A 72,089-nucleotide genomic window follows, 5' to 3' on the forward strand; every position below is an offset into this window, starting at 1 on the left:
AACCAGATTTACATAGATAAACATATCTTACCATCATATTTTTAAAATGCCTGTATATAACAGTTGTGTCTCACGCATTCTATTGATTAATTACGTTTGATTTCAGGGATTTTCCAATTCTCATTTTGGGTCCGAATTTTGGCCCCCATTTCAAATTCCCTTTTCAGTTCAGCTCTTAAATTCTCAATCTTATATAGACATCGTCACCAGATTTTTTTGGTGTCATATCATATTTTTTTGTTTACAAATCTCTTGAATCTAGTTTGAAATTCATGTAGATTTTCCTTCTCAGAATGCAGAATTTTCTTACACCCTCCGCTAGCATGTTGCACATGCACAGCTGATGGGTATTTTCCCATAAGGCCAACAATTAACAAACATTATTCCAAATTGCATGGGCTCTTTGTCCCTTCCCCTAAGCACTGCCAAAATCACTGGCTTTGCAGGTTTTTTTTCTGGACTACCCCATTTTGAATTAGCCTTGGAGTTTGGTATTTTTATTATTTGGTTTTGATCTAAATAATCCAAAAGTAACAAGCACTTCACAACTATAATCCTTTCATTACATTGATTATTAGAGTTTTATATATTTCTTCAGTATAAATGACTTGTTCAAATACTACGCAATAAAGATTAGAATATAGATAATTTGACACTGCCAAAATCCGCTCTTAACAAACCTGTATATGTCTAAAGCCGCTCTTAACAAACCTGTATATGTCTAAAGCCGCTCTTAACAAACCTGTATATGTCTAAAGCCGCTCTTAACAAACCTGTATATGTCTAAAGCCGCTCTTAACAAACCTGTATATGTCTAAAGCCGCTCTTAACAAACCTGTATATGTCTAAAGCCGCTCTTAACAAACCTGTATGTCTAATGTGTCCGATATTTTGCCATAGTTTATAAATATCAGCTATTATTTGTATTCCAAAAGCTACTGTACCATTAGTACAATAAAACAGAATACAAATCTGTATACCAATAGGCTACAGGCAATCTCGTTGTTGTCTGCTCTAAGTTTGTTATGTGATTTCGTATTAGGTATGGCAAAATTTCTATAGTTTATCGTAGTATTTACCTCCGGTTTAAAGAGAAATTTACGCAATAACCATCGTTCATTGAACAAAACCAACAAGAACTGTCCTCACAAAAGACATCTTCGCTCAAAAAACATCCTTTTGATAATGTTACTGTCCACATCATAGAAGTCAACATCGAGTGGGACACCACGGCGGGAAGGAGAAGAGAAAACTTTTGGAACCACCAGCTCTACACCTTAGAACCCGATGGACTTAACGAAAAAGACGAGAAAAGATACAGTAAAGATGAAGAATAATTTAGTACACACAATCGTCCTATTTATCCTGTAATATTGGCCAATGGACGTTGCAAACTTCAAGCACCAACTTTGTTATAATCTTGAACTTCATCCAAATTGTGTATTATTTACAAGTCAGATAAATTCATGTACAACATGTACTTAGAGCTGCAAAAGTTTCTGATCATCTATATCCGATTTCACATAGACAAATGCACGCTTGACGAAGTTAGTTGTCTAGCGAAATTTTTGCGTTTTTTTTTTTATTTTTGATCGTTTTGTAAATATTTTATACATTCTAATATTTATATACTTTTAAAAATATATAGTGTGTTAAAATTGCAGTGTTAGACACTTACTAATGGATCAGAAAAATCGTAAAGCACTATATGTAAATTCAAATTTGAAAGTCTGAAGTTGAAAATTGATTTCAAAAAGGGTAAATATTCATTAAACTGAAAATTTCCAAATAAGATTTTTTTTTTACAATTATTAGTATAATAGCGGGGTTGCCTATTCAGTTATACAATATAACAATCGGAGACAATCATAGAAACCATATCTCTTCTATTACATGTATTTGACTGATATTCCCTAGATTTTTAAAAGAAATTCAATAATTCACATACTAATTAGTCTTCACCGAATTCTGGACATAGTTCTAAGTTTCTTTCAATGATTCTAAATTATCTATTAGTGCATTATGAATGTGCTGGCCTAGCTTTGCCATCAGAAAAATGCTGTACCGGCTCCTGTGCTGATGGGTTTAAGATCTTGCAACGGTGCAAATATGTTGTACATTCATAAAAAGTTAGAAAGACTTTTTGTATATCTTTATTCACAGTGGGTTGGTTGCCGTTACTGCATGTGTATCAGTTTTCATTTACAGGAGTTGTTGGAATTATTCGAGATCCTTCTTTAAGGTCGATTTGATTCACTTGTTTGAAAATGTTGATGATCTTCGTTTAGTGTCGATACGATTCTGTTTTTTCAGTTCAATGATTGTCTGGTTACAACAAAACTCAAGTTAAGCTTACACGACCTATACATAGCTAATCATTAAAATAGGGGGAAAAATGTTTACTTTTACCTGCAATGTTAGAATTAAATTTTTATGCTGATAAGTTTTTGTCCCTCCGTGGGATTCAAACTCCCAATTTTGATACACTACAGCACCAATTACTTAGCCTCATGTCTAGCGCTATATACCACTCGACCACATTTGCTAAAATATAACTTCAATAGTCGTAGTCTTACATTGTCATGCACGAAAGGCGTATCTAGAGACAGACATAAGAGTTGTCTCTTTGGCACTCACACCACATCTTCCTATATCTATAAGACATATTTTAAGCGTGTGTATATGTTATATCATATATGTTATATACAATGTATTTTTATTTGTCAACTCAACAATTTTTATATATCAAATGGGATAATGATTTAATTCATTATACAGTCAGTAGAAATAAGTATATCATACAAACAAGTATAAGCAAATGACAACCATAAAATTATATATATATACCTACTGGATCTCATTTAGTGTTTGAGATACAGAGGTGATACAAATATTTATAGAAGTCTGAAAATTCCACCCAGCAGTGTTTGTCAAATTGAAATATGATTTTTATGCCGACAAATGTTTGTCCATCAACGAGATTCGAACTCACACCTTTGATACACTACAGCACCAATCGCTTTAATAGCTTCATTTCCAGCGCTCTAGTGCACTCGTCTACATCCGCTATATAAAAATGTAACTTCAATAATCGTAGTATTACCTTGTAAATATTTTGCGACATGAGCTTCATGGTATCCTTTCAAAACATAATTAAGAGTGCTCTCAGTTTTATCGTACTGAAAAGGTCTCATAAATTTCAGAGCACATACATTTCTTATGTCGTAACCTGACCATACAATGTTGTTTCGTCATTTGTGATGTTTTATTCACCTTTTATATTTTGTTTTGTTGGTCATGTCTAATTTCTTGGATCAATTATTTATTACTTTTCTGAAGATTTTCCACGACGAGCATGTGGATGAAGTATATACCCGCGCTAATGTGTTTTTTTGTTGTTGCTGGAACCTGTCCTAAGTCAGAAACCTGATGGTCAGTAGTTGGCGTTTGTTGATGTTGTTCATCAATACGTGTTCCTCTGTTTTTTTAAGATAGATTAGATCGTTAGTTTTTCCCGTTTGAATGGTTTCACACTTATCATTTTGGGGGCCCTTTATAGCTTATTATTCTATGGTGTAAGCGAAGACTCCGTGTTGAAGACAGTACTCTGACCTATTGGCTAATGGGGTTTTTCTTTTACAAATTGTGACTTGGATGGAGAGTTGTCTCATTAACACTCATTCCACATCTTCTTCTATCTAAATAAAATTATGCTATCCTGTTAGAATTCGTATCGAACCTTTTCTAAATCCCTGAGATTGTATTGCCTCTTTAACATTCAAAATGCTACAACTGGAAATATCAAGCATCTTGTAATCAAGGAGATAATTTATAAATGATTTATTGCAAATAGCTATATATTGATTGCATAGAATTGAGCAGAATTCAATGACCGGAAATTTTCCGGATTATAACGGAAGATACAAAATTCGTTTATTTTCTCCCCATTATTTTGAGTTACAATGATTTTACCACATGAGCTGACTGTAATGCATTTTGGGCAACTCAACCCTTCATCAGATGTCAAAACTTCCCACAGTCGTCCATTCTTAAGTAGAATATAAATTCCAGAATTGCAAGTCACAAGAACATTTCCCTCGCCGTCTATGCATATCCCATTTAACGTAAAAAATACTTCACTATTTAGTTTAAAGTCTGTTTGTGAGTAACACCTAAGAAGTTTTCCCTCAAAAGTGAAAAGTTTAATGCTGCTATTTCCAGAATCGGATACATAAATCTGTTTGTCTGTATCAACAGCAACAAAATATGGATGATCAAAGTCACGTGGTTCGCTGCCGTATTGTCCGAACGTCCTGCACATATTCCCCTCCTTGTCAAATATGACAAGTGAATGTTTGCATATATCCGTCACAATGAAATGATCGTCATGCGTTAAGCATAAACCGTATGGAATTTCTAGCACGTCACTTGAGCCTAATAACTGTACAAGCTGACCATCCAATGAAAATATTTTTACGCATGCGTTTACACTATCGGTTATTGCAACGTGGTCGTCTTTCGTCATTACAACACTGACCGGGTAATGAATTTGATCGGGTTTGCATCCTTTGCATCCAAACTTTGATTTAAAGACACCTTCCGTTGTAAAAATTTGTATTCTGTGATTTTCTGTATCCGCAATTATGATGTCACCTGTAAAAATGAAAACAAGACAAGAATTATTGCAAACAAAAAATTAACATTAGGAGCAGGATCGGCTTACCCTTCCTGGAGCACCTGAGATCATCCCATATTTTTATGGGGATATCATATTACTCAGTCTTTATTTTTCAGGTTATGTTTTGTTTTATGTATTGTTGTTTGTCACTCTCTTTTTAACCATGTATTTGTCATAATAGTTTCGACTTTGACCTTGAATGTCCTTTTGATATATTTTGTCTCTTGTTAACAAATAGTATCACATTACTGTTGAAAGTGCAACATTTGAATAAAGACCAGAAATAATTAAACTACTATTGGCCAACATATTAATTATGATATTCTTCCAGTCTATCGTTCTTGAGGGAAATGGATAATACATTCATCATATAATTTAACCTGCGTAATTATTTGGTTGACAGACTTTATTTAGTAATGCACGTGAAGCAGAAAAGATATCATTTCGAATTCATTTTATTTCCAAAATGACTCGATAGGGGTATATCTATATGGTCATATTCATCTTCTTTTGACCGAAAGTTTTTACTGACTTGCAGAAGTGGAAAGAACACTTGTAACAACTATTTCAAAAATCCGTAGGTTACCTGTTGTATCTAACCTATCATTGTTTAATATTCATGCTGAAACTACCTAATATTTAATCGGAGTGTGCATGCAATTATTGCCACTGAACGTTAAGTAAGCAGCAATTAATAATTTTGTTTCGATTGTTTTCACTTCGATATTTACTGTACGAATGTGGTTTGCTAATTGTTGGAGACTGTACAGAGACCTATAGTTGAAACTTATATAGATTTTGTACTCGTTGAGCGCTGTTTACGGCATTGGCAATTATACCTGACTTTATAAATATTTTTTGCATCGACTTTCAGAATGTCTCTCAGACGTTTTTTTTTGCCGTATATTTTGAGTTCTATAAACAGCTGTATATATAATTACCTGCTTTGGAGACTGCTACACCACACGGATTCATAAACTGTCCTTTACATTTCCCACGTTTGCCTACCCTTCGAATTAGTTTCTGTCGTTCCATTGCGACCTTCCGAGTAGACGATTCACCTAAAAGCTTACTTCGAAGTAAATGCATCATCGGAATCAGATCCTATCTGTTCGGAAGTTTCATCAGAAAGTATTTTTCTTACTATATCTACAATAAAGAATATCTAATGTAAATCACTTCTGGAAAATACTTTCTTAATCTGGAATATATTGAATCGTTATATCTTTTTACTATATGTATATAGCGTTTGTCCTTTTTATTGACCAAATATCAAATAAAAATGAAAGAAGATGTATCGATAAATATTTCTCAATTTATCTTCATCACCAAGAAAGCATGCATGGATCCTATATATAGGTTTTCTTCGAAATTCAACATATTCATATTTGAAAATCTAATTTAAACTAACATGAAGGGATAAAATAGGATAAAGATTACTTGAGCGAGACACTTTCTTTTGAGGGAATAAAGCGAAAGGGGTAAAATTAACAAATTAAGCTGCTTTTTAATTTCTTAAAACAAATAGTATGCAGACAAATTATGAACCAATCAATCAGTCATTAATTTTAATCCGTACAAATAGCTGGATAATTGATTTTTAAAAGCACTTTCATAAATTCAAATGTTTGTGTGGTATATTTAGCGTTGAAAGTATTCTATGATTTGTTTGGCGAATTCTAATCTAAAGTAAAAGTAAAAAATCTAAACCCCTCGATAATTTGATTTGCAGCAATACTTCCTTATCTTTTTTATTACTTAGATGCACTCTTCGCGATACTACTTCCTTTATTGAACAACGATCAAACACCCTTGTAAAATGTTATAAATATATAGAAGGAGTCAAGCCGAGGTATAGGTTTATATAGCATGGAACAATAATGTTGCGTTATATCCAAACGTTAACCGACTTTACATCACAAAATATTGTCAAAGAAACGGATGTTGGGCATTATACAGAGAAATAAATACACTGTTCTGCAATTAACCTCCTCGTGTCTGCTATAAAGGAGAAGGATACAGCCCGGAAACGAATCATTTTCATCTCTTTTCATATGCTTTCCTGTTTTTCTCATCGCGTGGTTTATGGAATTGGTGATAGTCTTATTTTTTATGGAATGGAATGAATGGTAACACAGCAAATATAATGCTTAAAGTCTATGGAGTTTTATTTTCAGTCGGAGACCGAACCCGAGACATTACGCCATGAGAAACGCGGGTTAGAAACAAAATCACAAAAGTGTGGTTTTATCATTGGTAGTCAGGTACTTAGAAATATCTTTTTTGGGGGATGGTATTTTTTTTGGAGGGGGAGGGAAAAGTAGTTTTGTTTGAAATATTTTATATATTCGACCATTATACTCAGATAAAAATCTAGAATTTAAATGTTTCTATTCGTATCATTACTGATAGGTCATGGTGCTCCTTTTCGAGATATTTTCAAATGGCGGGAAAAGGCTACCTGGACTTTTATTTGTATTTTTGTTCATCTGATGAGTTTAGTCTTTTTTCAACTGATTTTTAAATTCGTTCTGATGTTGTACTGTTATACCACTGTCCCAGGTTAGGGGAGGGTTAGGATCCCGCTAATATGTTTAACCACGCCACATCCTGTATGCATGTGCCTGTCAGAAGCCTGAAATTCGGTGGTTGTCGTCTGTTTATATGTGTTACATATATATTTGTTTTTGTTAAATCTTTTACATAAATAAGGCCGTTAGTTTTTCTCGTTTGAATTGTTTTACAATGTCATTTCGGAGCCTTTTATAGCTGACTATGCGGCATGGGCTTTGCTCATTGTTGAAGGCCGTACGGTGACCTATAAATGTTAATTTCTGTGTCATTTTGATCTCATGTGGAGAGTTGTCTCAACAGTAAATGGCTTAAATTAAAATCTGATATGAAACGACAATGTGTGTTATAGGGCAAAATATGTTTCCGAATACCCGACAAAAATTTGTAAACCTGACCCAAGTACATCCTTAATCTTATCATATTTTAGTTTATTTCTTTCTATAAATTTATGAGTGCTTTTGTACAAATTCGGCTCTAATTTTAAGACATGTATAATAAATTTTCATAGCTAGTTAGCTATAGGAATCAATAAACATATTATTTAATCTAATCTTTTCTTCCAAATGTAAATTTCTTGGTATTAGATAAAATCGATTTTAAATCTCGTTTTTTTTACACGCAAACCAAATATTAAACTTGTCAATGAATGAAAATACAACACGTCAAACTTTAATTAACGATCACTCCTCTTGTTCTAGATGGATAAACACTAATTACATTAATCTTGTTGTTTCTTTTTCTTGGATCAAAAATTGAAAATATCAAAATTAAAAAAAAAATGAAACCGAAAAGTTTAACTTTATTATTAAAACCACTGACTTCCATAGATTACAAACTATGCAGTTTATTCCCCCTGGACATTGAAAACGAGGCCAAGAGAAAAAGCATTTACAACCATCAGATGTTAAAACAATAACTAGGCGTCATTGTCTCAGTTGTCTAGAATGTTCTGTAAAAAAATGTTGTATTGAACTATCTGCAGTAGACAACAATCATATTGTAAATGTGGTAAATGAACTCATCATAGATATACCAAGATTGAAAATGTGTATTGAGCCAGACGTGGGTTTGGTCTACAAAACTGAAAGACTCATCAGTGACGCTCGAATAAAAAAAAGGCCAAATAGAGTAAAAAGATGATGAGCATTGATGACCAAACATTCTTTTTTGTCATATACAGCTAAGGTTATCTTTTCCTGGGGAGATACCAGGGGTTGAAGTCATAAAACTTTGCTCAGTGCTCGGAACACAAAAATCATGCTCAAAACATGAAATCCAGCATTTTGATTGGTTGATTTTGGAGTATGAGTACAAAAAACTGACTCGAAAGTATTATGACCGCAAGGCCAGGGCAGATCCTATAAATCAATTTTTCACAAAGTACCACTTTTAAAGAGGCTTTAAAAAAATTCTGCGAAATGGAGGGGTTTGATACGACCAACTTTTTGTTCCTCGAAATTGAAAAAGTTGAGTCTTCAGCACTTTATGAGGCTGAGTATATTTCATTGATGAATAATATAGGTTGATTCATCTGAACATTTTAAAAATTGGGTGCAGTTTTGTAATTACAATTTCATTCAAATGTCATACCATGTTCCACAGAATTTTAGACAGATAAGTTATCAATCATGTAAGGCCTTACCTAACATGAATATATCCTCATTTAGTCATTTTAAAACATCTTTGGATAAGACAATGGCTAAATTCCGAATAAACAGAACACATAATCGGTTTGTTCAAAAATACCCAGCAATGTTTGATCTCTAATCAATTCATTTTGAGAAAAAAAAATGTCGAATTGGTAGAATTACAAAGGAACAAGAGAGAGCCCCCTGATAGACATGTACATCTTACATTGATTCCATACACCAAATAAGATCAAATAAAGCTGACCTATGCTATTTGCATCACAGATCAAAAAACAAAAGTTTACATTGACAAATATACCATGAAAATGACGTCAAGATCAGATCTAGTCCTATAATATAAGACTCTGAAGGTTCATATCATTTACATTCAACGTTTTAATCGGATATTTTTTTTTACTATCAATGTTGAATCTGAGGTTCAACATTGATAGTAAAAAAAAAAATCGATAAAAAACGTTGACTGTAAATGATATGAAACTTCAGAGTCTTATATTATAGGACTAGATCTGATGATACCAAGTAAACAGACATTTACACCGTACAATCAACCGAATTACCAAATATAACCATTTTTTGTTATCAGTTCTTGAAAAACAGACCAAAACACAAAAACTTTACTCTAAACAATGAACCATGACATGAAGTCAAGGTCATATGATAACTGCCAGACTGACATGTACACCTTGCAATCATTCCATACACCAAATTAAGTTGACCTACTGCTTATAGTATCGGAGAAACGGACATACTCATCTAACTTTTAACTTGATCTATAAAATGAAGACGAGATTAGTAGGTGAATCCTGTATGAAGGATATAAAGACGTTCCAATGAACCTATATAAGTCATATAACTCGTAATAAGTGAGAAATTCAGATTACCAACAAAAACTCTTTTTGTTTTTCTTCAAGAAGACACTGGACCATGATAATGAGGTCAAGGATATATTGGACATATGATAGACATAAACTCCAAAACATAAGGTATCTGTATACAAGGTCTATTTGAAGCGTTGTATAAATAGTTAACGCTGTCGCCGCCGGATAGAAATAGCTACAATTGTATTGCAAACTGCGACATAATATTATACTGCGACGCAAAGCAGGCAAAAAAAACCTAAGAACTAGCAATTTATAACAACTATTGTCAAGATTGCTATACTGTATAATGCACGCACTCTACCAATAAAATGCAATAAAAGGTTTTGGTTCTACTAAAGTTCTATCATGGCTGGGGAAACCAATAGTTCTATCATGGCAGGGGAAACCAATAGGTTTAATTAGTTGCTCAATAGGTTTGAATAGTTGCTCAATAGGATTGAATAGTTGCTCTGCGAATTGGCTGTTATAATTGTCACTGTTAACTCGTATCTTGTCATTTTGATGTCAGTAAATTGACAGAATTAGTACAGTTATCAATATTTGAAAAGAAAAATTTTAAAATTTTGTATAATCAGATTTTATGAGATTTATGGAATGAAGACGTGTAAATTGATCAAAAGACAGGCTATTACATTAATCAGTAGCAAAAGATAAAACTGGAACGATAATCAATATATCTGATTTTGTTAAAAGAATCTTTTCTTTTGAAATGTATTGAGAAACTTTCCAGAGCGATAAACCGAAAAACCAGACAGAAAACAGACCAATTTATTATTTGTACAAATAGTGTATATAACGACTCAATAAAACGAATAATGTTTACATAGAAAAAGAACGCCAAGCATAATGAAAAATACAAAACTTTAAAGACATCTAAATATCCTAATAAGTGTTCTGTCATCGACAAGAGACAACATTATACAATATTTAAAGCTTCAAATCGCCGTGAGTATAGAAAACTGTTCATTTGCAAATCAAGACAAATCTTGACATTCTACGCAGGAATAAAATTTCTCCAAAAAGGGAATGGCTATTGGTAAATTAAACGTTTGGAATATTTAACTCTCCTATGTAAACAATCGATTGATAGAAGTCTGTTGCTGATTGTCTTGTATACGGTTCCTTATTTTTCTCAATGTCACCAAGGCATAACTTTATGAGGGTCTGGGTGGGGGTTCCTTATTTTATCAATGTCACCAAGGCGTAACTTCATGAGGGTCTTGTTGGGGTGGTCTTTATTTTTCTCAATGTCACCAAGGCATAACTTCATGAGGGTCTGGGTGGGGGGTCCTTATTTTTCTCAATGTCACCAAGGCATAACTTCATGAGGGTCTTGTTGGGGGGTCCTTATTTTTCTCAATGTCACCAAGGCATAACTTCATGAGGGTCTGGGTGGGGGGTCCTTATTTTTCTCAATGTCACCAAGGCATAACTTCATGAGGGTCTGGGTGGGGGTCCTTATTTTTCTCAATGTCACCAAGGCGTAACTTCATGAGGGTGTGTGTGGGGGTTCCTTATTGTTCTCAATGTCACCAAGGCGTAACTTCATGAGGGTCTTGTTGGGGGTTCCTTATTTTTCTCAATGTCACCAAGGCATAACTTCATGAGGGTCTTGTTGGGGGTTCCTTATTTTTCTCAATGTCACCAAGGCGTAAATTCATGAGGGTCTGGGTGGGGGTTCCTTATTGTTCTCAATGTCACCAAGGCGTAAATTCATGAGGGTCTGTGTGAGGGTTCCTTATTTTTCTCAATGTCACCACAGGGGCTTGTTACAATTGCCGGGTTTACTATCCATACGAACCCCTAAAAAAACTTTAGGGGTTCGTATGGATAGTAAACCCGGCAATTGTAACAAGCCCCTGTGATGTCACCAAGGCATAACTTCATGAGGGTCTGGGTGAGGGTAACTTATTTTTCTCAATGTCACCAAGGCAGAACTTCATGAGGGTCTGGGTGGGGGGTCCTTATTTTTCTCAATGTCACCAAGGCGTAACTTCATGAGGGTCTGGTTGGGGGTTCCTTATTTTTCTCAATGTCACCAAGGCATAACTTCATGAGGGTCTGGGTTGGGGTTCCTTTTTTTTCTCAATGTCACCAAGGCATAACTTCATGAGGGTCTGGGTGGGGGTTCCTTATTTTTCTCAATGTCACCAAGACATAACTGCATGAGGGTCTGTGTGGGGGTTCCTTATTTTTCTCAATGTCACCAAGGCATAACTTCATGAGGGTCTGGGTGGGGGTTCCTTATTTTTCTTAATGTCACCAAGGCATAACTTCATGAGGGTCTGGGTGGGGGTTCCTTATTTTTCTCAATGTCACCAAGGCGTAACTTGATGAGGGTCTGGGTGGGGGTTCCTTATTTTTCTCAATGTCACCAAGGCGTAACTTCATGAGGGTCTGGGTGGGGGTTCCTTATTTTTCTCAATGTCACCAAGGCGAAACTTCATGAGGGTCTGGGTGGGGGTCCTTATTTTTCTCAATGTCACCAAGGCATAACTTGATGAGGGTCTGGGTGGGGGTTCCTTATTTTTCTCAATGTCACCAAGGCGTAACTTCATGAAGGTGTGTGTGGGGGTTCCTTCATTTTTCTCAATGTCACCAAGGCGTAACTTCATGAAGGTGTGTGTGGGGGTTCCTTATTTTTCTCAATGTCACCAAGGCGTAACTTCACGAGGGTGTGTGTGGGGGTTCCTTATTTTTCTCAATGTCACCAAGGCATAACTTCACGAGGGTGTGTGTGGGGGTTCCTTATTTTTCTCAATGTCACCAAGGCGTAACTTCATGAAGGTCTGTGTGGGGGTTCCTTATTGTTCTCAATGTCATCAAGGCGTAACTTCATGAGGGTCTGTGTTTGGGTTCCTTCATTTCTGTTTCTTTGATTTTATAGGTACTTATTCTATATTCTTTATATGTTTGCCCAGTATTCTCTACGCTTTATCTTTTGGACTATAATTTTTACTTTTTGGTCCATTTTTCTGCAATTTTTGTCCATTTTTCTTTTCTCTGTAAACCCTATCCGCATACTCTCATATATATGATAAATAGGTATATGAATATTTGGTATGAGTGCCAATGAGACAACTCTCCATCTCATGCATGGGATAAGATCTGCTAAAATTGTGTAAAGATTTCACAATTACTCAATTTTATAATTCGTCTAGTATATTATATTTACTTCTTTCAAGCACTATTTCTCATTTCAATTAAAATCTTTCGGGTGATATCTTCGACATATTGGATCAATTAGTATATAAGAGTTCCGATACCTTTCTGACTTTTTGAGAGAAATATTAAATACATTGAAGGATTGGCGGATAGGGACAGTCTGTATGTTGGAGAGTGATTGACTCGCCACTTAGCATTCTATAGTGTAATCAATAACAATGTCTCAATTGAGCAGAATGGTCATATACTAATCTAAATAAACCGAATCGAAATTAAGTATATACATATATCAATTTTGTAGAATTAAATGTGTAATTTGTATTGGTATATTGAATGAGATCATTGTTTTCTGCATGAATCATTGCTTTCGTTGCTTCATTCTTTTAATGAAAGCAATTGGCAAGCCTAGGGTGAATGCGCTATCTGTTCCGTTAGATGGAAGAGCGGAACCGAGTATAGAACATACGTTATAGTTGTAACGAATGTTTTAATGTGGAAGTAAATCGCAATTGGAAGGTACAGAGCACGAGTGGCTCAAGATGTCAGGACTTACATTACTGCGCAATGGAAGGTAGAGCACGAGTGGCTCAAGATGTCAGGACTTACATTACTGCGCAATGGAAGGTAGAGCACGAGTGACTCAAGATGTCGGAACTCACATTACTGCGCAATGGAAGGTACAGAGCACGAGTGGCTCAAGATGTCAGGACTTACATTACTGCGCAATGGAAAGTAGAGCACGAGTGACTCAAGATGTCGGGACTCACATTACTGCGCAATGGAAGGTAGAGCACGAGTGACTCAAGATGTCGGAACTTACATTACTGCGCAATGGAAGGTAGAGCACGAGTGACTCAAGATGTCGGAACTCACATTACTGCGCAATGGAAGGTAGAGCACGAGTGGCTCAAGATGTCAGGACTTACATTACTGCGCAATGGAAAGTAGAGCACGAGTGACTCAAGATGTCGGGACTCACATTACTGCGCAATGGAAAGTAGAGCACGAGTGACTCAAGATGTCGGGACTTACATTACTGCGCAATGGAAGGTAGAGCACGAGTGACTCAAGATGTCGGGACTCAAATTACTGCGCAATGGAAAGTAGAGCACGAGTGACTCAAGATGTCGGGACTCACATTACTGCGCAATGGAAGGTACAGAGCACGAGTGACTCAAGATGTCGGGACTCACATTACTGCGCAATGGAAGGTAGAGCACGAGTGACTCAAGATGTCGGGACTCAAATTACTGCGCAATGGAAAGTAGAGCACGAGTGACTCAAGATGTCGGGACTTACATTACTGCGCAATGGAAGGTACAGAGCACGAGTGACTCAAGATGTCGGGACTCACATTACTGCGCAATGGAAAGTAGAGCACGAGTGACTCAAGACGTCGGGACTCACATTACTGCGCAATGGAAGGTAGAGCACGTGTGGCTCAAGATGTCGGGACTTACATTACTGCGCAATGGAAGGTACAGAGCACGAGTGGCTCAAGATGTCAGGACTTACATTACTGCGCAATGGAAGGTAGAGCACGTGTGGCTCAAGATGTCAGGACTTACATTACTGCGCAATGGAAGGTACAGAGCACGAGTGACTCAAGATGTCAGGACTTACATTACTGCGCAATGGAAGGTAGAGCACGAGTGGCTCAAGATGTCAGGACTTACATTACTGCGCAATGGAAGGTACAGAGCACGAGTGGCTCAAGATGTCAGGACTTACATTACTGCGCAATGGAAGGTAGAGCACGAGTGGCTCAAGATGTCAGGACTTACATTACTGCGCAATGGAAGGTACAGAGCACGAGTGACTCAAGATGTCAGGACTTACATTACTGCGCAATGGAAGGTACAGAGCACGAGTGACTCAAGATGTCAGGACTTACATTACTGCGCAATGGAAGGTAGAGCACGTGTGACTCAAGATGTCGGAACTCACATTACTGCGCAATGGAAGGTAGAGCACGAGTGACTCAAGATGTCAGGACTTACATTACTGCGCAATGGAAGGTACAGAGCACGAGTGGCTCAAGATGTCAGGACTTACATTACTGCGCAATGGAAGGTAGAGCACGTGTGACTCAAGATGTCGGAACTCACATTACTGCGCAATGGAAGGTAGAGCACGAGTGGCTCAAGATGTCAGGACTTACATTACTGCGCAATGGAAGGTACAGAGCACGAGTGGCTCAAGATGTCGGGACTTACATTACTGCGCAATGGAAGGTAGAGCACGTGTGACTCAAGATGTCAGGACTTACATTACTGCGCAATGGAAGGTAGAGCACGAGTGGCTCAAGATGTCAGGACTTACATTACTGCGCAATGGAAGGTACAGAGCACGAGTGGCTCAAGATGTCAGGACTTACATTACTGCGCAATGGAAGGTAGAGCACGTGTGACTCAAGATGTCGGAACTCACATTACTGCGCAATGGAAGGTACAGAGCACGAGTGACTCAAGATGTCGGAACTCACATTACTGCGCAATGGAAGGTAGAGCACGAGTGGCTCAAGATGTCAGGACTTACATTACTGCGCAATGGAAGGTAGAGCACGTGTGACTCAAGATGTCGGAACTCACATTACTGCGCAATGGAAGGTACAGAGCACGAGTGACTCAAGATGTCGGGACTCAAATTACTGCGCAATGTAAGGTAGAGCACGAGTAACTCAAGACGTCGGGACTCACATTACTGTTTGTGTTCGTCACTCATCCATCTATTTCAACTTTTAAGACTCATTGAATTACCAAATAAGACGGATTCATCGAACATTAGTTTATAGTACTTAATTAAATGATTTACAGACTGCGTTATTTAATAGTCTAAAAGATTTCAATTAAATTTGAACTTCTTATCTAAAATTGGAATAGTACAAAATAAAACACATGGATTTGGGGACAAATAATGCTATTATGGTACCATTTAAGTATAACTATAAATAACAACAACACCGCACGGCCTTCAACAATGAGCACAACCAATACTGCATAGTCGGCTATAAAAGGCACCGATAAGACAATGTAAAACAATTCAAACGAGAAAACTAACGGCCTTATTTATATAAAAAAAAATAACGAAAAACAAATATGTAACACATAAACAAACGACAACCACTGAATTACAGGCGCCTGACTTGGGACAGGCTCATACATAAATAATGTGGCGGGGTTAAACATATCAAGGTTAAGAATGGCCCTCGTCTACTGTATCATTTTATGTCCATATAAAATATGGTACTCAAAAGACTAAAAATACTTGTAAAATACAATCCTGGGACCAAACAATCCAAAGAAGGCCCATTATGTCCATCGTCTTTTGTATAATTTCATATTCATGTAAAATATGATACTCAAAAGACTAAAAATTAATTGTAATATATACAAACAGTATCACATCAAATATAGCATCGTATTGATTGAATAGTAACATAAAATCCCAGGACTGAATATTTATAAGGTAAAGTCTAAGAACCGACATCAAGGGATTACAAGTAAATATAGTATATACTTTTTACTGACATTTTGTCGGTAATTATATAAAATGAAACTTTGCCAAGCAAACTTAAAGCAGAAAAGCAGAAAACGACAAATGAACAATCGATAATTGAAAAATAGAAAAGAGGAAATATCCAGGAAATTAGAAAACGTTGATAAAAGGATAATCATGACAATTATTGAACGAAAATAACACAGAACAAAATACAAACCAAAACATGGAAAAGATAGTCCACTGTTCATAAATGTCCAAGTGTAAACGGAGTCTAAAGATATATCATGTGCTGTTTGTTTCTTATGGTCAAATACATTGTTTGAACTTTGACCGGTCAGTGATGTGATTCCGTATCTGCCGAATTATTTTGTCGTTTTGCAGCTAGAAAATGTATTTTGAGACAATGCTCAGAATTTAAAGTACTCTGTGTAATTTCAATGCTCAACACCCCGCCCCCCCCCCCCCCCCCCCTAAAAAAATAACGTAATGTCATTATATTTGAATTTCCTTTATTTAAGATGGTTTAAACCAGTCACAACGAGGCACGCTTCTGAAAACATAATACAGAAAGCTTATATACTAGTTTTCTAAAACGGCATTTTTGAATTTTTAAGTGTTTTTGAACAACATATTATTTAACATGTCTTAGGTGCAAACACCCACGTCATTGGGTCCCTAGTGAATAGTTATAAGATTGACAATCCTATCTGGGTTGAAAGTCACATTGACTTTGAAATTCGACAATGATTTTACATCAGAAATAATTAATAACATGAATTAATGTAATATTAATGTATCATCATTATATCCTGACTTACATTAGTGCATGTCAAGGGATGATATGGAATCAAGGAGAATCTAGACGGGTTTATCCTATGACTAAATGTTTTATTGTTTTACAAATATCTAAATCAATGCTATTATTATTTTATCTTGACAATTGTTTCGTTTTTGTAAATTTAGAAATTGAATTCAATGCTATGAAAATTATTATTTGATGGTCAAGGCTATTTATTTTTTTTCATTTCGAAAAAGAGTTTATGTAAATATTCCTAAAGCAACAACTAAAAGTCTTATATCAAAAGTGTAAAATATCATCACAATATAAGAGGAGAGTACCATGTAAAAAAAAACAGTACACAATATATATGATATAAAGGGGGAAATAAGAAGCTAAGAAAAACGAATTGTTATATAAACAAAAGATTTGCACAATCCAAACAAAAAAAGGTATGCAATAAACTGAAAGATGAGCGATCATCTGTGATGCTAACAGTAATTCCTGCACCTGAAGACGGATACGTCGTTTTTTACAGAGGATGACCTTGAGGTCACTCCGATGTATTGTTATCGCTTAAATTTCCGTCATTCATAAATTCTAGTCAAATTAGTTTTGGGTTTTCAACACCAGTGAAAAAAGTGCATTTTCATACCTGCGATTTCTGTTCTCCGGTTGTACGATGTTTCAACAAAATATGGAATCATTTCAGTTGTTGATTTAGTGGTGAAAATTTGACTGAATTATATCTTAATAAATACGATTTTATATGTTTAATTGGTGTTTCAGAAAGAGGTCAGGTGCTCTTGTTCATTCATAAAATTATCGTTCATTCATAAATTTATCGTAAAATAAAAATCACTACACAGGTTATACGTGTAGTGTAAATGACCACCTGTAATCTAAAAATAGCGGTCTCACTAATAACGTCAAGAAGAACTTTTAGCGACAAGAAGCGTCAAGAACGACAAGAAGAATAAATTAAGCGACAAGAAGACTATTTAGCGACATGAAAACTTCTCGTACCGCATGAGGATGACCCATATCAAATGAACAATTATGTGTGGGACTTAGTTTTAAGAAATGATGTCAAAGTAACACTATGAAAATATTTTTAGTAAGCTGAAATATATATTTATTTTTTACATGTTTATGTCTTGTAAGTTATTTTATTTCTGTCCCATTTTTCAACATTAGCGTCTCGAAAGGTGAAATGTTTTAACTGAATGGTTAATTTAAATTAATTATGAAAATTGTTAAAATTAAATAAATAAAAGTAATTATTGCCCAGTTACAAACACTACCAGGGGATAATCCATAATTACCCCCAACTTTAGCCTGGTAAACTTGTTGTCTCCTTGTGAAATATAAAACATATTAAAAATGATTTCCTGCTTAAGTCTTTAATTGATATAAAGTCAAAACCTTCTTGCTTTTCACTAGACAACCATGTCCTGTCAGGTTTAATTCTTATATATGTAGACGAAAAATAAAAGTGTCCCAAAACATTAACATGGCAGCAATTACTTTTACAGCCTATTAGACTTTGATTTTTTTACAGAAGAGTGTCCACCATGCACTTGCACTGCACTATAATAATAGTAGAATAGAATTATCATATATACAAATAGATGAAAATGACATTTATCGGTCGTCCAACTGTCTATATCAATCTGCTCAGCTCTTAATAAAACTCCATATCACGGCTTTGTGACGTCAAATACGTTGACCTGGCCTTAATAACTTTGACCCGGACATATCAGCGACGTCATAATGTTTGAACCGACGTTGATAAGTTTGCCCCGAACTTATCAAGTCAACTTCCGGTTGCTGATGAAACTAAGACAATACTTCCAAAAGACGTAAATGCAGCCCGATAAATCGATTATCAGGTTATCGGCATATTAATATTGTAAAATATCAGCTGCTCGAAATAATATGAAGGCTTTTTGATCTCGTTCGCTGCGCTTACTCGACAAAAAGCTTAATATTATGTCTCGCAGCTGATATTTTACGATATCAACATGCAGACAACCTGATAATTGGTACAAACATGCAATCGTAATATTAATAATATATATAACAACAAACCAGTGTATTCTCTACGACTATTATTATACAAGTATAATAGTCCAAGGTATACTGATTTCTTGCACTACAATATAATAGTTATTACGGTGAGGTTGAATTTCCTGTCATTTATTCATCATCCAAGCACGAACATGTATCCGAAAAAAATATCTCTGTAAATTAACCCAAGTTTCAGGTATAGAGATGTGATCTGTTTCTGTGACATGTGCTTTTGACCATCCACAAGAACCTGCGGTCATCCGATGTTCAGTACTTCAGTACTTTGATTAATTATATTTTCAAGAGGGCCCAACCCCCTTTTTCTTTGAGAGTAATCTTACAGCATAACATAAGAAAACTATAAAAATCAGTGGAAAATTGATATATAAAAAGAAGATGGGGAATGATTGCCAATGAGACAACTCTAAACAAGAGACCAAGTGACACAGAAATAAGTAACAACTATAGGTCACCGTACGGCCTTCAACCATGAGCAAAGCCCATACCGCATAGTGAGGCTACGCGTGCTTCATCGCATCGACATAAAGCAACGAAAAAAACCCTTTAAAGACAGAAGAAATTATCGCAGTTACTAAAATCTATATTTTAATAACAAATAAAAAAAATCACATATCCAAGAATAAAATATTTTCAGTACAACACAATAAAAATAATTCATTTACGTCTCGCCATTAATATTACAAGTCATAACATTTTACATGAATACATAAAATGGTATTAAAAATTAATGCCATTCTAAAAACAATTACTAGTATAGGAGACGGGATTATATTCAGTACACATATTTATCATGATCTTGCTACAACATGGTTTTAAAAATATGGTTAATTCCTGCAGGGACTACATTCGTGTGTAAAGAACCAGTTCATTTGCACTGTGAATCTATTCCAAAATTGTCATTCCCCATTGTATTCAGTATCAAACAAATATTAAATAATAATAGGTTGTTTTATCTAACTCTTGATGGTTCCGTGTCTCTCATCATTTAAATTTAATCTATGACCATAATAATCGCGTGTGTAAGACATTCTGTCTGCTTTCCCAATCGACCAAAAACTTCAATGAGACTAACTACTGTAATACTCGCCTTCGCTTCGTTAATTTAATAATAACTGTGGACACGAACTGTGTCTTCTATAAGTGGTAATTTCTCACTTTAGGTACGTAATTGGCAGAATTGACGAGGCCATAACTCATTTGAGAAACTTCAGGAAGAAAAAAGGATTAGTACCATGCTTTAGCATGTATGTACCGGGAAATGAAAAAAAAGACATTTATAAATCTACGGTTTTTGGTTAGTTTGTGGAGGTTTGACTTCCTACGTACACAACAACTTCATTTTGCACGACTTTCTTTTGAACCCTCTTCATCCATATGAGGCTCTAGATGGGGTTTACAGAATAGCTAGAGAAATTATGGGGACAAAAGAAAAACGGAAAACAATGATGAAATAATAGAAAATGAGAAAACTGTGGACACTGAAAGGGTTTCAAAAAGAAATGTATCTCTTATTGCATTTACTTGAAGTTGGACAGTGAAATCTCTGGTCAAATTATCATAGAATTAAATATAAAGCGATTTCTTCTTTAATAGTATCAATTTTATAATACCGACGACTAGAACACAAACTTAAAACTTTTAGAGAATTAAAACAACGATATTATTTAAAACAGGGATGATCGTTAACGTCCAGTGTCAAATAGTTCATGATGTTCATGTCAACTCTAGAAATTTACGAGAAACTGTGTGAATGAAGCTTATAGATACGTTAAAACAAAACTACCAAAAAATAATCTTACACAGAAATCACTATCAAAATCGATTCATACCGAAAGAGATCAGAACCCATTCAGATATATAGACAATAAAAAAATATATTATGAACGTGTCGGTTTTTTTTTTACAATTCCCCCCCTGATACTTTTTAATCTTCAAACTGAAGTATCAAATAGTGCATTTAATGAATTAATTAGTCATGTGATTGGGGAGATTTTCAGATTTTACTCAGTAATTAATGAAAGTTAAGTACCAATTTCACAGATCAGGGATAGGTTTACAACTTTGAAGGAAAGGCTCCTTGTTTACATAATATCTTTTGCGTGATTCATTTTCTAGGAAAACGAATAGTACAGGTCATACAGTACGTTTTACAATAATTTACAACACGATACTAATTACAATTGTATAATGTAAGCATCAATCAATATTATTTCAAAATGCATGTGGCCCTGGCAAAGTGAATATGATATATAGATACAATGGATAAGCGTTGAATCTGGAAAAAAGAAACCATGAGCCCAGATCGACAGATTTTGGAAAGCTTTGAAGAAAAAGAATCCAGGGTAAATGAAAAGGCTGACAATGGTTTAACAATTATTATAGTCAATGAAGTTCACTTAATCTCGAAATTCTCTAACAAGAGGCTCACAAGAGCCTGATCTGGTAAAAAAAAATTAATTTTAATATTTTTTCCCTCTATTGTCAGTTAATTTTGCTGATTTGTAGATCGTATTAGAAGCTTTTTTGTAGGTGTTGTACCTATAATCAGTTTTAATGTAATGTTTAAAGTTTATACCATTGTCTGATTAGAGTAGATGATTTAAAATTAGAGAAGATAATTTAAAATCCATCTTGGAAAGGCAATAACTCTTGTAAGCGGTTCGGCTAAGCTGAATTACTTAAGATCATTTAGTATAGTTCTTATTCACTTTTGATTTAATCCTTTCTGTCTACGTTTTATAGGTACTATAAAGTGGAATAACTGTTTTATTGGTTCGATGGACCCTTTGTCCGTTTTGACTTATTTTGAACAGTTTTACCATCGTAAGACCCTCTCCAACAGTTACAGTCTTGCAAAAAAAAAAAAAAAGAGTTAAATTCAGCATTTTAAGAACAATTTGTCTAAAAAGGGTTATTTAATCAGTTCTGTCAAGTTCACTTAAATTTGATAATCGTCTTGTAACTGTTAAAAAGTTTCCATGTCTTTTAAAGTTTTCAAAATAATAATCGAAAATGCTTCTAGTGGGTTTTCCTGTTATAACCTTTATGGGCATCATTAAATAGAGGTTTGAATAAAAAGCTTTCTACTTTGATGTGTATGCCCATGCACGTAACAATATTTCGAGGAGCATATTAGTTTACACCATTCTGTCCGTCTGTCCATTCGTCTGCGTGTTTGCCGTCCGTCCGTCTATCTCCTCCTACAGTGTTTAGTTTCGGATCCAGGGCCCGCATCAGTCATGCTTCAGTGATTCCCTATATAATCAACATTTGTTTTCAAACAAAAGGGGGGTTTGACCCCCCCCCCTTTCCACACTAATATCCGCCTCTGGTTTTGGAGGTACAACTTTCATATTTTGTTACGTAGGATGTTCATACACAATACTAGTAATGGAGATGTGCATTGCCACAGGATTTAGATTTTTCATATATTCTGATTTGACCGGTTGTTGGCCATTTTTTTTGTTAGGCAGGGAACAGAAAGGGGGATTGTCAATATCTAGGTTTTTTATACATGGTGTACGCAATTTATACTTGGTGTTACCAAACCAGGAGACTACAATCAATGTTGAAATAAATGAGCGTTCATTAATAATGAAAATGATGCATTTTCAAAATTTTTAAGACCACTGAATAATATTTCTCCAATATCTTAATTTCGAACTGCATGTATTCAACAATTCTATATACGCTTACATTACCATTATATAATAATTTCCGTTTTATTGTACTTCTGTTGTACATTTATTTCCCTCCAATCATCAATTATTCAGAATAAATCAACCATTATTAAACGAAAATTCTTTTTGTATCAAATTCCTGAATAACCGAAGACAAGTCCATGTGAAAAGAGAGGTATATTATAATGGCTGTCCTGAATAGTCGATTGTGAAGGTATCTTATTATCACTAAAACTCTTGGTTTTTTGCATATTTTAACAGTCCCTCTGCTGAAGATGTTCTGTCCCCAGATAAAAGGAATATGTTGGTTCAGTTCTATAATGATTCTAATCATTAGAAAATTTAATTTCAAATACAACTGTCCTAATGTATGTAATAATCTTTTATTTTATCAAATCTACAATTGTCTTTAAAGATGTTGGTCCTTGTTGTGTCTGCTCAGATTCAATCGTTATATATCTATGCAAATGCACATGTTATATAAAAAGATGAATATGAAATCTCGGGGCATGTCATTATAAAAAAGAAGATGAGGTATGATTGCCAATGAGACAACTATCCACAAAAGACCAAAATGACACAGACATTTTATAAACATCTATAGGTCACCGTACGGCCTTCAACAATGAGCACAACCAATACCGCATAGTCAGCTATAAATGGCCCGATAAGACAATGCAAACAAATTCAAACAAGAAAACTAACGGCCTTTTTTAATGAAAAAGAAAATGAACGAAAAACAAATATGTAACACATAAACAAATAACAACCACTGAATTACAGGCTCCTGACTTAGGACAGCCACATAAATAAATAATGTGGCGGGGTTAAATATGTTAGCGGGATCCCAACCCTCCCACTAACCTGGGACAGTGGTATAATGCTCACTACAGTATTGAGCTAGGCTCTGGAAATTCTTGAAACATGGTTAAGCACGTTAAACCCAATATACGTCCAGGATGAGATTTACGATGCAAACGATGCACATCTTCTTTTTTAGATGACTATCATTTCAAGATTTTTCACAAACTCGATTGTTTGATTACCGTAATGTGATAAACAACTCAGCCATTTTCATGACTAGCAAACAATACAATGTGTAACGTGCAGAGAGTATTGCACTCTCTTTACCAAAGGCAAATTTCATGCATGACTGAGTAATTATACACCCGAAACAGTTGTAAAAGGGCGTCCAGGAATGAATATATTATTATAAACCAGTGATCCTCATGATCGAGAGTATGTCAATAATCATTTGTGTAAGGAGGTTACGAAAAATTTATCAACCTGAAAAAAAAGCGGATGGATTTGCACTATACCGCTGTAAAAGGTGCCTGTTAAATGCGGGAAATATTACACAAAATATATTATATCACTTGATGTCTTTAAATTAAAACTAAGGCATGTGTGTGAAAAGGCAAGAGAAGCAAATTAACTGTTTGCAACCGTCTTCATTCAAATAACGAATATTTCTCAGCAACAGAATAAAAGTTGCTCTATATATAAATTTTGAGAATACTTTTAAGTGAAACAGGGCATTTATTATTGATACAAAAACCCAAACAATGAAAATGATCAGATGATTTTTAAAGGAAAACATGCAGTCTTCTACAACACTCTAGAATAGGTCAAGCTTTTAATTCATCCAAGTAAAAAACAATTGTCATGAAATCAAATAGAATTAATCAAAGATCAGAACCACCAATATAGAACTTTACCACACGTTTTACCTTTTTTCTTTTTTACTATTCTCTTTTTTCGTTGATAAATAAAATGGTGAGATAGTTGTCTCGTTGCCCTCAATGGAAGCTGAGATCTTACTAATAATTAATCCAATATTTGTAAATATATAAAACATAGGACACGAATTTGACTTTGTATTTTGAATATGTGTTGGCTTTTTCCTCCCTTGTCCATGTTGTCATTCAAACAGTAACTTTATTTATAAAATTCATATTTTTTAGCCAAAACAAATTTGCCTTTTGTGTTTGTTTTTCCTTTTTATATTTTAGAAAATATTTGATACGCAATTCGTAATTATTACATGTTTCACTGAAAGAAAATTGACATAATACACACAGATTAAGAGATATATCCGATATGATAGACCTCGAAATCAAATAATAACGGTTCACTTATTTTGCGTCAAGAAAAATCGAAATCGAGATCTAAATTACCTGCCATTGATTGTGTAAACTATCTAATCTACTTACAAAGAATTTCTGTTGTCCACTTTTGGGGATGTCCAAGCCTTGACCCATCGTTTACCAAATATGTTCAATACACATCGGATATTTCACGTGACGTCATGAAAGTCGTCTGCCGTGTGTCGTCTGCCTGGCAGATGCACAAATTCCATCAGTTGCAGAAGATACCTATTGATTTTTCTTCAAATACATTGAAAATGAATCATGCAAGAAATTTTTCTTGACTGAGGCACAAACGGGTTTTAGGAGGACTCATATGAAATATTAATGGTCAGTTGTTGGAATTACTCATTTCATGGATTGGTGAAACAATTGAATGACATCATTCAGAATTATTGTCATACTTTGATTGGTAACATGTGATAAGTATCGGCCATCTTTTGTTGGTTTTGTCTTATTGATTAAAAATGGATTAATAGAAAAAAACGATTGATGTTCTAGATTATATGTCGACAGAAGCCAATGTTTTCCGTTTATGTCGGTAAATCTTATTTATTGGGCTTTATAGAAACACAGAGAAAATATGCGAAAAACAACAATACTTTTTTGCTTCACTTTTGTAAAGATACGTAGTGGAGTGACACATTGTTACAAACATAAGTTATTTGTTATATGACTTAATATTTTGGTATTATTATCAACAATTAACACAGTCAGATCATCAAATATAAACTCATTCATTACAAATGTAAAAATAAAGAAATGTGCATGATTGCAAACGACACAACTATACTTAGCCAAAACAGAGTTAAACATGATGTGGATATAAGCAAAGACCACCTCACTGCCTTGAGAGGAGTGAGTGAGAGGAAACACCATCCCGTGTAGTCAGCAAAAGAAAGCATCGCCATGAAAACAAACTTCAACCGGGAAAACTGACGAGCTAACTCACAAATTTTTGGAATTTTGGATACTAAATGCTCTTGACTTCATCTTTGTACTTGTTTTGCTTTAACTATTTAAGTAATAATTCCTTTATGTCATGCTCTATGTTCATTTTAACATGGGTAGGCATTATATTTGTGAATATTTTACACTGAGCGTTAGCGAGGTGTAAAATGTGGTCAAATATATTGCTTACCCATGTTAAAATGAGCATAGAGCATGACATGAAGGAATTATTTCGATTCTAATAGGACAAAGACAGTATATTTATAGGTCGAGCGTACGAAATTACCGTAAAAAATGTTTGGCTGTTCCCGTTTCCTCCTAGAGGAGTCTGCATTGCATTTCATATTTGATAAGTTTAAAAACTACAAGCAGTGTATAAATATATGTTGTTTTATAAAAAAAAATATATAATAAAAATTATGTTAGCTGCTAAAATGTATATATTTTAAACGGGAAAACGATGAAAATAACGTTAATATAAACAGTAATTCGTGCGCATGTGTCAAACATATTTTGTGCTCATGAGAACACGGCTTTGTTTACAAAGCGTATTAAGAACGTCATATTAAAATTTGATATTCATGAGCGTCACTGATGAGTCTTATGTAGACGAAACGCGCGTATGGCGTACAAAGTTATAATCCTGGTACCTTAGATAGCTAATTATAACTTATACATTTAACGAAAAACAACTATGACAGACATGAGCAAACGACCACTAAATTTCAGGCTTATGATGACTTATGACTTGGGACATACACATGTGGCATGTTGGATATGTTTGTGAACGTTCAATTCTGTCCCTTACCCGAGCCTATAAGAATACACTCTAAAAAATAACTTATATAGTGCCGATATAAGAGAACTTGCTGTTACTGAAAGCTAGTTAAAAACCAATTACAGCTTATGAATAAATCATTTCTCCCAGACTAAAGTATCAATCAGTACTCACCCAGTGGATTTAGTGTAGACGTCATACACAGTCTGTCAAACGTTACGGTTTTGCAATGTCAAAATATAAGTCATGGAAAGTACGAAGGATCAAGAGTATTCTTGGCAATATATATTTATTTGGGGAGGGTTGAGATCGCATAAACATGTTTAACTGACCCGCCGTATGTTTAAACCTGTCCCAAGTCAGAAGCCTCTGGTCTTTGTTAGTCTTTTGTTATTTTTAATTTTAGTTTCTTGTGTACAATTTGGAGTTTAGTACGGCGTTCATTATCACTGGACTAATGAGATATTTGTTTAGGGGCCAGCTGAAGGACGCCTTCGGTGCGAGAGTTTCTCGCTGTATTGAAGGCCCATTGGGCGACTTCGGCTGTTGTCTGCTCTGATCATGTCTATGGTCGAGGTGTTGTCTCTTTGACACATTCCCCATTTCGGATCCATTCTCAATTTTATTACATCCGATTAAATAATATTTAAAGATTTTACTTCAGTGTATTATCTATGGCCGTTAAGAAATAATTTATTCAAAGATAAATCGTGTTTTCACGGCCTGATTGTATTTAAATTTAGGGGTTTTATAAATACAATCGCCGTTCAATCCCGGCGGGCAGGATGTGATATAGCGTTTTTGAAAAGGATTCTACACTGTAGGCCAACCTTTGTATCTATAAAGAATTTATGAGAGTCTAAGATTAGTTTATGGTGACGAAATCCTTTGCTTAATAATTTAACAGTTGTTCCGGCACAAATAATGTTCATTCGAATACAAAAGGCGACTACACACTGACACGAGTATGACACACAAGTGGTAAAAAAAGTATCACATACCACTGAAAATGAGCCAAGGTAACATCGTCGTCCATGCATAAAGAGAATTAGATTTGCCATATAGAATTAAAAAAAATATCCTTTTTGTCGTAAATTCTTGTATATAGTTTCCTATGAAACTGAAATAAACAAATCTAGAATAGAACAATTATTGCTATTTGTTTCAAATTTATTTAAAGTTAGTTCCCTTGGGTATAAATTTCTGCAGAAAAAAATAATAAAAATCTTGAATTTTGAAAGCAAACATCACTATCATGGTAACGGTTAGAGTTTAATGCATTATAATGCCGGTGACTTAACGCCGGAATCTTAACCATGTTAACGGAGTTTTGCCATTCACTGTGATTCATAATAATACAGGGACAAGTATGTTATTTAGGGGACACGATTTGTGCCCATTTGAATGCCTTAAACCTGTCAATAAACTGCATGTCATTGTGTTGCCAAAACGTACATAGATGATGTCAAGGAGACTGACATTTACATTTTCAATCATCCCATCACATTTCCGTCAAGTTTGTCTATAGATATAGGAAGATGTGGTATGACTGAGTGCCAATAAGACAACTCTCCATCCAAGTCACAATTTATAAAAGAAAACCATTAATAGGTCAAAGTAACTTGGCCTACACTAGTAGATATAGTTGTGTGTATGAAAGAAACTTTAATACAGAATACAAAATACGAAATACGAGCGGAGGATGATATATTACTTAAATAAAATGAGAACAAATATATACTATATAATGTGATTAAATTGATAAACAACTTATCCCCCCCCCCCCCCACAAATGATATCCACTTTAAGGCGACAAGTCTTTTAGAAAAGCTACTAATTGTCAACTGTTTCTGTTTTTGCCGTTACAACTAGACGAATAGTCCAAAGATGATCCGAATGCACAAAGGTAGACTATTCAATTGTTTATCAAATCATGTGACATTTACCACGTGGATCTTTGGCGGGAAAAAATCTCATTGTTGTATACATTCATTGCAAGAAACGTTCAGGAAGTCATGGATGTTGCAGAGCAGGCAGTCGTAACAAATCAAGTTAAAGATCAGATTGGAGAAAGATGCCAAAAACTCTTTCAAGACTTTCTAGAGGAGTATGATTTCTTAATTTTGAAAACATGAGAAGGAAACCATATAATTTTTCTGAAGGCAATCAATTTGGCGTATTGTTCATCATCTACATAAACGAATAGCATTGTTTATACATCACAACATCTTGTCAAAATACAGACAAATGGGTGCACATATGGGAAAGTTTAAAGGCTTTCCTTTACCTATATGTAATTATAGTCGGATTACTCTGACGTCCGACGGCTGTTTTGCCAGACAAGCTGGGGCCGTGGGACGTCAGAGCTTGTCCCATATCAAAAAGTGGATATTTGCCCACCCAAAATAGATGTGCTGCCTCCTCGCTTCTGGAGCCGACTGAGGGCATTGGAATTATATAAATCGGGCTTCAATCTCTTCATTTTTCTATATTTTAACAATTTTCACAGAGACCAACCAATTTATGCATTTTGACTTTCACTTTCAAATGGACATCAAGTTACGAGAAAGTTCGTGGCATCGAGACTCAAATATGCAAATATTTATATATTTTTTACATCCTTTATAGGAGATCGATGTTTAACATTTAGAAGCAACCACGTGTTATTACCTCCTTTACAGGAGATCGGTAATAAGCATTTAGTTCTGACCACGATAACAATCGGAAGCTCTCGGACATTTAGGTAACTTTCATCGTAAATGAACGAGGTGTTACATTACGATTAAGGTCGTTTGCACTGTTTTCTCGTGGTCACATGATAATCTTTGAAAATGAAAGACAAGATGCAGAAATCGTAGGTCACTGTGAAAACTGTCTAATTATCAGAAAATAAAGGGTTGGCAGGTAGGTGAAACTTATATAATTGGAGAGTTAAATGAAAAATGAAGAGATTGAAGCCTGATTTATATAATTCCAAGGCCCTCAGTTGGCTGCAGAAGCGACGGGGCAGCGCATCTATTTTGGGTGGGCAAATATCCACTTTTTGATATGGGACAAGCTCTGACGTCCCACGGCCCCAGCTTGTCTGGCAAAACAGCCGTTGGACATCAGAGTAATCTCGGACTAATGTAATTATAGTTATTTCAAAATTCTATTAAAAAAATCTTGCTGGGTTTTTTATCAAGTGCAAAAGATGAAAAAATAAACAATTTGTCAAACAGTTTGTCATCTACTATTGCGCAGATACAATTGTCAATCTACTGTTGTGTCTTTGTCAATCAGTACAAATCACTTAATTATGGACTTGAAAAGGCACTGCAACGGTCATTCATCGGGACTGGCACTAGCTTCCAAAACACTAATATGAGCCTCATTTTGACAGACAGGACCGACCATTTTGGCGCAGTTTTATCCCTTTGTCATGTTTGTCTGGATTAAAAAATCATGATTCCATTAACAAAATAGACAATTGCAATAATATTTTAGGCAGTGTTTGCGCTTACCCGCATGTGGGTACGAATAGTCAAATTTCCGTTCTAGGCTGCGCATACCCACATCCAGTTTTCTTTAAAAAAAGCCATCGGATCAGGTAAAAAATGTGAAATATCTACGGAAATTATCGATAATATGGGGATATCGTGTAGAACGAGTGAAGAGTATGAAAAATAATATTTTCAAATTGTATTTATTAAATAATGACAGTATTAGCTCAATTCCCCTCTAATGATCTATACAAAAATGTACTTTGAAATATAATAAACATTGCAAAATTAAATGCACAATGATGGAAAATGAAACTGTACAGTCCCTGAAAAGAACCCTGAAAATATATCCCCATATTATCAATAATTTTCGTAAATATTTCACATTTCATTCCCGATTCGATGGCATTTTATTAGAAAACCTAGAACGTCAATTTGACTATTCGTACCTGCATGCGATTATGATTATAGACATGATAGATACCAAACAAAAATGGAATTTATTAAAAAAAAATAAACAAGAAATTATGCAAATTCTATAATTTAAAATAAATCCAAGTTCAAATAATAGCCTGTTAGTTCTAAAATAAAATTGTTGTTAATTTCAGATTTCAAGTTGACGACCAACAGAAGTATTTATCAGAAGTTCAGGAATTAATAAGACCTGAAAGAAACACATTAACTGTTAGTTATGAAGATGTGGAGAAGTTTAATCAACAATTGGCTGTTACAATACTTGAAGAATATTACAGGTAAGTACAGGTGAAAAGATATTGTAAACAAATGCATTTTTTTTTTTTTTTAAAGTTTAATTCCCTGAATGGGAAGTGCAATCAGAGGCTGAAAAAGGATAGCTTTAATACAATTTAGGCCATGGAAAAATAATTGATGTTTTTTTTTGCAGAGACAACTTAGTGTTGAAAATATGCAAGTTTATAGTTCCACTATAGAAACAAAACATATAGATATAAAATTATGCATTGTTACCAACAAAAAAAAAAAAGCCTGCCTGCCGGTCTTTAAAATTTTCCCAAAGTTAGGGGAAACCAACAATTATTTTCAATGGCCTTACCTGTTTGTCATTTTCAGATAGTTCAAGTGTTGTCACAATTGGGGAAATATTTTTTATAGTTACACTGAAAGATACACAATTAGATAATTACCTGCATTTTGTTTTTGTTGGAGAGCAGATGTTGGGAGAGTAAAAACAGTTCGCACTTTTATTTCGGGCAGACACTGTAATTTTGTGCAATTCTGTCATGTCTGTGTAGAGCTGTCAATTCAATAACGGGGTAGCTGAGGCCATATTTAGAATTATGTTTTTTTCCTCTTCCTCCACCTGGGTAAATAATAAGCCCCCAGTTCATAAAATTATTTTCCACAAAAAAAAAATCATATTATTTTTATTCCTGAAAATAATTTGTTTCCACTTTTGAAAAGTGCTTGAAAGCAAAAGGATTGATAATCTGAAAATTGAGCACAAACAACTGACAAGTGGCCCCAGCTGGACAAGTCAAACCATTCATGTGACCAAGCAATGACATCCAGTAAAAAAATAACATGCCATTCTGGTCTGTTTACAAAGGGTAGACCCGGGGGAGGGGAATCAGACATTCTTTTTAATATGGCCTTATCATGCCTATAAGGCCAAATAAAAAAGCATGCGTGTTTCCTGTTTCCCTACCTACCCTATATTTTAAGCTTAGAAATAGCCTACCCTAAAGTTTTTTTGGTCATTTTTCAATAAGCACTGTTAAAGTCAGGATTTCTCTCCCATAGACTCAATGTAAAAAAAAATGGTAAAATAAAAAAAAATCCCTACCTACCTACCCTATTTTTTTCAAAGAGGAAACAGGAAACACACATATTATTTTATTTGGCCTAATGAGTTTTGTAGACAAACATACGAACAGCAAACTATTATACATTGTATGTCTGATAACTTTGATTAGTTTATTACACAATAGCAATTGCAAGATACCATGTTAAATTACCTTGACTTGTTAATCATTATGGCTGCTTTTGTCTGATTGAATCTATTTGTTTTTGTTTACAAAATTAAAAATTGTTTCTTTCTTTGTCTAGAGTTTACCCATATTTGTGCAGAGCAGTGAGAAATTATGCCAAGGATTGGGGACAAATTCCACCTGCAAAAGAGTTTTACGTTAGTTTCACAGATGTGCCTACCAGACTTAAGTGAGTTCTCATTTCATTCGTGCATGTCTTTGTTTGGTTTAATAATCAAGAGACTTGTTTAATCCCTCAATATTATTTTGAGAAATTTACCACAAGAAAAAATGAAGCACTTTTAAAAAACGTAGTATTTTACTTAATTTTAAATGCTGGAACCCTATTGAAAATTTGTTTGCTGTCAGACTGATAAAGAAATCTGGTGAATATAATTTTCTAATTGATATATAGTTTCCAACGCTTGACAATTTCAATATACATGTATCATTATGTGCTTTAGAGTGAGAGAACTGACAACAGCAAAGATAGGAACATTGTTAAAAATAACTGGTCAAGTTGTACGAACCCACCCTGTCCATCCAGAGCTGGTCAGTGGAACTTTCATGTGCCTAGATTGCAGAACTATTATAAAAGATGTGGAACAACAATTTAAATATACACAGGTAGATATGTCAAAATGATATATGATATACACTTGTGAAAATCGCATGTCCTCGTGCTGCTCAATGACTTTGTCAGTGTTCATAATTTTTGCCATTTATAAAAGGACATTTCCAAATGATGGAAGTGTTGTTCTTTTTTGTCTCTTTCATTTTAATTTGAAAACACTAAAGTACGAACTTTACCTGCCAACAAGTTTACAACTTGAAAGGTTTCATAATTTGTTGGATCAGGTAATCTGCTTATACAATGGGTCATAAATAAGCATCCTAATTAATTTATGAGTACAGGTAGAATCAATTAGTCCACATTTCTCATTTCAAAAAGAGGTGAAAATCCCAATATGCACTGAATCAAAAAGCTACAAGATCTACATCTAACATATTCCAGCAACTGTAATTACCCTTGTTGTTGATAGACACTGGTATTTTGTTTTTGTTTTATTTATTCTACAGTTTTATGACATATCATGGTTCATGCTTGATTTGACTGCTGTTAATTTGGTGGTATTAAAATAAAACTTCCTTGTATGTCATATATACAATGTAATTTATTTTCAGCCTTCTATTTGTCGAAATCCAGTCTGTAATAACCGGTCAAGGTTCATGCTTGATGTAAACAAGTCAAAGTTTGTGGACTTCCAGAAAGTGAGAATACAGGAAACCCAGGCTGAGTTACCAAGAGGGAGTATTCCTAGGAGGTAGGCTTAGAGAAATAAGAGTATGGTGGATTCATTTATTTTTGAGGATATAGGAAAAGCAGGATGTTTAGTTTAGTGATTTTGCCTATTAATATACAAGTATATAGAGCATTAGAAAAGTAATTTATTAAATGTTTATATGCTTGCTACACCTGTACCCATGAAATCCATGAAAATTGGTATCCCAAAAGAAATAATTAGTTCACCACATTTAACTCCAGGATTGCTACAAATTATGAAATAAGGTTTAGTGTTGTGTTTTTCATTTATTATTGATGTTCATTAGTATGAGTTTTCTGAATTTCAGATTTTCTTGGAAATAATGTGCAGCAATGATCAATCTGCATGGTGTTTACATTGTAGTAATAATAGTGAATTGTATTTACTACTGTATATCTAATTAAAAGTTTTATTTAAATTTTGCTTACAGTGTTGAAATTGTCCTTAGAGCTGAAGCAGTGGAAACAGCACAGGCTGGGGACAAGTCAGATTTCACAGGAACACTTATTGTAATACCAGATGTAGCTACAATGGCTGCTCCAGGTAATACTTATAGTTTTGTAGCTACATCTGTAATTTTGTACGTCTTCTACATATAAGGCAAGGATTGCAAAAAAGAATTATTTCTTTCCCTGTTTTGCATGTTTAGATACTTAGGGTTTTGTAGGTAAAATACTAAATTGAAGCCCCTGTTGAGCATGTTTAGATACTTATGTTTTGTAGGCAAAATACTAAATTGAAGCCCCTGTTGCGCATGTTTAGATACTTAAGGTTTTGTAGGTAAAATACTAAATTGAAGCCCCTCTGCTTTCTAATGTCTGTTCACCTGTACCCATGAAAATTGGTATCCAACGAATAATAATGAATTCACAGTATCCAATAAAGTTCAAATAAGTGAATACTTATGCTTATTATTCCCTTTTAGAATAACATGGAGGTAACAATTTCTGTGGGGAAAATCAAGTTCGGATCAGATAGTTATAAGAGTATACACATTTTGGAAAGTATTTTAAAAGTAATAAAATAGAAAAATACTCAATGAGATAATTATCAGTGTTGTTCAATTACGATTTTTTTTTATTTGAATATTTTCACAAGTTAATGAAATAAGTACATTGACAATGAATTTATTGATGAGAACAAAGTAGAAAATGCAAGGACCTTTAATTTTCTGCAGTGTTGAATTCAGACATATTTATATTTGAGTTTTCTCTTGACAGGTGCCAGAGCAGAGACCTCATCCAGAGTGAAGGGTGCATCAGGATATGACACAGAAGGAGTCAGAGGATTAAAGGCATTAGGAGTCAGAGATTTAACATACAAAATGGCTTTCTTAGCCTGTAATGTGTCGTCCAGTAACCCAAGGGTAGGTTATTTATAAGGAATAATTAACATACCAAAAGGCTCTCTTAGCCTGTAATGTGTCTTCCAGTAACCCAAGGGTATGTTCATTATAGGGAATAAAAGCACAAGTGTCCAAGATGTAATGTAGAGATGAAATAAGATTGGTCCTAATGGCTAGTTTTACATTACTGCAAATATTCCCCATAGCTTATCTAGATCTTAAAACTAAGACATATTAAAAATAAAAAAAAAGTTGTATAATGTGCAAAAGTCAATTAGAATTTATCTTTTTACATACTTTAAAAGGTGTCTTTCTTTTCTTAATGCATATTTTTAACCATAAAATGCTCATACTGCTAGCACATGAAATTGAAAACTGGACAAAATTATTGACTCATTGTTTATTTCAGAATCTGGAGTTGCCCTAAATTTTTATTATGATTTGTGCAAAAAAGGAACTAAGAAACATCTGTCAGGTTTTGAAAAAACTCAAATACTGTTGATTCATCTATTTTCATGGATATCAATTTTCGTGGATTGCTAAAAACTTGCATAGTCGTGGATATTTGATTTCGTGGTTTTACGAATCACTGTATACAAAGCCTATTGAAAATATGCTATTCTTTAGACATTTGAATCCGTGGTTTACCAGTACCCATGAAACCCACAAAAATTGGTATCCAACGAATATTAATGAATCCACGGCAAATGTTCATGTTAACAGAAGATAATTTTTTTGTAGTTTGGTGGACGAGACATGAGAGATGAAGAAATGACTGCAGAAACTATAAAGAAACAAATGACAGATGAAGAATGGCAGAAAGTTTATGAAATGAGTTTAGATAAAAGTTTATATACTAATCTATGTACCAGTTTGTTTCCTACTATACATGGTATGTACTAAGGCCTTTAAAAAAGTATCTGATAATTATAAAAGATTTGTATTATACCCCCCACTCTTAGTTGATGCTGTGTTGCCATCCCCTTATTTGTCCATTATTTTGTTCTATTTCTTTTATTTGTTTTTCTCCCATTTCTTTGATGTTACATAATGAATTACTTCATGGTTGGTCTAAATGCAAAGTAAAGTGCATAAGCTTGCTATATAATCACTGCAATACACAGGGTTTTGACTTGCAGTTGCCATTTTCACACTTCTTATGGTGATTTTAATTCATAATTGGCAAAGACTTTAAATGATAAAATAAAATTTCTGAATTAACAGTATACTCAAATTAACTGCATTAAAAAAACATGACAGACTTGAAATCAACAGGTTTAAAACTAGACTTGGAAGATTAGAAATAGAACTTTATAAGTGTGGATGGGGAAATCAAGATGTAAATTCTTGAATGTCAGCCTTTTATTTTCAGGAAGTGATGAAATCAAAAGGGGAATTTTACTTATGTTATTTGGAGGTGTTCCCAAAAAAACCTTGGAAGGGACAAGTCTGCGTGGTGATGTAAACATTTGTATTGTTGGTGATCCAAGTACTGCTAAGAGCCAGTTCCTCAAGCAGGTGGAGGAGTTTAGTCCAAGAGCTGTTTACACCAGTGGAAAGGCCAGTAGTGCTGCAGGTTTGACTGCAGCAGTTGTTAAAGATGAAGAGTCTTATGAGTTTGTGATAGAAGCAGGTGCCCTTATGTTGGCTGATAATGGTGTGTGTTGTATTGATGAGTTTGATAAGATGGACCCTAAAGATCAGGTGGCTATACATGAAGCCATGGAACAACAGACCATCTCAATTACAAAAGCTGGAGTCAAGGTACAATATAAAACCGCCATAACAATAACCTCAAATGAATATCTTTTTGTTTGTCAAGTCAATTTGAGGTCCACCGATGTAAGAGTATGTATTGCATGTATAGACTAACACAGAATAACTCATCACCTTAAATAAAGTGTAATAGCAGTAATGAGCAAAACCCATACCAAATGAACAGCTATAAAAGGTATGACATTACAAAACATGCAAAACAACTCGAAAGAAAAAAGAAAAATACTCAATACTTATGACAACAATAAACTAGGAAAAAACAAATAAAACATAGCAACAACTAAATTACATTTTATTTTCTCAAACACATCTTAATATGATAAAAAACTCCCAAAAGGTCTTAAGTGAAAGTAATGTACAATAATCTAGATTTATTTATATATTTCAGGCTACATTGAATGCCAGGACCTCTGTATTGGCAGCTGCTAATCCTATTGGTAGTAGATATGACCGGTCAAAGTCACTGAAGCAGAACATTTCCTTAACAGCACCAATTATGTCTCGATTTGATCTCTTCTTTATTCTTGTTGATGAATGTAATGAGGTGAGAATACTTAATATCTGTGCAGGTAATTATGCATTCTGAAAAATGAATTTTCCCTTTGATTCCTTGTCCAGGTTTTTCAATACAATTGGTTCTTTTTATGCCCCACCTGCAATAGTAGAGGGGCATTCTGTTTTCTGCTCTGTGCGTCTGTTCGTCCGTCTGTTCATTCATCCGTCTGTTTGTTTGTCCGTCTGTCCCGCTTCAGGTTAAAGTTTTTGGTCAAGGTAGTTTTTGATGTAGCTGAAGTCCAATCAACTTGAAACTTAGTATACATGTTCCCTTTGATAAGATCATTCTAATTTTAATGCCAAATTAGAGTGTTTAGTTCAATTTCACGGTCCACTAAACATAGAAAATGATAGTGCGAGTGGGGCATCTGTGTACTGTGGACACATTCTTGTTAATTGGTAAAATCAATACAGTTTTAAGTGATGTAAAAATGTAATACTGAAATAAAATATTTTTTGAGTGCAGACTATATATACTGGTATAATCATTATCACTATTGAATTTGAAAATAAGTGTCACTCTTTTTCATAGGAGTTTAAGTGGCAATACTGTTTGTTAAATTGGAAAATAATCTTTTGTATTAGAAAAAGTTCATTATAGTGCATTATAGTGTGAAAAGTTGCTATGATACCCATCACCTTTTTAGCTCACCTGGCCCGAAGGGCCAAGTGAGCTTTTCTCATCACTTGGCGTCCGTCGTCCGTCGTCGTTAACTTTTACAAAAATCTTCTCCTCTGAAACTACTGGGCCAAATCAAACCAAACTTGGCCACAATCATCATTGGGGTATCTAGTTTAAAAAATGTGTGGCGTGACCCGGTCAACCAACCAAGATGGCCGCCACGGCTAAAAATAGAACATAGGGGTAAAATGCAGTTTTTGGCTTATAACTCAAAAACCAAAGCATTTAGAGCAAATCTGACATGGGGTAAAAATGTTTATCAGGTCAAGATCTATCTGCCCTGAAATTTTCAGATGAATCGGTCAATCAGTTGTTGGGTTGCTGCCCCTGAATTGGTAATTTTGAAGAAATTTTGCTGTTTTTGGTTATTATCTTGAATATTATTATAGTTAGAGATAAACTGTAAACAGCAATAATGTTCAGCAAAGTAAGATCTACAAATAAGTCAACATGACCAAAATGGTCAGTTGACCCGTTTAGGAGTTATTGCCCTTTATAGTAAATTTTTAACCATTTTTCGTTAATTAAAGTAATCTTTTACAAAAATCTTCTCCTCTGAAACTACTGGGCCAAATTAATCCAAACTTGGCCACAATCATCTTTGGGGTATCTAGTTTAAAAAATGTGTGGCGTGACCTGGTCAACCAACCAAGATGGCCGCCACGGCTAAAAATAGAACAAAGGGGTAAAATGCAGTTTTTGGCTTATAACTCAAAAACCAAAGCATTTTGAGGAAATCTGACATTGGATAAAAATGTTTATCAGGTCAAGATCTATCTGCTCTAAAATTTTCAGATGAATTGGTCAATCGGTTGTTGGGTTGCTGCCCCTGAATTGGTAATTTTGAGGAAATTTTGCTGTTTTTGGTTATTATCTTGAATATTATTATAGATAGAGATAAACTGTAAACAGCAATAATGTTCAGCAAAGTAAGATCTACAAATAAGTCAACATGACCAAAATGGTCAGTTGACCCGTTTAGGAGTTATTGCCCTTTATAGTAAATTTTTAACCATTTTTCGTAAATTTAAGTAATCTTACAAAAATCTTCTCCTCTGAAACTACTTGGCCAAATTAATCCAAACTTGGCCACAATCATCTTTGGGGTATCTAGTTTAAAAAATGTGTGGCGTGACCTGGTCAACCAACCAAGATGGCCGCCACCGCTAAAAATAGAACATAGGGGTAAAATGCAGTTTTTGGCTTATAACTCAAAAACCAAAGCATTTAGAGGAAATCTGACATGGGATAAAAATGTTTATCAGGTCAAGAACTATCTGCCCTAAAATTTTCAGATGAATCGGTCAATCGGTTGTTGGGTTGCTGCCCCTGAATTGGTAATTTTGAGGAAATTTTGCTGTTTTTGGTTATTATCTTGAATATTATTATAGATAGAGATAAATTGTAAACAGCAATAATGTTCAGCAAAGTAAGATCTACAAATAAGTCAACATGACCAAAATGGTCAGTTGACCCCTTTAGGAGTTATTGCCCTTTATAGTCAATCTTTAACCATTTTTTATAAATCTAAGTAATCTTTTACAAAATCTCCACTGAAACTACTAGTTCACAATCATCTTTGGGGTATCTAGTTTGAAAAATGTGTCCGATGACCTGGCCATTCAACCAAGATGGCCGCCACGGCTAAAAATAGAACATAGGGGTAAAATGAAGTTTTTTGCTTATAACTATGAAACCAAAGCATCTAGAGCAAATCTGACAAGAAGTTAAATTGTTCATCAAGTCAATATCTATCTGCCCTGAATTTTTCAGATGAATTGGACAACTGGTTGTTGGGTTGCTGCCCTCCAATTAGTAATTTTTAAAGAAATTTTGCCATTTTTGGTTATTTTGAATACTATTATAGATAGCAATAAACTGTAAACAGCAATAATGTTCAGCAAAGTAAGATCTACAAATAAGTCAACATGACCTAAATGGTCAATTGACCCCTTAAGGAGTTATTGCCCTTTATAGTCAATTTTTAACAATTTTCATTAATTTGGTAAATTTATGTAAATTTTTACCAAATATAGTTCTCTGTTACTAATGGGCAAAGTCATGATAGATATAATTGTAAGAAGCAAAATCGTTCAGTAAAGTAAGAACTTCAAACACATCACCATCACCAAAATACAATTTTGTCATGAATCCATTTGTGTCCTTTGTTTAATATGCACATAGACCAAGGTGAGCGACACAGGCTCTTTAGAGCCTCTAGTTGATTTAAAGAGGAATTAAAGAACAGAATACATAAATGAATACTGAGAAATACACTATTTCATTACAGGTTGTAGACTATGCTATTGCCAGAAGAATTGTTGATCTCCACAGTCGAGTAGATGAATCTGTTGAAAGAGTTTATTCTGTCGAAGATATTACAAGATACATCATGTTTGCCAGACAGTTTAAACCAAAGGTTTGCTTGCTCAGTTTGAATTTGTGAATGCATAGCTCATGCAGATCACATGTCAGTTTGACATTGAAAGATATCTTTTGACTTATAAAATAAGGAGATAAGGTGTGATTGTCAATGAGGTAACTTATCACCAGAGACCTAAAGATGAAGAAGTTTAAAAATATAAGCCATCTTATGGCTTTTAACAAAACCCATACTACAAAGTCCGTTATAAAAGGCCTAACATGTCAAATGTGAAATAATTCGAAAGAGAAAAGTTCAGGCCTAATTTATGTACAAAACAATAAAAAGATCAAAAGATATGATAAACAGCAACATACCAAACCAATTGAGTTGAGGCTCCTTGCTGGGAAATTAAAAATGTTGCAGGGTATATAATTGTCTATTATATTTTTGTGAAAATGTGGAAAACAAATATTTTAAGAACAACTTTATGTGAACAGTTAAAACAACCACTAAAAGATGAAGTAGTACTGGAATGCAATTTGTACATTAATATGTAGATGTATTTATCAAAAGAGGGAGGGCTTATATTTATGCTTACCTATTTTCGTTCAATTACTAGATAAGTAAAGATGCTCAAGAATACATGATTGAAGAATATAAACGTTTAAGACAGCGTGACAGCACAGGAGCAGCAAAGTCAGCTTGGAGGATAACCGTGAGACAGTTAGAAAGTATGATACGTTTATCAGAGGGCATGGCAAGACTCCATTGTCAAGATGAGGTAAACATATTTATACAAGAATGTGAAAGGTTGTGGGTTCAGTCATCATCCTGTTCAAAATTATATCTCCCACATTATAGTTCATCTGTCCATCTGTCTGTGTTACAAAAGTCTAAATATCATTCTTAGAATGGAAGGAAATTTGTGTTATTTTGTTGTTTTATCGTTACACAGGGGGGAAATAGGACAGGGTATCTGTAATACAAAACTAAAATATGAATTTACATATTCTATTCTTCAATAGGACTGGGGCTTTCTGTGATCAAAGAGTCTGTCCTTTTCCTTCTGTTTGTCTAACAAATATATTTATCAAACTTCGTTCTCTTAAATAACTTGACTAATCAATGATGACCAATCACTGCGCAAATATGAGGAAGAGTGTGATTGAGATCTGCCAGAGTTCTCTCCCTTTCTCCAGTGAATTGTAGTGATATCTGAGATTATTTAACTGTTTAGGAAATGTAATGTCAATGTTTGTAAGAATGGAACAGAACAGATTTACTGAAGTTGGCACATCAATGCATGCAACTTTTTTGTATGAAATTGGTGACCAATGATTTAGGTCTTAGTAAAGGTAGTTTTTCTTTTACCAGTGTATAGTACTTATGTATAAGACATTTCTACAGTTGTTACAGGAATGGAGATGAGCAGGGGACCAGTGGAGAATAAAACATCTCCTTAGCAATTAAAATATTTATATTTTTTCATTCTGTAATGATTAAATTTTGGCTTCTTTAAGATGTGATGTTCCAATCCAATTCTACAAGATTTGATAATTGAGGCATGGGTTGATGAGAAAAAAATATATATTTCCACCTGTTGATGTCCTCATAATTCCCTGAACTTACAATAATTTTCAATGATAACCAATCACTGCGCAAATATGAAGAAGAGTGTGATTGAGATCTGTCCGAGTTCTCTCCCTTTCTCCAGTGAATTTTTGTGATATCTGAGATAATTTAAATGTGAGGCATGGCAGAATTCAAGGTTGGGATGGAAAAGTTTTACTGTGGTTGCAATTCTGGATATTTATAAATTCTACTTTCTTGTGTGTTCTTATTAAGAAATATTCTAGTTAATAATTTTTTTATTGAAAGTTCACATTTAGGTCGTAATAAGAGACCAGTGTTTTGGGTTTCTGGACCCATCCATCTTTTGAGCTTTTCACAATCATCTGATTTTGTAACTGCAATAAAAATCTCAGTAGTGAATTTGATTGCACCTGGCTGCTGGGCCCTGCTTATTTCTAGTAGGCTCTCTTTGACTATAAAGGAATAGGGTTAAAAAAGGATAAATATTGGCCTTCAAATTCCTTGAAATTAAACTTGTAATAAAAATACAGATGATAAAATTTGTAAAAATGGCTTGACCAATGCAAATTCAACAACCTCTGATGCATAAAAGAAATTATGATGTCCATTTGAAGTCATAATTGTGCTCTCTTCATGGAAAAGGGGGGGGGGGTAGAAGGCAGTTTTTGTCAGCACCTGCCATCCAGACAATTGTAATTGAAAATTATAGTGCATTAAACTGTGAAAAGTTGCTCTGATACCCATCACCCATGTATTATTAATATAATACAATATGCCTTCCAACACCCCCCCCTACATTTTTATTTTAATAGCCCTAATCTTAATTTGCATATTTAAGGGTGGAAATGTTGATTTTCATACAAGGTAATTTGTTTTTGCCAATTCATGGCCTTCTCAGTGATACTCCTTAATAATGAATTTGCACATTATTTTTCTAAGGTTCAACCAAAGCATGTTAAAGAAGCTTTTCGTCTTCTGAACAAGTCCATCATTCGTGTGGAACAGCCAGACATACATTTGGAGGAAGAGGAGGAGGAGAATGAAGAGGATGTAGAAATGGAAGGTGGGATATATACAATGTATTGAGATTGTTACTGATTAACCATATTTAGTGGATACTTGTTTTCATTGATTTTGTTGCTAAATTCTGAGCAAGAAATTTTGTGTTCAACTAAGAGCAAATTTCTATAGGCTTTAATGCAGAATTTTTTCAAATTATGAAAAGACAGTTTTCCTTTTATCAACAAAAAACAGCATGCGCAAATAGAAGATAAACACATTTTGACATTCAAACTCACAAGTTGAAAACATACAATACAATGCCATAACAAAAAAATTAAAAAAAGATCAAAAGACTGTATGCATGAACAAAACCCAATGTAGAAATCTTAACTCTTTGCAGTACCTGTTTTCTGACCTTATTTTTTCTACAAGGAAATTTTGCATGCAATATACTTAAAGTTTTGGTAGCACCTGAAATAGGAAGATTCTATGGTTGTTTTGGAGTATTTTAGGCAAAAGAATAAGATATATTCTTTAAATGGTTCAAGGGCGTTCTATGGTAAAACAGCATTTGGGATGACTAAGTTTCTTGTTAAGTTAAATGTGGTGTAATGTCTCAAACAGTTTATCATTGAAGCAGAAAATTTTATAGCTTTGGTAAATTGAATACATATGCCTAGTCTTTCACATTTCTATGAGTCCTTTAGTTTCTATATTTATTTTACAGAAGCTACACCAACTCCAGCAGAGCAGACACCAGCAGCTCAACCAGATACTCAGCCAAAGAAGGGACTAAAACTATCTTATGAGGACTATAAACATCTAGCCAACTTACTGGTGCTTTATCTACGTAGACAGGAGGAGGAAACAATGAGTGAGTAAAAAAGGTTTTTGATATTGTTTGCAGTGAGGGTTATTCTAAAAAACAAATCAGGGTTGGAAGGCACCATTATGTTCTTGCAATCAGATTTTTACCATGCATACATTACCACACAATTTGAACTTCATGACCTGACCTATCCATACAATTTAAGCTATTTCATGTATTTACTGCAATAATATGTAGGCATCTGATATAAAATTTAAGATGCATGCTTGCAAATGAGACAACTATGCACCAGAGTTCAAAAGTTGTATATAAATACAATTATAAGTATGACACTGAAAAACTAAAACATATTCTACCCTTCTCTAGACTTTAATTGCAATTATTTTGGTTCTTTAGTTTTGTTTGTCCAAAGAATTTTAATCTCTCCTCCAATTCTCTGAGTTATCTGTAATTTTATCAATGATGACCAATCACTGCGCAAATATGAGGAAGAGTGTGATTGAGATCTGCCAAAGTTCTCTCCCTTTCTCCAGTGAATTGTAGTGATTCTGAGATTTTTTTCTGAAAATATCAATATTAAGGTCCGTTACCTTCGAACAGTAAAGATTTGCAAAAAAACATACTTTTCATACCAAATAAGTACATCCCATTTTTGTATATTTAAAAATTGTAAGAAGAAGTATAAGATTACCTCCATAGATGGTTACTCTCATTTTTGAATTGCCTTACTTGTGTTCAATATATTTTTGAACGACACATCCTAAATGTCAGTCAGTAACTAGCAAAAAATTACACCATTTGATTAAGATCATCTGAGATGCTGTTAATTTTGACTGAGATCTCATTCAGCTAACGTGAAATGGCTCCTTTAACCTTTTCAAGCAACAAAATCCTTAAAAACAGTAAAAAACAATTACATGTACATCTCATAAATCATTCTCTGAAGCTAAGCTGTAATCAACTACAACTGTCAAGATAAGATAAACATATATCATTAAATAGACCTTCAGAGAGAATTGCTGTTTCTGTTTCAGATGACGACTCCCAAGGTATCAGAAGAAGTGGGGTGGTGGAATGGTATCTGAGGGAAATAGAAGCAGACATAGATTCAGAGGCAGAACTGATTGAAAGAAAAACTATTGTGGAAAAAGTTATAGACAGACTTGTCCAGCATGTAAGTTATACTGTAGGAGTTCTGGCATTATAATACATACTTTTAAATAAATATATAAAAAAGATGTGGCATGATTGACAATGAGACAACATGCCACAAAACATCAAATGAGACAGAAATTAACAGCTTTACATCATATGTCACCTAGGCCTTTGACAATGATCAGAAGCCCATACCACACAATCGGCTATAAAAGGCCCCTAAATTTCATGTATACAAATTTAAACAAGAAAACTAGCAGCCAAGTTAATGTACAAAAAAATGAACGAACAACAAAAAATAAATACAGCAACAAAGGACAACCACTGAATTACAGGCTCCTGACTTGGGATAGGCACATACATACAGAATGTGGCAGGGTTAAACATGTAAGGGGGTCCCAATAACCTGAGATAGGGGTTGTAACAGTACAACATAAAACAGTAACATACAAATCAGTTGAAAAAGGCTCAACTCATCAGATAGATACAAATAGGAATACATTTAACAAAATCACAGTGCAGACATGACGATGTTCTTGTACATCTATTCCAACAACAAAAAGACACTATTCTTTGCTTTTTTGTCTCACCTCAACAAAATATTTGAAGCAACACATGGGCATTTAGGCTGCATTGGCATCCACATTTTGTTGCAAGTTGGTAATGAGTCAGTTTAAGGGAAACAATTAATGGTAATTTTTATTGATACTGTTGATTATTGTGTGCATTTATGTTTGCAAAAGAGGGACGAAAGATACCAAAGGGACAGTCAAACTCATAAATCTAAAACAAACTGACAACTTCATTGCTAAAAATGAAAAAGACAGACAAACAATAGTAAACTTGACACAACATAGAAAACCAAAGAATAAACAACACGAACCCCACCAAAAACTAGGGGTGATCTCAGGTGCTCCGGGAAGGGTAAGCAGATCCTGCTCCACATGTGGCTCCTGTCGTGTTGCTTATGTGATTACAAATCCGGTAAATAGTCTAATTCGGTTGGTCACATTCATGAAAGGGAAGGGGATTGAAGTTACGACGTAAGGAACATATCTGATATCATTTGTGAAACAGTTATTCCATAACGGTCAACCAACTCGTGGTGGCGTCCGTAAAATTTACGAAGGGATGATTTCAACCTCACCATTTGAATTTTTTGGTTTAATGGCTCCCTTGTTAGCAGCAACCCTCTATCAAGAAAATCATGATAGGAAATGCAAGCACGGGAATATCGTATCAATTGGGAGATATATACCCCGTATGCAGGTGCTGCTGGAATGTTGCTACTTAGAAAGGAAAGTTCACAATTGGAAAGCTGGAATCATCTCTTTTGTCGTATAGTTTTGTTTTCAACTGACCCTTATTGTCAATTTCTAGATGTAAGTCAAGATATAAAGCTGACTTAACTGTATCTGTAGTATCCTTTATCTCTAGTTCAAAGGGATAGATGCGTTCCACATAGTCACCAAATTTTGAATTATTTAGTGAAAGAACATCATCTATATAGCAAAAAGATGAGTTAAAGGATATCTCTAACTTCTTATCTTTCTTTCTAAGAAGTTCCTGCATGAAGTCAGGCTCATAATAATAAAGAAATAAGTCAGCAAGTAGAGGGGCACAGTTTGTTCCCATTGGAATGCCGACAGTCTGTTGAAAAACATGTCCTCCGATTTTGGACGAAAATGTGAGATTATTGTGAATTTAAATAAATCTGCAGACTGATACTAGTATCAAATATCACCAGTTGCATTATCTGGTTCAATTAAAACCTCTGTCAACAGTGTATTTTATAATTTATTGCTTCTGTGATTTAGTATGTGCAATATTGATATTGATAATATGCTGAATGTCAATTATTTGCTTTTTCAGGACCATGTGCTAATAGAGTTAAAACAGACCGGATTAAAAACAAGTGAAGGATTAGTTAGAGAAGATGATCCATTCTTAGTTGTCCATCCAAATTATGTTATTGATTCATGAGATTGTCCAGTAAATTGACTTATTTATGTTGTAAAATAAAATTCAAGATCACAAAAAATGAATTTCATTGTTTTTTTAAGTGTTTTAAAAGAAGGTTCATTAGGATTGATTTAGACTACAGTAATTTTGAAAAGTATATAAAAAAACAGACTTTTGTTTGGATTTATTTATACAGTGAAATTATACAAGGGAAGATGTGACTTAAATACTATAACTATCCAGTTTACTTCTTGAAAAACTTTTGGCATCGTCTATTTATATCAATATTATACTGTTAATTTTTGACTAAGCAAACATTTGTGAATATTTGTAGAAATATTCACCAGGGCTTTCACATTCATATATCTTTTCATTGTAAGATTTTTAAATGATAATTAATTTGATGTATATTGGAGTTATATATTTTTTGTATAGAATTTTTTTCTTATTCAAACATTTAATTTTCATATGTATATATTCATCAGCTTGTGTATATTCAGGTTAGTGATTGGTCTACTGTACAGATTATAGATAATTTTTACATAAAACAAATGTTTTGAAAAAAAGTCAAAATTTATTATATTTGATGTCAGAATATTAAATTACGTAGGGAAAGATTCATTATTTTCACAGATATTTTTTATGATTATTATGATTTTTTTGTCGAGCCTTTGACTTTAGTTGAAAAAGCGAGACTAAGCGATCCTACTTTCCGTCGGCGTCAACAAATATTCGCTCTGTGGTTAAAGTTTTTGAAATTTTAATAACTTTCTTAAACTATACTGGATTTCTACCAAACTTGGACAGAAGCTTGTTTATGATCATTAGATAGTATCCAGAAGTAAATTTTGTAAAAATAAAATTCCATTTTTTCCGTATTTTACTATAAATGGACTTAGTTTTTTCTGCGGGGAAACAAAACATTCACTCTGTGGTTAAAGTTTTTAGAATTTTAATAACTTTCTCCAACTATCCTGGGTTTGTTCCAAACTTGGACAGAAGCTTCTTTATGATCATAAGATAGTATCCAGAAGTAAATTTTGTAAAAATAAAATTCCATTTTTTCCGTATTTTACTATAAATGGACTTAGTTTTTTCTGCGGGGAAACAAAACATTCACTCTGCGGTTAAAGTTTTTAGAATTTTAATAACTTTCTCAAACTATCCTGAGTATGTACCAAACTTGGACAGAAGCTTGTTTATGATCATAAGATAATATCCAGAAGTAAATTTTGTAAAAATAAAATTCCATTTTTTCCGTATTTTACTATAAATGGACTTAGTTTTTTCTGCGGGGAAACAAAACATTCACTCTGCGGTTAAAGTTTTTAGAATTTTAATAACTTTCTCAAACTATCCTGAGTATGTACCAAACTTGGACAGAAGCTTGTTTATGATCATAAGATAATATCCAGAAGTAAATTTTGTAAAAATAAAATTCCATTTTTTCCGTATTTTACTTATAAATGGACTTAGTTTTTCTGCGGGTAACCATTACATTCACTCTGTGGTTAAAGTTTTTATAATTTAAATTACTTTCTTAAACTATCCTGGGTTTGTACTAAACTTGGACAGAAGCTTATTTATGATCATAAGATTGTATCCAGAAGTAAAGTTTGTAAAAAGATTACTCTGTATTTTCTGTAATTTACTTTTAAATGGACTTAGATTTTCTTACAATCATAAAATAGTAACAAGAGGAATATTTTTATTGATTTTTTTCCTCATTGTTGTTGAGCCTGCGATTTACATTAAAAATAGGCGAGACACCGGGTTCCGCGGAACCCTTACAAATTTTTTTTTTAAATATTTAAGATCTGATCTATTTATAAATTTTTTTTTGAAAAAAAAAAAAAAAAGGAATATATTGTAAATTTAACCTGGTATCGTACTATTTTTGCATTAGACTTGTTAAATCTCATTCAAAGGTGCTACTAGTTTGAAGTATTATACATTAACATTGTTTTCATCATACCTATAATAAGCCGATGTCATCTGACTTTATAGGATCTACATAAGAACATATTTCATACTTGCAAATTTTTTATGGGTATGTTTTTTTGTGTTATTTGATATAAAGGGCATTTAGTGCTATTGGAACAAATATTTTGCCAAAAGTGTTCAATATTTTATTGTTATTTTGCTAAAATGTGTTCATGTTTATCTGGTGCAAAGAAAAATTTATAATTGCATAATCTGTTTTCTTAAACACCATTTTGCTACGCATACTATTGAAATGAAATAGATCAAAACATACTGTAAACCAACTTATTTTCGCCAGCAATTTATTTTCACTACTTTTGCGAGTAGAAAAAAAAAACGCGAATATAAATCGTCACGAATATGTAAAACTTTGATCATTCCTTAATAAACTACATGAAGTTAATCAGAAAATTGTGAAATTGTCTAGGAAAGGTAAAACGCGAAATAAAGTATCGGCAAAAATAAGTTGGTTTACAGTAATAAAATGTATTTTTCAACCAAATGTGTTCACTCAGTATACATGTACAGATCTTCAATAATTGTGTTCAGACATTCATATTTAGTATTCAGGAACTATTTTTTGCCACATAATGTGTTCAACTCTGTACAGATTGGAATAATAAGCCATGGAATAAACTATATACCATCTATGATATTTGTTTTATTACTATATTTGGGTTACAGTGGATTCATTTATTTTCGTGGTTTGAGGTAAACTTGCAATTATGTGTATATTTGGTTTTGTGGTTATAATGTTCATATAGAAAATAAGTATTTTGTTGAACTTTTAAATTTGTGATTCTCCTGTACCCATGAAATCCTCAAATTTTTTATATCCAACGAATCATGATGTTTCATATGTATATATTCTGCATATGAGACCTGCCACATAACCCTTAACTTGCTTTATATTTATTTCAATAAAATAGTCTGAGAGGTTAGGAATTAAAGTCACTATAATATTTGTGTGATCTTACTCTAGGGCAGAATTCATGTGAGATTTAAACATATGATCATTATCATTCATTTTCTGCCCTACCCAATTTATTTAAATTTTGATACTTTCCTACCTTCCTTTTACTTGGAGCAACTATGGTTTAATAGGTAGTTGATGTACCTTCATTGAACCCTTAGAGTCACAGGAGCATATGTTAAATCAAATTCTATCATAATTACTGGTATTGTTACATTATAGATGGATAACATCTCTCAAATCAGAATTTGTTTTGTTTATGGCCACTAAGGGGCATTATGTTTTTTGGTCCAAGCTTCAAGTTTAAGATTATGGTCGAGGTAGTTTTTGAAGATGTTGAAATCCAATCAATTTAAAACTTAGTACATATGGAACTATGATGTGATCTTTCTAATTTTTAAGCCAAATTAGATTTTCTATCCCAATTTTTTACAGTACACTGAACATAGAAAATGATGTGTTTTTTGGTTAAGCACTCAAATATGTTTATCCTTGCCATATTCAGAATCTGTATGTGTATGTCCCAACTCTGGAGGCTGTAGTTCAGTTGCTGTAATTGGTTCACCCTTTAATATTGTATTGTATTCTTTTGGCCAGGCAACAAAGTTATCGGTCGATATAGTTTTACCCTTTTATTATGGTATTCCTATGTCTGTTAAATCCCTGGATCTCCCACATCTAACAAAAAAATTGAAAACCCATTTATAAAATTATGTGAAACTTGAGTGTAAAGTAATAATTGGAATTTCTCGCTGAAATGTCTGCCTGTTCTTATTAATTAATGTTGAAACTTTTTAATATGAAGGTTTAAACTAAAAGTATCACATAAACCTAACATTATCAATGTTCTGATATAAGATAATTAGGTCATGGTCAGACAGACATTGTTCACCTTTCAATCATTCCATAAACCAAAATTAGTTCAACTTTTGCTTTAGGTACTTGGAAAACATACCTAAACACAAAACAATCCACTTTGACCAATGATCCATGAAAATGAGGTCAAGGTCCGCTTACACCAGCCAGACAGACATGTACCCTTACAATAATTCCATGCCTGAAATTAGTTGACAAATTGCTTTAGGTACATTAAAAACAGACCAAAATGCAAAAAAAACCATCGACCAATGAACCATGAAAATGAGGTCAAGGTCAACTTATACCAGCCAGACAGACATTACATACACCAAATTTAGTTGACATATTGCATTAAGTACTTGAAAAAAAGACCAAAACACAAAACTTAACCTTTGACAAATGAACCATGAAAATTGGGTCAACATGGTCACGGTTGTGATACCGAATAGACCAACACATACACCTTAAATTCATTCTGTACACCAAATAAAGTTTACCTATTGCTTATAGCACTTGATTGACACCTCTAAACACTAAAACTTATCAATGACCAATAAGCTATGAAACTGAGGTCAAGGTCAGACTAACATGTACTCATTACAATCATTCCATATACCACATAGATAACATTACTGCTTGAATAGCACCCAGAATCTGAGAAATGAACCTAATCACATAACTTAAACCTTGATTACTGATGAGGTAGAGGTCAGAATCCTGTCAGACAGACATGTAGGCGTTGCAAGGAACCTATATACCAAATATAGTTACCCTACTACCCATAGGAGTGAGATATTCTCGTGAAATAAAAAAGAAATATCAAGCAGACGCTGAACCTTCAAAAGAGATCAAGGACAATGGACCAACGACAGACATGTCTTGGTAACATAAGGTATCTGCATACAAGCTAGTATAAGGCATTCAGGTCTTCTTCCTTCTGAAATATATTAAAGCTTTAAATATTCAAGTAGTTTACGCCACTGCTGGCTAGTTATGTGTTGCATTCAAATGTCTTGTGGAATGAAGTTTCCAGTCATATTTCTTGTCCTTGACCTCATATATCCTATTGCAGCATGAATTTCCCTTACTATATTTAGTAAATCATATGCTTGCAAGATCTACATGTCTGCCTGACAGGGTTCCCCTGACCTTAATCTCATTTTTGGACTATCAGGTATGAACAATTGGGCAACAAGATTTTGTGTGTGGAATGATTTTTTAAAGGTCTATATGTCACTTTACTATGGATCTATGACCTTGACATAATTTTCCTGGTCAATTGATAAATCTTTAAATTGTCATTGTGAAGTCCATTTCTCAGACAATATGACCAATATGTCATCTACATATAGTATGTTGAAATCAATGACCGTTAGATGTGCATTTCTATCTGGCAGGTTTTCCCTGACCTTGACCTTATTTTCAGGGTAACTTTGGTCCATTTTAAGTCATCTGAACCATACCAGGCAGACATGTACAGCTAACGATTCTTCAATACAATAAATATAGTTGACTAATTGCTTATAAATTAAGAAAAACAGACCAAAACACAAACACTTAACACTTAGCATTGGACAGTGAAAATCAGGTCAAGGTCAAATAAAACCTGTGTAACAGACATATAGATCATAAAATATTTCCATACACCAAATATAGTTGACCTAATGCATAAAGTATTAGAAAAACAGACCAAAACTCAAAAACTTAACTTTAATCACCGAACCGTGAAAATGAGGTCAAGGTCAGATGACAGCTGTCAGCTAGACATGTATACCTTACAATAATTCCATATGCCAAATATAATAGACCTATTGCATATAGTATAAGAAAAATTTGTAAGGGTTCCGCGGAACCCAGTGTCTCACCTATTTTTGCTGTAAATCGCAGGCTCAACAACAATGAGGAAAAAAATCAATAAAAATATTCCTCTTGTTACTATTTTATGATTGTAAGAAAATCTAAGTCCATTTAAAAGTAAATTACAGAAAAAACAGAGTAATCTTTTTACAAACTTTACTTCTGGATACAATTTTATGATCATAAATAAGCTTCTGTCCAAGTTTGGTACAAACCCAGGATAGTTTAAGAAAGTTATTAAAATTCTAAAAACTTTAACCACAGAGTGAATGTAATGGTTCCCCGCAGAAAAACTAAGTCCATTTAAAAGTAAAATATGGAAAAAATGGATTTATTTATTTACAAAATTTACTTCTGGATATTATCTTATGATCATAAACAAGTTATTAAAATTCTAAAAACTTTAACCACAGAGTGAATGTAATGTTTCCTCGCAGAAAAAACTAAGTACCTTTATAAATAAAATACGGTAAAAATGGAATTTTATTTTTACAAAATTTACTTCTGGATACTATCTTATGATCATAAACAAGCTTCTGTCAAAGTTTGGTAGAAATCCAGTATAGTTTAAGAAAGTTATTAAAATTTCAAAAACTTTAACCACAGAGTGAATATTTGTTGACGACGCCGACGACGACGGAATGTAGGATCACTTAGTCTCGCTTTTTCGACTAAAGTCGAAGGCTCGACAAAAATAGACCAAAATCCAAAAACTTAACTATAACCACTGACCCATGAAAATGAGGTCAAGGTCAGATGACACCTGCCAGTTGGACATGTACACCTTACAATCCTTTCAAACACCAAATATACTAGACTTATTGCTTATAGTATCTGAAATATGGACTTGACCACCAAAACTTAACCTTGTTCACTGATCCATGAAATGAGGTCGAGGTCAAGTGAAAACTGTCTGATGGGCATGAGAACCTTGCAAGGTACGCACATACCAAATATAGTTATCCAATTACTTATAATAAGAGAGAATTTAACATTACAAAAAATCTTATCTTTTTTTCATGTAGTCGCTGAACCATGAAAATGAGGTCAAGGACATTGGACATGGGACTGACAGAAAGTTCGTAACATGAGGCATCTATATACAAAGTATGAAGCATCCAGGTCTTCTACCTTCTAAAATATAAAGCTTTTAAGAAGTTAGCTAATGGTGCTGCAGGATCACTATCCCTATGTTGAGCTTTCTGCAACAAAAGTTGCAGGCTCGACAATAATAAAATTGAGAAAGGAAATGGTGAATATGTCAAAGCGACAACCACCCGACTATAGAGCAGACAACAGCCGAAGGCAACCAATGGGTCTTCAATGTAGCGAGAATTCCCGCACCCGTAGGTGTCCTTCAGCTGGCCCCTAAAAATATGCATAATAGTACAGTGATAATGGACGTCATACTTAAACTCCGAATTATACACAAGAAACTAAAATTTGAAATCATACAAGACTAACAAAGGCCAGAGGCTCCTGACTTGGGACAGGCGCAAAATTGCGGCGGGGTTAAACATGTTTATGAGATCTCAACCCTCCCCCTATACCTCTAGCCAATGTAGAAAAGTAAAAGAATAACAATACGCACATTAAAATTCAGTTCAAGAGAAGTCCGAGTCCGATGTCAAAAGATGTAACAAAAGAAAAGAAATAAAATGACAATAATACATAAATAACAACAGACTACTAGCAGTTAACTGACATGCCAGCTTCAGACCTCTATTAAACTGATTGAAAGATTATGTCTTCATCATATGAATATCAGGCACAATCCCTCCCATTAAGGGTTTAGTATCATACTATCATAAAATATATGAGAAGAACATAACCCGTGTCATGCCAACAACTGTTTTTTAGAAATAAATGTGTTTAGTTCCGATGCAAAGACCCTATCAGTGAATCAATATTAAAGCCAAAATATGCAATCTTTAATGACCTGACAACAGTATCGTAATTATTTCCCCTTCTAATAAGTCTATAATAAAACTATATACCAATATTCCATTCAATATCTTAAGGAACAACAAAACAAATGAGAAAAATTGATTATTTCAGTGATTTTTCTTAGTCGAAGGACCCATAACTCTGCACAAAATCATCAAACCAGAGCCAAACTTGAACTTGACCTTTTTAAAACTTGTCATTTTTAAACAAAACACCAAATATGATCAAATATCAAATCAAATTCTTAATGAAAGAAGAAAAATATGTGGAAAACTGATTTGAAACTTTATTGGTAGAGGACTAGTATAAAGTAGACTTCTAGATGTCTATTATTTTATTTTTTTTGGAAGGGGGTACTGTCTCATTGACATATACTCTTTATCTCCTTTTATCTAGACAAACAGTAGTCCACCCAAACTTAGAATAAAGCAAGATGAACCCCATCAAAATAGTGGATACATTCAGGATTATGTTCATGTATGGGTTAAAAAATCTCTGGATTTATTTATTTTCTTTGATATTTGATTTCATGGTTTTGCCAAATTGTGCATATCATGCATGAAGCTTATAGAATATTTTTCTTTTGGTGAACATTTAAATTTGTGGTTGTTTGCATGTGCACAGGATATTCATATATATTGGCATCCAAGGAGGATCTGCAGTTCTCAGAATATATATATGATTCTATGCATTAACCACATTTTTGGATCAGCTAAAAAAAATAACACTAACATATACAAAAATTACAGATGTTTAAAATAATAAGTTTTATTCAAACAATATCACATAAAAATGTTCTGTAATATGTAATTCTTCACATACATATCCACGCATTTACACTGAAACCTCTCTTATTTAATATGTTCTAATTTTTATTTTTTTCATTGGTTATAAAAACCAAAAGATTCTTTAAAGATGGTTGAATTTACATTGTGAAATATATCTGGAGATATGATTTTTTATAGCTGTATGAAAAATGTACAAATTGAAACCCAGGTAAAATAAAAATAGAGGAGATGTGACATGATTGCCACTGGGACAATTATATATATACCAGAATTCAAAAGTTAGAGAGAAAAGTATGTATTCAGTGAAATATAACATTCAAAACAAAGACAATCAATTGTACACATTTGCTTCAGTAATGACAGTGAAAAGAAACAAACAAATGAAAATACTCTTATCATGCTTATAACATAATCAATTTCACATTATTTTGAAATACTATAATATATAAACAATTATAATTTGACATAATTTTTTTGGTGCATACATTCCTTTGTCTTAGAATTTAACAAATGTAAGACTAAGAGAAGAAATCTGTGCAATCATTAAATAAAGAATGATCAATGATAATAAAATATTAAGGGAACAAACATTGCATATTCTAAGGAGGGGTAGAAGGTCGATGACCATAAAAAAAATTGAGGGGGGGGGAATGTACATCAATAGAAAAAAAAAATACAAATAGTGAACAATGGTGAATGAAATTAACAATCATTCAGTTCAGCTATTGAAAATAAATATTCCATTACCATTATCATGATTTATTATATATTGAAGGTAATGTTTTTATTTCCTTTCTAACCTCCTCCTGATAAATAATGATTTCAAAATTTACATATCGTAAAAAACAAAATCCCAACTGAATAGAAAAAGTATTTCACATTAATTATACTACCTTTGAGCATGTAGATCTACAGACTGTAACAGTCCAAAAGTTTATGTTACTTACTCAATTTCAGAATTTAATTATTATCAACCAACATTTGCAAAAATAAAAGCAATAAACATATTAATTGCTGTTTTTTTACAACAAATATATTGATTATTCTATAATGCAGATTCTACTCATCAGAATGGACGATAACCATGAAAACACAGATTTTATTCCATGGAATATTCTGGTTTGAAAAAAACATTGTCCACATCATGAAAACTTGTCAGTGTAACCATTGGAATTCACATTTATCATGATCATGTTCAAACTTTCAACAATAACATATATTCTCCTTTCCACATCCATGCACTATCAGAGTTTATCATCCTTAAGTGTTCTTTACAGCATTGTCTGGAACCTCATCAAATCCTTCATCCAAAAACTTTTCCTGTCTCACAGCAAACAAGGTATAAAAATCTAAACAAAGTTAAGGAAAGAGACTAGTATCATAATAATATTTCCCTGTATACCTGTAAATTTGAAAGTTTTGGGGAAAGTATTTATCATAGCAAAAATTACAAATAGACTGATATCATGGATATTGCAACAATGACTTGACAATACAAATGTTCAAATCAAATTTTTGATAGCAGAATAGATGAATATATATATCATGTTGTATATAGCTTTTCTTGGAATCGTGTGCATGATTTATCCTGTATTTCTGTCAGTTTTAAAACAATACATTTTGTAGCATCTAGCTAATTTTTAAGTAAAATACATTAGTCACGTTAGACATATTAGTAGAAGAGATACAAATGTATACACTTTGTTTGAACTTTGATGAATATTTTTTACCACATTTCCTTATATCCCTTCCCCTAAATCCACCTCTTGCAATTATAGGTCCCACTAAAGCTTTTCAATCAGTAGTGTAAAAAAGAAGAAAAAGATAACTGCAAATAGAAATGTCAAGCAGACTGAATGAAAGATTTTTAATTTGCATGACTAATTAATATTTATATAAGTTTACTGACACTTGACAATGAATCATCATTTTGCACATCATGTTCAATCAACTTTCCAATTTCTTCTGGTGGTCTGTACGACGTTTGAAAAGATGCCAAGTACAACAAAATCAAAATATGGAATGTTATATGCAACTCAAGAGGTATTGAAAAAGCATTCATGTAAATTCTCTCCCCTACAGTTGTCATACATGTAGCTGATGGTGAGAAATCCCTCTTTGAAAGTTTCAGAGGTTGGCAGGTATGACATTGTGCTGATATATGCATTCTACATTGTGTATAAAGTTCACTATAAACACAATGTAGAATGCATACCTATTGACTGGCATATGTTTCTGCCCAAAAACATCTTTGATAAGAGCCACAGTATCCTGATTAGTCATGTTAGTATATATAGATACTTCAACATACCTAATTGGCAACTTGTGGATCCTTATAATCTTGACTCTTTTTAGCCATAGTGGTATGTTGAACCCTAGGCTTTGGCCAAATGGCCACAAGATGAAGTGGATAAACTCTTAACTTTGGCATCTCATACTCAACTTGTGCCCTATGTTTTCCAACTAGTGCTTCTACTTATTTTAACTCGTTCTTCTACCAACTCGTTCCCAATATTATTTTAACATTATAATGCTTCTTTTTTTATTTTTTTTTATTATTTTTGTAGTTGATCTACTGTTAGGATTTATATCTAGAAAAATCCTCAAGTTTGAACCATCCATAAAATATTGAAATAGGACTTGTTTACTATGTATTGACATATCTTTTTTCCAGCGCTAGAATATATATAACATGTATAACATGTATAATGAATTCCTTTCTAATCCTTTTGAAACCATAATGCCAACACATGTATTAACAAAATGCAAGTTTTATATAGGCTTATTAAGGTTCATCATAACCTTTTGGCTAAAATGGCCGTATTTACACCTCAAATTTTACTCTGAGCACAGACTAACCTATAGACCTCGAACAGTTTTGAGGGATGGCAGGAACTAGATATATAAATTTTAAATGCAATTTATGTTTCAGAAAATTATAAACTTTCCTAGATTTTGCTATCCATTTTTTTTCGTTCCTGCAGAAGGTTCAAAAATTAACTAAGTAGTGAAAACGATTGAGAAGCTCCCCTCATATAATCAATGTTGTGAGTAGTATTGATTTAAATGGACAATAGATGGACAATAGACACCTGTAGACAATAGGTGATTTAACAGGTTTAAACTGTGTAACTGAGTGGACCGTATCAAATGAAACTCGGGTGTTTGTTTATTTTGCTATCTTCTGCAGACTGGAAAAAAATGCACATCAAAATGCAGGTAAGTTTTTAATTTTCTGAAACGTAGACTTCATATAACTTTTATATATCTAGTTCCTGCCATGCCTTAAAACTTTCCTGGATGTACCAGTTTGTCTGTACTCATAGTAATTTTTGAGGCGTAAACACGGCCATATTTTTCAATTCCTTATGATGAACCTTAAATACTATAATCAATAAGAATAGGTAAACATAGGGTACAAGTTGGTTGAGTATGAGTTGAAGTACGAGTTGTCGTGTACCCAGAGGAATGCTGCAAAAAACAAAAAGTGGTTTTCAAACAAGTGACAATTTACAATCATTGACTTGCAATTTAACCGAATAAACATGGTAAAGGATACAAATTCCAACTGAAAATATTGCCAGCACCGTTGCAAACTTGTTATGTGATTTTCTGTGTGCTGTGTGAACTTCCCATCTCTCTTTATTTAAACGGTTAAATTTCTTATAATAGTATTTGTCTGATGGTTTCAAAGATTCGAGATTCTTCTCCATGTCAATAACTGGTAATCGTTTATCATCAGTTTTAGATACGGCAGTGCCCCAGATCCTTTTTACAAGACTGTTTGCCATGATTTTGGTGTTTTGTAATTGACCTTTCCTTGGGAAGTGCTTGTAACGGGGAAAGTAACGTACGAAACTTATTTTGTATTTTTAGTACTATTCAGGTTAACTTTCTCCACTTTATGGAACACTCCAATCTTCACAATTAAAACCAAATCAATCGATGTATGTATAGATGATTTTTTTTCGATGTATACAAATGAAACAGTTACTACATAATCTGAGCAGATCTTTTAAAACTGTCACAAACACTAAAATTAACTTACACATGATAATGTTGTAATTTAAATGTGTTATCTGAGGCTACTATGAGGGGGATAGCCGGACCTTTATCGAGACTCAGGGATCGGGTGTATTTACAATGAAGCTCGTGATTTCGGGATTGACCCTTTCGGGTTCCGGGAATTCTTTTTTTTTTAATATCGGGACCTCGGGATTTCGTGTTTTTAAGCCCGGGATTAAGGGATCAGGTGTTTTTTAGCCCGGGTTTTCGGGATCAGTACCCCTCCTACCCCCTCTCTACTTTAACACAGGTTATAATAATGTGTTATAGTAGTCTCAGGTATTATACGCTGCATAATTGTGCTCATTGCAATAAACATATTTATCTATCTTATCTTAAAATTGCATTTTATTATAAACATTATCATACGATATATCATGCACAATAACTTGAGATAAAAGTACATGCAGTTCAATTTCAAAGTTACTGGCACGGATCATACTTTTTTATTTAGTCTTTTTGATGGCTCCACTATGTTAAAAAATCAGTTTTGATACATTTTCTAAGTAAAATTTTGAATTTATTTTTACTAAATAATATAGATATTATGACAATTATGACAATTTTTATAACAAAGTTTCCATTGGTACTTCTGTTAGGCGGAACAAATGATACGTTGACAAATCCAGAACATCGATTACATACAAGCATAAGCCTTTCAAAAAGGGCTATATATAGTCGACTCTTAGTAGTCCAGTCAATCTAGCATAAATTTGACCCCAACCCAAAAGTAATTGCAACAGAAGATTTTTAAGTTTTAATCTTTAGCATTATACCCCAAATATACACAGAAAAAAGTCCCATAAAATCTAACTTGAGGAAGACAAAAAAAATCACAATTTAAAATTCCTATGGAGATTTGCATTGAAAGGGGATCGAGATAACTCTTGCAAAAAGGCAGAAACATCAATAAAAATTGACACAACATTATAACTTTACCGCTTCTATTCATCAGAATGCAGTGATTTTTGATTTTTTAGCAGTCTTTACAGTATAACAAACAACTCTAAAGGTGTTTTCGTATCTTATATCAAGCAATAATTTAGATTTTGTAATTCATTAGTTGACCATTTATTGAATTTTTCAGCATGTCACAGCAAAGAATCTCAAATTTAACAAAAAATAATACAGCATGTATTCTTCTTTTTGTGGTTTAAAGTTTCTTTAGATAAATAAGTTGCTGAAAAAATATAATATACAGATAGAAACAATACCAAATTATTTGTTTGGGCTTAAAGGCATTTGTTCTGACTATCCACATTTAACAGACTAAGATATACTTTGGTGAGTGTCAAAAAATCTAAATATTTATTCGGGTATGGAAATATTCTGGAAATTCCCCAGGTAAAGTCAACCCGTGACGATCGTTACGGTAAAAATCTTACAATTTGCTGCTGCTACTGTAACGTGTAACCTGACGATCAATGGATCCGTATCTGAATAAATCAGGATTTCAAGTGTTCATCTTCAATTTGCACCACAACCAGTTGTCCTATTCAAAACAATTAACCATCCTTAAATTGATTCACCACAAAAACTATATACACAGCACAATGCACTTAAATCAAAATGCAAGGTGAAGTACCTTATTCACAATGCATATACACACTGTATCATAACAGAATATATATACACAAAGTCACTATGCAACATGTATCAGACCGATTTATTCACAATGTCACTAACGTATTATTATGCAACATGCATACGGCCCTTTATTTCACAATGTCACCAATAGATTACTTTGCAACATGCATCAAGCAAGTATCAACGTATGAACACAAAATCACATATATACAACTTCTATTTACAACGTCCAACAATACGAAATATCACCTTGTTAGTCTGCAACTAACCACAATAACACAATAACACATTTACACATGCACAAATCCTTCAATTCACAAGGAATATACATATAAACACAGTTGAACTCACGCACTAACTATCTCCTTGAGTTCACACACAATGAATATTATCCAACTGGTAAGGTTTAACACAGTGCACTTTCACGAATACACTTCCACAATATTACATTCAACTTGCAACACCAGCAAGTAAACACCTTGTATTCTCACTAATACAAATCTATGAAGTATTCACACTTCCACATAGTACAACTTGCAACACCAGCAAGTATACACCTTGTATTCTCATTAATACAAATCACTTATATATATCAGATTCACTTTATACATTATATCACAATCACTATTACAACATCCACATATAAATCCGAACACTATTTATATATATCCTTTGGAATCACTTATTTCACTCTACTTACCAGTTGGAATATTTAATTCTGATGTTAATACTTCAACGGTCCACATATAACTGACGAAGTTTCTCTGTCTTCAGCTGCCTTATATACTACGATCTGGAACGGTCCACTATACGTGAAGGGGTGAAAATCAAGACTATACCAAAATTAGGGGTGTTTTAAGTAATAGATGGTGCTCCAACTATGGAGAAACTTGTATACATATAGAAACACAATTAATAAGAAAAGACAACTGGAGATTCACATCGAAATAAATAAACTATGACCGATTTTCGTTACACTACTTTAAGGAACAACCTTCAACACCATTTAAGGACTGAAATTAGTTGATTACATTTTAAAAGTTTTGTTCAGTCCTGGAACGTTTTGGAATGTCGCTTTACTGCTTGCAGATAATTCTTGAGCTGTTTATTATTGTAACGAAAATCGGTCATAGTATATTTATTTTGATGTGAAACTCCAGTTGTCTTTCCCTGTTAATTGTGTTTCTATATGTATACAAGTTTCTCCATAGTTGGAGCACCATCTATTATTGTACAGACTTAATTCTGATGTTAATACTTCAACGGTCCACATATAACTGACGAAGTTTCTCTGTCTTCAGCTGCCTTATATACTACGATCTGGAACGGTCCACTATACGTGAAGGGGTGAAAATCAAGACTATACCAAAATTAGGGGTGTTTTAAGTAATATATATTTATCAATATACAGACTTGTCAGTATAATTTGTGATGTAGCTCTTTTCCGTCTCTTTAAACCAGTAAGATCGGAACCTTTACATGAGGAAAAGAGGAAATTCCTTCCTGTTCACTTTAACAATAGAGGAATTGATGCAATCAACATCAGCAACGTTCTACATAACAAGGAGGTAACATCTAAAATTCCTATTTATTTTCAAAATCAGTCTGTTCCTATTGTATCCTACAGTTACACCAAAACCATTGCACCCAAAATATTTAACTATAAACAAGCATTACATGACCTTGATTTAGAACAATACCTAAAAAAACCTCTGACATGTGATTGTTCCAACTCGCCTTACAATTACAGCCCCTCTGGCCATGTTATTACTGGGGATCTAAACATAATTCAACATGAAAATCTCCGAAAGGTGATTTCTCGTGGTCCTAAGTTTAGAGAACCCCAACACATCAATTGGAACCATAACTTCAAAATAATTATGGATTCCATTGAGAACTACGCCAGAGCATGGGCTAAGCGAGAAGAAGTTCAACTGGACACTTTGTCAGAATGGGTCAAAACAATCAGGTCTCTGATAAAACGTCGCATTCATAAGTTGAAAAACTGTGTGAATGATCGACCTAAGTCCATTTTCAGTGACAAAGAGGCTGTGAAATGTCTATCATCTCTTCAAGATAAGTATGTTGTTGTTCCTGCGGACAAAGCTTCAAATAATATTGTCTTTGTATGTAAATCATATTACTACGAGTGTCTTATAAAAGAATTAGGAATAAATGAACACTCAGGTAATCCCACATACAAAAACATATCATTTGACAAGGATGAGATTTTGGCTAATCATAAGTCCTTCATGGCTTCTATGAACATTGCATTGAACGACAAATCGGAGGACTTACCTTGTTTGTATTGGATACCTAAACTTCACAAAATTCCGTACAAACAACGTTACATTGCCGGCTCATCTGCTTGTTCTACTAAAGAATTGTCCATTAGACTGACTAAAATTCTGTCCGCAGTTAAAGAGGGTCTTCAGATATACTGTGAAACTGTTTACTCTCGTAGTGGTATTAACCATATGTGGATTCTGAAAAACTCTAAAGAACTTCTTGATAATTTTAAATCTCGGTCTTTTTCCGAAATTAGTTCTATTAAAACTTTTGATTTTTCAACCTTGTATACAACCATTCCCCATGTGAAATTGAAAAACCGTCTAAAAGAAATAATCCACAATGCTTTTCATCATAAAAATGGTAGCATACGCTATAAATTTATCACTTTGGGATACCATAAGGCATATTTTGTTAATAAGGAACAAAAGGGTAAAACATACTACACAGAGGAACAAGTGATCAGTATGCTGGAGTTTCTTATTGACAACATATTTGTTGAATTTGGAGGTAGACTTTTTCAACAAATTGTCGGCATTCCTATGGGAACGAACTGTGCGCCTCTCCTTGCTGACCTCTTCTTATTTTCATATGAATCGGAGTTCCTTCAGACACTTGTCAAAAACAAGAAGATCAAAGAAGCCAGGTTATTTAATTTCACTTTCAGATATATTGATGATGTTCTTTCCATTAACAATCCGAACTTTTCTGATTGGATTCCATTAATATACCCACCAGAACTAGAAATTAAAGAGACCACAGACACGGCTTCCTCCGCCTCATTTTTAGACTTATACCTCGAATTTGACATACACAGTCATCTCAGTACCAGAATCTATGACAAACGAGACGATTTTAATTTTGAAATTATCAATTTCCCCCACCTTAGTAGTAATATACCAACTTCACCTGCATATGGAATATACATTTCCCAACTTATTAGGTATTCAAGAGCTTGCAGCTCCTATTCGGACTTTGTAAAACGTCACCAGTGTCTGAGCAGAAAGTTGATGAACCAGGGGTATGTCAAAGAACGTCTCGTCCTTTTTCTAAAAAAGTTCATCGGAAGATACCAAGAACTTGTTGATAAATATTCCGTATCAACTTCACAAATAATACAAGATGGTCTTGAAGGATAGATTTTGCGTACTGACGTTTGTTATCATCTTAATTACGTATTATAGAATTCTTTTATAAGTCTTTTTTAGATAATCATTTGAAGTGACTCAGTGGTTATGTAAAACCACATACTTTGAACGGCAAAATTATTTCATTGATTGATATTACTTTTACTTAAGGATCTTGAATACTATGAATGACAAAACTATTTTATTCAATAACACTACTTTTTCTGTTTAGTCTGTTTTTCATGATATACATTTGACGTGAAACTGTACTTATATATCCCGTCATACTTTGAACCACACCATTATTTTATTTATTATTATTACTTTTACTGTTAAGTCTGGTTTTTGGTATATCTACTTTACGTGAGTCTGTATTTATGTATGCCGACATACGACAAAATTATTTTTATGTCTACCTGTGCGAATTTCAAACGCGCTATTTTACACCAGTAATGAAAACCTTCTATCATTTATGGGTAGACTTTACATAGATAAATTCAGCCGTATTTGACGTGAAACTGTTCTTATGTATCTATGTATCCCGTCATACTTTGAACCACACCATTATTTTATTTATTATTATTACTTTTACTGTTAAGTCTGTTTTTGTTATATCAACTTTACGTAAGTCTTCATTTATGTATGCCGTCATACGACAAAATTATTTTTATGTCTACCTGTGCGAATTTCAAACGCGCATTTTTAAACCAGTAATGAAACCTTCTATCATTATGGGTAGACTTTACATAGATAAATTCAGCCGTATAAGAAAAGCAAAATGAGAATGTTAAATTAATGTATGCCTTTTTGTGCTTCTTTGTTACATCTGTTGTTTATGTAGAGATATTAAGATGATAACACAATATTGACTGTTGTACCCCTATTTTTGACATTTTTACTCTTTGAGTATGTTTGTTTTGTTCATGCATCGTTGACAATTAAATGGAATTTGATGCGACTGTCATATAAGTGAGAGGTTTAGCTAGCTATAAAACCAGGTTCAATCCACCATTTTCTACATTAGAAAATGCCTGTACCAAGTCAGGAATATGACAGTTGTTACCCATTCGTTTGATGTGTTTGGACTTTTGATTTTGCCTTTTGCCTTTTGATTTTCCTTTTTGAATTTTCCTCGGAGTTCGGTATTTTTGTGTTTTTACTTTTTACTTAAAACACCCCTAATTTTGGTATAGTCTTGATTTTCACCCCTTCACGTATAAAGGACCGTTCCATATCGTAGTATATAAGGCAGCTCAAGACAGAGAAACTTCGTCAGTTATATGTGGACCGTTGAAGTGTTAACATCAGGATTAAATATTCCAACTGGTAAGTAGAGTGAAATAAGTGATTCCAAAGGATATATATAAATAGTGTTCGGATTTATATGTGGATGTTGCAATAGTGATTGTGATATAATGTATAAAGTGAATCTGATATATATAAGTGATTTGTATTAATGAGGATACAAGGTGTATACTTGCTGGTGTTGCAAGTTGTACTATGTGGAAGTGTGAATACTTCATAGATTTGTATTAGTGAGAATACAAGGTGTTTACTTGCTGGTGTTGCAAGTTGTAATATTGTGGAAGTGTATTAGTGAAAGTGAACTGTGTTAACCTTACCAGTTGGATAATATTCATTGTGTGGGAATTCAAAAGGATAGTTAGTGCGTGAGTTCAGCTGTGTTTATATATATATATATATTCCTTGTGAATTGAAACATTGTGCAAGTGTAATTGTGTCATTGTGTTATTGTGGTTAGTTGCAGACTAACAAGGTGAAACTACATATTGGTTGTAAATAGAAGTTGTATATATGTGATTTTGTGTTCATACGTTTTGTGTGAGACGTACTTGATGCATGTTGCAAAGTAATCCGTTGGTGACATGGTGTAATAAAGGGCCGTTTGCATGTTGCATAGTAATATGTTAGTGACATTGTGAATAAATCGGTCTGAAACATGTTGCATAGTGATTGCATAGTGACATTGTGTATTTATATTCTGTGATGATACAGTGTGTTTATGCATTGTGAATAAGTTACTTCACCTTGCATTTTGATTTATGTGCATTGTGCTGTGTATATAGTTTTTGTTGTGAATCAATTTAAGGGTGTGTTAAATGTTTTAAATAGGACAACTTGTTGTGGTGCACATTTAGGTTGAACACTTGAAATCCTGAATTATTCAGATACGGATCCATTGATCGCCCAGTTACACGTTACAAATTTGGTGGCAAGCGGTGGGATTTCATGTGTTGATTTCGTTACTGTAAATACTTATGTGAATGTATGATTGAACCAGTTGTAATATTTCAAAGTTATTTGTGTGTTGCGTTTGTAGTCAAAGTATAGTGCATTTTTTTTAATATGAAGTAACATTAAGTCAAACTGGCAGTTGAAATTGAAATGGCAGAAAATCTTTTTGATTTGGAAATTGGACTTTTAACAAGTGAAATTGAAAAGTTGGATGATTGTTTCAGACAAATTTTTGTGCAAATTCATCCTCTTATTCTTTACAAAAGGAAAATGATTCAGAAATTAAAGATGGTGTTGAATTTATAAAAGATACTGTAGTGTTTGGAAGAAAGCAATCGTGAGCCTGAAAAGAGGAAGCATTTTGGGGTAAAGGATCAATGTATATGTGTATATAGATAGTTTTGTAGTTTTGTAGTGTATATAGTTTACATAGTTAATTTGAGTCCGTCGGATGGGGACGTTAAATCCGAGGCCCCATGTACAGGAACATGTCACGCCCTGTGCATGTAAAAGACCCCTCCTGCAGATTTCGTTAAGAGTAGGCTCCTTGGGGCCGCTGCAGAGGCAAAATTTGTTAGAGACCTTTAGATTTATTCTTTGGTAGTGACACTCAAAATTACAGACGGTAATAGGAAAAAGGTTTATGTTGGAAACAGATATTTTGAAGTGGGAAGTTTTAAAAAGTTTTATTCTGACAAAAGGAAAAATCCGGTGAATAGTGTTTGTGTATAGGAAGAAAGTTTAATGTGTTTTGATATTGCTGACAGGAATTAGGACATAGGTATACTTTGTTTCTACGGGTTGTGCCTTGTGATGTCATCAGTTAAGACCTGATGGACAAAATAATAGGCTGACGTTGTGGTCAGAAGATATGTCCAATGGAAATAGTGACTGCACTATGGTAAGAGTTTGGGTATGAAAAATGACCACTTTGATAGATGATTTATCAGCATGTCAGATATATTCAAGGACTCATGCGAGGACGCATGATTTTTGAGGCGTGGGTAGTGTAACGAAAATCGGTCATAGTATATTTATTTTGATGTGAAACTCCAGTTGTCTTTCCCTGTTAATTGTGTTTCTATATGTATACAAGTTTCTCCATAGTTGGAGCACCATCTATTACTTAAAACACCCCTAATTTTGGTAAAGTCTTGATTTTCACCCCTTCACGTATAATGGACCGTTCCATATCGTAGTATATAAGGCAGCTCAAGACAGAGAAACTTCGTCAGTTATATGTGGACCGTTGAAGTGTTAACATCAGGATTAAATATTCCAACTGGTAAGTAGAGTGAAATAAGTGATTCCAAAGGATATATATAAATAGTGTTCGGATTTATATGTGGATGTTGCAATAGTGATTGTGATATAATGTATAAAGTGAATCTGATATATATAAGTGATTTGTATTAATGAGAATACAAGGTGTATACTTGCTGGTGTTGCAAGTTGTACTATGTGGAAGTGTGAATACTTCATAGATTTGTATTAGTGAGAATACAAGGTGTTTACTTGCTGGTGTTGCAAGTTGTAATATTGTGGAAGTGTATTAGTGAAAGTGAACTGTGTTAACCTTACCAGTTGGATAATATTCATTGTGTGGGAATTCAAAAGGATAGTTAGTGCGTGAGTTCAGCTGTGTTTATATATATATATATATATTCCTTGTGAATTGAAACATTGTGCAAGTGTAATTGTGTCATTGTGTTATTGTGGTTAGTTGCAGACTAACAAGGTGAAACTACATATTGGTTGTAAATAGAAGTTGTATATATGTGATTTTGTGTGAGACGTACTTGATGCATGTTGCAAAGTAATCCGTTGGTGACATGGTGTAATAAAGGGCCGTTTGCATGTTGCATAGTAATATGTTAGTGACATTGTGAATAAATTGGTCTGAAACATGTTGCATAGTGATTGCATAGTGAAATTGTGTATATATATTCTGTGATGATACAGTGTGTTTATGCATTGTGAATAAGTTACTTCACCTTGCATTTTGATTTATGTGCATTGTGCTGTGTATATAGTTTTTATTGTGAATCAATTTAAGGGTGTGTTAAATGTTTTAAATAGGACAACTTGTTGTGGTGCACATTTAGGTTGAACACTTGAAATCCTGAATTATTCAGATACGGATCCATTGATCGCCCAGTTACACGTTACATTATTTATCTTGCTTTTGTTTGCTTTGGTCTAGCATGTTTTACTTCATTCTAAATTTGTTTCTTATTTTATTTTATGTTTTACTTCATTCTAAAAGAAATCTTATTTTATCGCATGCTATATATATATATTTATACTGCACTCGTTCTATTTGAGCAGTCAAAATGCGTTGACCGTATATTTCTATGTCATATACAGTCACTGACCTGATATCACTTTTCCTCATGAATATTTTTAAAATAGAAATTGTCGAAATCATATTTAATTAATCATACGACCTCTTCAACCTGTTCTTGTTTCCAATGTAAACAACGATGCGTTTAACGATTAAAACTTGTTTCTTTTACAATTTTTTGGAAAACATATTTCACTTATTAATACTTTTTGTTTGCCACCTATAAATCATTATGTTTTATGTTTATTATTGATATTTTAGTCTGAAAACAAACGAATTCTTTCACCATTTGATTGAGGTGATGTACATTTCATCGTGTTGTATATTTCTCCGCCTGTGTGATATGAGGCCTGTTTAAAGGGGGATGTTTCCCAATATTTTATTCAAATAAATAGCATTAACGCACTAAATAACAATTGAAAATGTTTTTTTTTTAGATTGCAGTATAAAGAGAATAATAGTGCATTGACTTGACATATCAACGATATAAGGATTCGGCCCGAAACGGGGAAAATGCTCGGCACAGCCTCGCATTTCCCCGTTTCTAAGCCTCATCCTTATATCGTTGATATGTCAAGTCAATGCACTATTATTGTCTATTTATATATGTATGTGAGATTCAAGACAACTTTGTATTACAGGACTCTGGACAGGACATATTCACGGTTTTATTTGTCAAATCATACTGTATTTATGTTATTTATATGTTTTTATATTCGGTCAAAAGCTCCTTAGAGCTTGTGTTGTATATTTTTACTTATGCCGAATCAAAATAAAGTTTTCTTATCTTATCTTTAATATACAAATCCTTGCACCAATTTTAAAACATCAAGTTTGTAGAAAAGAGTGGCGAGTAGACAAAAGGGCGTGTTTGTCTTATTCGTCACACATTGAATCGTTCCTCTCCCCACACTTTAAAATCCCCTTTGACGAAGATCGAAAAATAAACATTTATTTAATACAATGTAGGTATTTTATCGAACAATGTGCATTTGCAATTAAAACTTGACAGAATTACTGAAGTAGTTCCACTTTTATTGATTATAGTTACGTTTTAAGAGCAATATACACTGTTACTGTGAGCAAGTTTTATGCAAAATTATGGCAAAATCCTATAGCAGTAATCAGCTTTTACAATTCGAAAATAGATGCATACATGCCCGCCATGTACCTCTCTTCATTAACATTAAAACATCACTAATAATCAGATGGATGCTTTACAATTGAAATGCCATAGTACATTTGACTTCATACATACATGTATATGTTTCAAGGTAGTGACATTTTTGGGGGTACAGGGAATACACCTTATTGCTAATCCTGGTTAACCCAGTGGCTTGAACTTTTGACGCACAAGGCGTATAGCTTTCATATCGATCTGGCCCCATATTGATCTGGCCCAAGTAAATTCCTCCCACATTGATCCAGCCCAATGTTGAACAGGCACCAATCAAAAAATATATTTATAAAGAATATATGGAATACTTTTTAAAAGGAAAACATATATTGTAAGTCATAAATGTTTATGTTTATGAATTTTATAATAATGTCAAATCTGCACCGTAAAAAAAAGTTGGCCTTTGACCATGTTGACGAATATTTTCATTGGACAATGTTCATGATGTTGGATGAGTTTAAAACAACAATATGTTGATTACATTTTCAAGTTTTTAACTTTTCAAGATTATTGGGTATAATTATTATAAGAATATATATTAAAGAACTTATCAAGAACAGCAATCAACAGCCATCAGCATTAATCAGCATTGCTTTCAATTGATTCTGATCCTAAGTGACAGTAACAAGTGTCATCCTGTACATTGTACATGTGTAAATGGCAACAACAGCACAAGGAAGAACTATAGTTGAATGTAATACACATGTATTTCTGTTCCATCTAATTGTTTGTTCTCTTCTATAACATGTATAACATTGCTATCTTTTACAAAAAGAATAAAATACCTACAATCAGTTTGGATGTATTAAATTGTAAACATGGTCAACGATGGTAAATGGACAAACACCTGATTACTTAATTAGCAATGCTAAAAATTAATGATGTTCAACACCACAACCAAGATCAGCATTGGAAAGGGAGTGATGATGCCTCTAAAAGCATGAATGATTTTAAGTAGAACCAAAGTTTTTGACGGAAATGCATCGAACTCGAAAGTTGTCTATAAGATTTACCACAACCAACAAAAACACATTGTAACCTGTAATTTAAAAACTAAAAAAATTTGATTTGAACAGTTTATCCAGTTCTGATTTTGAATATTAAAAACTTGTAATCATGGTGATCATGAGGTAATGACAGTTTCCTTTGGTATAAACCATGTAACATACATGTGTAAACAGTTGTCAAAAAGACATACACATGCTCACTAAAACTTACAAAGCCATATATATATATATAAAGACTTTTGAGTCGACAAGCCCATAAAAATGTAAAAACTGCACGAGATTACTATAACTTGATATCTCAGGTTAGATGTACATGTAGTTTAACAGAAAACAAAATCCATCATTCCATCTCTAGCATATACATGATATATATAGCTTTTTATAAAAGACATCAAAAGTGTAAAAAAAATCAAATAAGAAAACTTGGCCATTGCAATTTGGCACACTGATATTATATTTTTGTAAAAAAAGGATGAGCATGATCATGATGATGAGGGATTTACTGATAGGATGATGGTTCTGAATTTTGAATGATGGGCCCTTATAATGTAATATGGAGTAATAGGGAATTTCAAATTATATTGGATATAGCTAGGCAAACACAAGTTTTGTTCTTTATCTTTAAAAAGATAAAGAAAATCTGAATTTTTTATCTGGAAGCTTAAGCTTACAAATAGCTAGCTAACCATGTGGTTACTTAGGTTACTGACAGATTAATCATCCAGGAGCTGTTGTCAACCATACAGTTTTTATATGTCCAGATAAGATAAACATGATACATACAATGACATATCATTGTACATCATTAACATATTGTATATCTTTCATTTGAAAATGCTAGATACATGTACATGTAATAGTCAACTTTTGTTAAAAATAAG

The 72,089-nt window shown here is 33.6% G+C and overlaps 4 protein-coding genes across 4 annotated transcripts in view; 2 read left to right on the forward strand and 2 right to left on the reverse strand.

Annotated features, from left to right (window-relative positions):
• Positions 1–3,825: 3,825 nt before the first annotated feature.
• On the reverse strand, positions 3,826–25,639 carry LOC134705601 (tripartite motif-containing protein 2-like). The gene is made up of 3 exons (XM_063564322.1): positions 25,211–25,639; positions 5,620–5,827; positions 3,826–4,653 (listed from the first exon to the last, which is right to left on the reverse strand). Exons 2-3 carry the CDS (start codon positions 5,768–5,770, stop codon positions 3,854–3,856), a joined length of 951 nt encoding a protein of 316 aa, XP_063420392.1. The 5' UTR covers positions 5,771–5,827; positions 25,211–25,639; the 3' UTR covers positions 3,826–3,853.
• Positions 25,640–28,795: 3,156 nt separating this feature from the next.
• LOC134708575 (zygotic DNA replication licensing factor mcm6-like) lies at positions 28,796–47,572 on the forward strand. The gene is made up of 16 exons (XM_063569224.1): positions 28,796–28,980; positions 30,964–31,107; positions 32,441–32,551; positions 32,826–32,988; positions 33,547–33,686; positions 34,117–34,229; positions 34,907–35,052; positions 35,773–35,923; positions 36,404–36,795; positions 37,196–37,351; positions 40,335–40,463; positions 41,029–41,190; positions 42,942–43,065; positions 43,732–43,878; positions 44,868–45,007; positions 46,861–47,572. Exons 1-16 carry the CDS (start codon positions 28,889–28,891, stop codon positions 46,969–46,971), a joined length of 2,421 nt encoding a protein of 806 aa, XP_063425294.1. The 5' UTR covers positions 28,796–28,888; the 3' UTR covers positions 46,972–47,572.
• An 8,454-nt stretch (positions 47,573–56,026) lies between these two features.
• LOC134708576 (uncharacterized) lies at positions 56,027–59,201 on the reverse strand. Its single transcript, XM_063569225.1, has 2 exons — positions 58,916–59,201; positions 56,027–56,705 (listed from the first exon to the last, which is right to left on the reverse strand). The coding sequence occupies exons 1-2, from the start codon at positions 59,145–59,147 to the stop codon at positions 56,617–56,619; spliced, it is 321 nt and encodes a 106-aa protein (XP_063425295.1). The 5' UTR covers positions 59,148–59,201; the 3' UTR covers positions 56,027–56,616.
• Positions 59,202–69,920: 10,719 nt separating this feature from the next.
• The window catches only part of LOC134708577 (uncharacterized), a 4,800-nt gene continuing 2,631 nt past the window's right edge, over positions 69,921–72,089 (forward strand). Inside the window, exon 1 of the mRNA XM_063569226.1 lies at positions 69,921–69,989. The gene's annotated coding sequence lies outside the window, so the exon portion shown is untranslated. The remainder of the gene's footprint in view (positions 69,990–72,089) is intronic.

The sequence above is a fragment of the Mytilus trossulus genome, chromosome 2 (assembly GCF_036588685.1).
Source record: "Mytilus trossulus isolate FHL-02 chromosome 2, PNRI_Mtr1.1.1.hap1, whole genome shotgun sequence".
NCBI lineage: Eukaryota > Metazoa > Mollusca > Bivalvia > Mytilida > Mytilidae > Mytilus > Mytilus trossulus.

What these genes read in the sequence shown, in the direction of transcription:
- LOC134705601 (XM_063564322.1), bottom strand. Translation starts at nt 5,770, where the DNA reads ATGATGCATTTACTTCGAAGTAAGCTTTTAGGTGAATCGTCTACTCGG. An exon ending in TGTAGCAGTCTCCAAAGCAG is followed by an intron (nt 4,654 to 5,619) that starts GTAATTATATAT and finishes TCATTTTTACAG; the next exon opens with GTGACATCATAATTGCGGAT.
- LOC134708576 (XM_063569225.1), bottom strand. Translation starts at nt 59,147, where the DNA reads ATGGCAAACAGTCTTGTAAAAAGGATCTGGGGCACTGCCGTATCTAAA. An exon ending in AATATTTTCAGTTGGAATTT is followed by an intron (nt 56,706 to 58,915) that starts GTATCCTTTACC and finishes AACTTTGTTTAG; the next exon opens with ATTTTTATACCTTGTTTGCT.
- LOC134708575 (XM_063569224.1), top strand. Translation starts at nt 28,889, where the DNA reads ATGGATGTTGCAGAGCAGGCAGTCGTAACAAATCAAGTTAAAGATCAG. An exon ending in TGTCGTCCAGTAACCCAAGG is followed by an intron (nt 35,053 to 35,772) that starts GTAGGTTATTTA and finishes ATTTTTTTGTAG; the next exon opens with TTTGGTGGACGAGACATGAG. An exon ending in TTGTTGATGAATGTAATGAG is followed by an intron (nt 37,352 to 40,334) that starts GTGAGAATACTT and finishes ATTTCATTACAG; the next exon opens with GTTGTAGACTATGCTATTGC.